The sequence below is a fragment of the Corvus hawaiiensis genome, chromosome 26 (genome assembly GCF_020740725.1).
Source record: "Corvus hawaiiensis isolate bCorHaw1 chromosome 26, bCorHaw1.pri.cur, whole genome shotgun sequence".
Classification (NCBI taxonomy): Eukaryota; Metazoa; Chordata; class Aves; order Passeriformes; family Corvidae; genus Corvus; species Corvus hawaiiensis.
The window spans coordinates 11,889,439-11,961,527 of NC_063238.1; the positions used below are offsets into that span (position 1 = coordinate 11,889,439).

Sequence of the window (72,089 nt, forward strand, 5' to 3'; positions counted from 1 at the left end):
AGAGATGGAGAAACTGCAAGTGGGAGGAACTGTGTGTCAGAGACATGGGACTCTGCAGTGATACATTGATTTGGAAGCAGTGTACTCTGTCCCTTCCTTGTTCCATCCCCAAGAGACCACCTAAGAAAACTGGAAAGAAAACAATTCTACATTTTCTCAGACACCTTTCATCAGAACAAGGTGAACAAAATCTAATAATGCAGATGAGAGAAGAGGGTTTTGTACATCCCTATTCACCTTCCAGATGGGGCAACCCAGCTTTTCATCTCTGAGTCTTTCACAGTCTACACAAAGTAGGCTGCCTAAAGGGTCCTACTACCCTCTCTGTAAGGTCTGTTGCAGTCTGAAACTGTCAGGGTCTTTAGTCCAAATCTATTGTCTATAGATAAAATCTGAAACTCTGCCTGGACAAATATCCCATGTTTGGAAGACCGTTTTCAACAAGGAAAAATCTATTTTCTGTGGCAAGATGAAAGAAGCTTTTAAATGAAGCTGTTCTACTTCATGCTTGGAGAACTAGTGACAGAAAATCATAAGGAAAGCCAAAACAAATCAGAGAGCCAGTCATCACATCTCATCTGTATTTTATCTGTGCTCTGAGTGTGCAAGGAACATTAGGGCACAATTCAAATTGTAGAGTTTCATAGGATTTCTTTTGCCCAGAACATAGCTCTCCACCGTCAGGGATACATTCTTAACAGGTTACATTACTTCAAGCAATGCAGTATCAGGCCAAGATGAGTGATGAATCAGTCCTCCTTAAAGATGCTTAGTTGTTAAAATTTTAAGGAAATACAGGTTAAGGAGGTAGAAGTGCTTTGCTTCAGGAGCTGAAAAATTTTTTGTTCTGATGTACTAAAATGACTTTTTTTTTTTTTAGACTGGTAATGTTTTTCATGCTGGATCACTGCTCCTAACATGAACTAGAAGAGCAGAGAGAGATAAAATCTGAATGTGCTAAATTCTTAAAATGAATCTCACCCCACTGATGTCAAAATTTTCATCCAAGTCAGTATTTCATTACTACATTTTCCAGTCAATATGGATTTTAGCTTATCAGCTGAGAGTCAGAGTGAAAAGGTGAAGGTACAAGGAGACACCTCAAACTTCTGGAATGATTGCTTTATAAGAAAGAACATAGGGACACAGTATATCTAGGTATCATTATAGTGCCATTTCTGCTATTCCTACAAGGGTGGTACTGATAGTAGTAGATTTTCCTAACTGCAGTCAGTGCTGCCCTGTTGAAACAGTCTATGGATAGAGGAGGAAGAAAACCCTTCTGTGTTTTTTCTTTATCTGACACAGATCTTCTGGCTTAAGAAGTGGTATGTCTCCTCCTCTTTGTTCAGACTGCATCCCTTGTTCTGTGTTTGGAGAGATAAGACTGAAGCTGCTACCTAATATAAGCAGATGTGAGGTAGGATAAGTTGTAATAGGAAGATGTTTTATTTCTTTAATTCCTGTGCAAGGATGAGGAGCTGTCAGACCAGGTAAGAAGCAATGGGACAAGTTTTATGTCTTTCATTCCTGTGTTTAAGGTAATAAAGGGAAGAAATATGAAGTGTCTTGTACATCTGCTATGCTAGCAATTGCTGGAAAGTTGCCAGCTTCAGGTCTTTGGGAATGTATGAGCCTTTGCTCCTATTGCCTCGGCACACAGCTGAAAACAACTATGCTGCACAGTGCAAGACTGCATTTGACTCCTGTCCCTCCCAGCCCAGGCACGTTCCCTGCATTACTACTGCCTTGTCACCGCTGTTGTCCTGGCCCTGACCTTTTTCAGAGCTGACTTTGAGAAATTATTCCTTACTGGATGTTTTGAATGTCTTAAATCAGGTCAGCCTCACTTTTCCTCCCTCGGTACTTTGGGTATAAAATCAATATTTAGCAATGAATGTGTAACACTGTGTTTATTTCATTAAAAAGTTAAGAAGGTTATGCAAAGGGGTTGATTCAAGTAGGTCTCTTGTACTGGAGCCACAGAAAATCTCTTTCTCTCTTATCTAAAGCAAAAAAATGAGAGAGAGAAGAGATAAAAGGACCACTCAGTCTATGAAAACATCAGTACAGTTTGTCATACTGTGTTTCTATAATTAGATATTTACCTTCTAATTATCTAAAGAGAGTCATAGTAACAAAATATTGCCAATTCTTTTACTTAGTTTTATTTACTCCTAGAAGGTCTGAATGGTTTTTGGAGCTCAAGACATACTTGAACACCCTCAGGCAAGTATGGCACAGAGAAATGAGAAGTTCAATATTATTACACAGCCCAGGCAATGAGAACATTCCCTGTCTCTCATTCTGACCACAAGATGTAGCTGTCCCTTTCCATACTGACCCTTTCATTCCGGATTACAGGCTGGCATTTCTTACCAAATAAAACAGCCAATGTAAATAGACAGTGCCTCAGGAGAGCCTGTGCTGGAAAAATACACCATGAGCAGGTGATAGAGTGTGTGTCCCCAGGGTCCTTCACCACAAGATGTACCAGCCTTGATGGGAGAGACACCAGATCTGCTGGGGCAAGGACCATTCTGTGGCTGTAAACTGGCCAGGGGGGAGCCAGGGCTGAGCTGGCAGGCCTGTAGGTGCAGGCTGGACCCTGCATCCTGGGAGGGTCCCCTCCCTCCCACCTTCTTTTAATGCTTTTATTTTGTTCTGGGTAAGGTGCAGTTGGTGCCACACTATATGGAGCTGTGCACATGCCACCTTTGTGCCTGCTTCGTGTTCCTGTGTTTCTTCTTGACCACACTGGCAGGAAATCAGGGTGCCAGGGACATTCAGGCAGTCCAGAGACCCACTGGATCTGTAGGCAGCCTGTGCACACACAGACCCCCAGCAGGAGACTCCTTAGGCCTCACTGTCCGTGGGCTTACTTTAAACCAGTTGATTGAAGGAGCCATCACTGGTACCAAGGGTCCTAACACTATTCCTACTGCCATTCCTAAAGCTGATCCTCACATCACTCATTCCTAATGCTGTGGGCAATCACCAACCTATGAAGCTCAACACGAGGCAGTTCCAGATTCTGCAGGTGGGGTAAGGCAACTCTGGGTGTATGGATAGACTGGGGAATGAGCTGCTGGAAAGCGGCAACGCAGAAAAATACCCGGGGGTCCTGGTCGATGGCAAGCTGAACATGAACCAGCAGTGCCCTGGCAGCCAGGAGGGCCAAGAGTGTCCTGGGGGGCATCAGGCACAGCATCACCAGCCGGGCAAAGGAGGGGATTGTCCTGCCTGCTCTGCACTGGGGCAGCCTCACCTCAAGTGCTGGGGGCGGCTTTGGCCTCCTCAATATAAAAAAGACATGACACTATTAGAGAGTGTCCAAAGGAGGGCAACGAGGATGATGAAGGGCCTTGAGGGGAAGCAGTAGGAAGAGTGGCTGAGGTCACTGTGTCTGTTCAGCCTGGGGAAGAGGAGACTGAGGGGAGACCTCACTGCAGTTACAACTTCCTTGTGAGGGGAAGAGGAGGGGAAGACATGGATTTCTTGTCTGTGGTGACCAGTGACAGGACCTGGGGGTACGGCCTGAAGCTGTGTCAGAGGAGGTTTAAGTTCACCCAGAGAGTAGTTGGGCACTGGAACAGGCTCCCCAGGGAACTTGTCACATCACCAAGCCTGACAGAGTTCGGAAAGCCTTTGGACAATGCTCTCAAGCACGTGCAGGGCCGGGAGCCGGACTTGATGATCCTTGTGGGTCCCTTCCCACGCAGCTTACCCTGTGATTCTGCGATTCCGTGGCTCTGTGATCCCAACGCCGCTCCGGACGTGCACCTCGGCGCGGCGGCCACCGGGTGGCGCCCGTGCCCCGCCTGCGGGGCCGATCCCGCCGATCCCGCCGATCCCGCCGATCCCGGCGCCTCCCGGCCGGGCGGGCCCCGGCTCCCCGCCCGCCTGCCCGGTGCCGCGGGAGCGCCCGCAGGAGGAGCGAGGGGGCAGCAGGGGCCCGGGGAAGCGCCTCTGGCACGCCTTGGGAGGCAGCGGAGCCCGGGGGCGAAGGCGGCACTCTCGAACACTAAAATGGGACGGGTGCTGCCCAGTGCCAAGAAAGGAGGTGCCCGCTCTGCACAAGGTGCAGAGGACTCCTAGTATGGGATGCTGATGCTCCTTTACTAAATAAAGCAGTGCTTGGGAGTGAGTGAACAAGCTCGCAAGATGACGGTTGGACTTGGTGATATTAAAGGTCCTTTCCGACCCTAATGATTCTATCATTCTATGATTCTGAGAGGCCTAACTAGATAACCTTCCTCTAGTCCTTTCTGTGGATTTATTTAAATATTTTTGAAGTGGTGAGTATGCTCATCCCCCCTGAAATGTGTCCATACCCATCATAGCCCTTTCGGCTGTATCTGCAGGCTCTTTATGAATCAGTTTTTCTCTTTGTTTCACCTGCATTTTTTTCCTCTTGCTCATGTCTCCCAGCCAGCTGCCAGTTCTCCAGGAGTCACCTCGGAAGAGAGCCAGGCACATGTCTCAATGACAGAGAGGAAACACTTGTGCCAGTCAGAGATGCTGAAGGCCACCCGGGGCTGTCTCCTCACCATCATTCAGAGGCACACTTTAATATCACCAGAGTTTGGGAACTGTGTCTTTCTGGAGCTGTAGATATCCAAAGTGGCTGCTGTCAGGAAAATTCTGTAAGTCATAATTTGTCTATTCTGTCTTAAATGTTGAAGAAAAAAGAGCTTTTTTGGCTTTACAATAATGACAGTGTAAAGGCATACCTGAGAAGTGAAAAAAAAAAGTTTTATTTCATAATTGTTACTTGAGAAATACACTGAAAACCTGGAAGAGGAAATAGGGTTTGTTATGTTGCTTTGGTGCCTCATGTACAATGACATTTTAGTGTTAAACTACACTCAGAAAAAAAATTATCTGCTGTCTTTCAATCCACTGCTAGACTTGCCACTGTCTTGCACACTGGGGCATATATTACAAGGAAGATGGTCATAAAACCTTAAATCACTCACCTATTTTGCTCAGGGAAGTGGTGGAATCACCATTCCTGGAAGTGTTCAAAAAACCATATATATGTGGCACTTGGGGATACAGTTTAGTGGTGAACATGGCAGTGGTGGGTTAGTGGTTGGACTCAATGGTCTTAGAGGTCTTTTACAATCCTAAGGATTCTATTCAGCTTCAGCAGTCAGATCTACACTGTAATGTCAGGATTTCCATTCATTTCGCTCTGATGTTTGGTAGCATCCTGATCAGATGCTGAAGATTAAAACTTCTTGGTGACAGATACATAAGAATGAAGGGATGCATGGTCTTCTCTGCCTAGAAGAACTTAAAACAGAGAAAAGTCCAAACCAAATATAAAACACAGGAGGTTCTGTGAACTAGAGACTTCATTTGAAATACAGAGGTTATGTGTAAGGTACTAAATAGCATGAAGGGCTGTTCTACAAAGACTGTCCTCTGGTTGTGAGGTCACCTGCCCTGGGCTAGTTTGTGTGCATACTGCTTATGACTGTGCACTCTCAATCTTCAGAATAAGGTGACTTCATGTAAACCGTATGTTGTGAATGATCCCTATCCACTGCTGACTCGCAAACTATGTCTTGGCAGTGCTTGGGAGAATGGCACGTGTCCCATACCTAAACCACAAACCATGCAGGGACCTCTCCAACCATGTAACAGCACAAACACTGAAGCATCTTGATACCATTACTTTTTAACTTGTGACATCTCCATGGGGCAGGTTTAGTGTAGGCTACGGTACAAATCATAATATGCTTACATGTATATTGTGTATTTCAGCTCAGGAGCCTAGCTGCAGTCCCTTTGCACAGGGAGCATGGGAGTGGGGACTCTCAAACGTCAGTCATCCTTGGCATCTGTTCCAAAACTTGAAGTGGTGATCAAAGGGATAATAGTTTTGGAAGTGGTGTTAGCTTATGGTAATTCTCTCGTACAAACTTTGGATATCCCCAGTTGATACAGTACGAACAGGTCATGGAGGTAACTGGTGCGTTTTACTTAGGGTAGGGAAGGCAAAACCAGGGTGGTTCCAACCACATCGGGGCTATTTCTATCCTAGAAGGAGGATTTTTTTTTAGTTTATTAAGCCTAGTGAACAAAGATGTTTATGACATAATTTGCATCACAGGTTTAGGAAGAATTACACAAAATGGAAAAGAGAACTGAAATTTTTGTTCCCTGAGATAAAGGTTGGGCTGTATCATAGGATGAGCAAACACCACAAACCAGGTGGATTAGAAACAGATTGGTATCAGGTCCTGTGGTTACAAGTGAGAAATAATCTTCAAAGCATATGTATGACACATAGTTACACCTCAGCCAAGATAAGATGGCTAAGGACTGTCTTTCAAAAGAGTTTTCAGTTCATGCTTCATAACATCACTGTCATGCTGTTAAACATTTAAGCTTGTAATCCAAATATCTGTACAGACAGCGGAATTTCATACATTTATCTCCATGTACCTCCAGCGGACCCTTCATTTTTAATGGATGAAGACAAATTTATTCTTGAGGAGAGGTTCCTTATTATGGTCTGCTTGTACATTTTGCTTGGTTAGGTTCTGTCTCCAGTTACTTCTGTGAACAGAACTTCACCATTTTGGCAGTTTATTTTTAACCTAGGGGTCTTACAGAAAATCGTTCAATTTTCTCTTTGGTTTTTTCCCCCCTCTTTTTCCCATGTGAAAATACTGTTTACTCAATCCTTCCCCAAACACCACAAGTTTTGCTCTTTTTCCTATGAAAAGGGCAAGAATTGGGCACAGCCCAAATGAATGTGATGTGTGTTTTTCCTGTGTTGAAATTTAATTGTGATTCTGGGGTTTGAGCGCCCCAGAGGTCTTCCTGCATACACAGGGTGACCTTTTATAACCTCCACAGTTATACAGAGCTATCCTAATAGGCCTTAAAAGTCTCAAGCATATCCATACATAGCATGAAAATGTCACACGCAGGAATATAAGACTTTTTCAGGACTTCAAATCACCTGCCTAGTAAATAGCAATGAATTGTTCTCTTTTATTTGTCCCCTTTGAAGAGGACAAAATTCAAAGAATACAGTAATTGCTTGTACTGTTCCAATCCCAATTTTCTATGAATACTCATGTCTGCATTTACCTCTTATCTTTTACTGACTATGGGACTTAAGGTGCTAATGATGTAGCTTCTGCCATCACAGCAACTTGGAATTAAAATTAAAAAGTGATCCATTCATTTTTGGATTACCATCCATTTATCTTATTCTTGTTGTTTCTGTGAAAATTCCTATAAGATAAAGTTGCTGTTTTCCATGCCCTTCATACATGCTGTGCTCACTTCATAGACCTTCGTAAACGCTTACACAGTGATGCAATTCTTTGCTATTCTCATGACTTTCTGTCCCAAATGCCGAGCAGTCTGTTTGCCTGGATTGGGGTTATGTTTTTGTAAATATTCTGACTCACAGCTCTGCCTGCTTTGTTGTCATAGAGAACTGTTCTTGTCACATTCTGAATTATTTTTAATCCTGGAAATGTGAATTCTTTTTAACAATTCCACCACAATGAAAAGATAGAGTGGTTTCCTTTGCTTGCTAAATTCCAGTCACATCGAGGAAGTTCTCAGTTTTGCTTGATTTGTAGGGTACATAACGATATTAATCCTTTCAGCTGTCTTAACTTTTGTAGGAATTTTAACTCTAGTAAGATTCTCACATACTGCATTCTAACTAAGGCAGTTTTAGTAATTTTTTACTAATTTGCATTTACACATTTTTCAGAGCCAAGGAAAATACTGAGACCCATTCCTTCTTAGTGCCTGAATTGTAACCAGCCTGCACTGTGATAGCATAAGTCTCTGCATAATGTAGCAACTCATCCCAATGCCCTCTTGTCAGAGTATAATAAAACTTTAGATGTAGGCATTTAGGGTCTGCAAGACAGCTCAGCATCTGTCCTCTGTGCATGGAAGAAAATATCTGTGTGCACGTCTTTCAGCTGGAGTGGAGTGTGATAAATTCTGTCCAGTGGTAGAACTTAATTCTTAGGTATAATTGCTGTTAATCTTGGTGAGAACCTGCACTGCCATATCAAGTGCAAATTCACTATTACATAGAATTAGTTACTTGTGGAGAAGTGACTATTGCTGAGGAGAATGGACAGCTTTGCATGTTATTTCATCCAAATAATATATGCATTATTTGCTTATAAGGTTACTATAAGCTTGTATTGTTGGGTGGCTCTAAATCCCCCTTCTCCCTTCTTTTTAGCTTCCTTGGTTCATATAAAGTTCAGAAATTTAAACCTGCCTATGTTCTTCCCAACATTAGATATTTAACTAAAACATTTGATATTTAACTGAATGATGCAGTCGGTCCTCTTAGGGTCCTTTTAGAGTCAATAAAGAAAGACAGAACAACTTTCAGATACTTATTGAGATCTTAAAATTAATTTATTCAACTCCCTCTTTCACCTGGGAGATCCCTATGGCAACCGTACTGCTTACATTTACTGCTTACACCTTTACTTAGCCAAAAAAAATAAAATTTTTAGTCAGAATCCTTAGATTGTCTGAGACTTCTTTTAATAGTACATGTATAAAGGTACTAAGATGGAAAAGTATGGCTTAGGTATTTTTTATATGCAAACTATGTTTCTTTTGCTCAGAATTGTTAACATTTTCAGTATGAGAGACATATTTTCCTTGTGTAAGCAAACACATGCATTGGAAAGGAATGGTTTCATGATGGAGGCTAATCATCTGCTCCATCAGATTCCCACACAGAATAGAGACAAAACAAAGTTCCACACAACATTTGTATTAATCTAAAATCATAAAAATATTGTTGGGAACCAAATGTTCCTCTTTATATATGGACTGTTTGCCCTGAAAATCAATGCAGGTATTCTGCCAGTCAGATATCACATGAAGCAGGTTTTGGCTGAATATCAGTTGCAGGTGATTTGGCATTTTATTTGTAAAACAGCTTCAGCGAGATCTGCTTAAGGGTTAATCAAGAAGGGTTCATCTTTTACCTTGTGCAAGGGATATTAATATAACCAAAAGTCATCAAGCATAAACTTGCCACGTCTAATAAAAATGTATGTGTTTCTTACTTTCTGTGCTTGTGAATTGTAAATATGTGAGGTAGTTCTTCTTTTTAAGTCTCCCTTCCACACACCTCTATAACAACAAAATGAAATTAATTTACTAAATCTAAAACAAATGAAATTAATTTACTTTATCAGGTTGGCAAAAACTTAATTTAAAATAAAAAAGAGGAAGACCTTTATTATCTTTCAGTGGAATCCGTTAATGCTTAAAAATAGCATTTTAGAATGTTTTGTTCACCTCATTCAGATAAAGAACTGATATGACTTTCATCTGACTTTAAAAAATGTTTCAAAACTGAATGCATGTATTTTTGGTGTGTCTTTATAGGTGAGGAATGCCAGAATATATGACCTACCTGGCATTTCCCTGCAAAGACAGCAGCCTTCATCTCAGGACAAACCCACAGGGAACCTGTTCAATTACCTGATCTTTTTCTTAATCACATAATGCCTCTTACTGAGAGAGAAGAAGATTAATTTACTTTTTAAAAACAATATTTATGAACCCAAGGATTAAAATTAATGATTTGAAATAACAGCTCCTTATTGGAGGAATCCAAACATCCCTAATTGCTGTATTAAGTAAGTATACACTAATACATATATCTCTATCTAGAGATATATGAAAAGAGAAAAAACTGAGTCTTGTACAACATTCAGTATCTAGAAGCTGTCATTTTCTCTCCAGATTTTGACCTGAAATGTCACCTGTGGCCGCTGTTTGCTTCTGTTCTAAAACCACTGATGGTCTGTTGGGACACTGCCATCACATGGGTGTGTCTGTTACTGTAACAAATGCAGTAAGTGCATTCATTGCTTTACAAAGAAAGTATTCCTATATATTATGCAGCCACAAAGAAAAATGTACTTGAGAGCATGTAGTATGGTGCATGGATGGAAGCAATCCCGTGTTTTTCTTCATGTCACACTCCTCACCCCCAATTTTGATCTACTGTATTTGCTTAACATAACCACTTCATATTTGGGCATATACACTGAACATTTTTTTCCATCACTCTGCATGGACCTTTCTATAATGTTTAAAGTTCTCCAGCTTTCCTTGTTTTTCTGATCTCCTGGAGTTGTTAACCAATTACAGCTGGGATCAAGGCCAAAACCAGCTAAGTATCACAACCGAGATTATCTCAAGTGGTACCTTAGTTAAACTGCTGAATAATCTTTTCTTTAGGGTTCAGATAAACATTCGTTGAGTTTTCTCATACCTTATGCCTTCCTAAAGGGCCTTCATTTTTTTCTTTTTTATGTTCTTTTCTCTTTATAAAGCTTCCTAGAGGAAGTGAGGTGGAGTCCCACCTCTGCTACATTAACTGCAAATTAGGATAGCCCTCTTCCTTCACAGACTTTCTCTGGAAAAAAAATGGAAGATAAATTATATTATGGTTTCTGTACAGCTTGCCCCCAAATCACTAAAAGTAACAATTTCAGCAGATCCTCGACTGTGCTTTCATTTTATTTTGCAGTGACTCTGGATTATTTTACCTTTCACAAGAAGAAAAGCAGTTTTCTGCAGTTCACCTACTTACAGGACACTACCAATAGTCAGACTTGGTCTTCTATGCAGTATTTCAAACCAGAAATCCATGACATAGGATGACCTGACAACAGGTCAGGTAAATAGGTTAAACTGTTTCTTGTTAAACAAATATTTCTTTCTCCTCAATGCATATATGAGGAAGAGGTGGCTTTTTCTTCTCTAAAGCAATTCAGTTTTCTCCCTTACTGTGAGTTAACTGCTGATACAATATTTTGAGAAAAAGAAAATCTTATCTCAGGAGTTTCGGTCTTAAAACAGGAAAATTTTGTTCTCAACTAGGAAAACTCATCCAATTTTCCCACTGCAAAAATACAGATGAAAGCAAAACACATTACAGAAGGAAATGTAAAATGACAAAGAACAGCAAAAGGAGCTATAACACTATATGACATTGATTTCTTAACCTACATTTATTTATTCTTCCGCTTCACAGAAGAGAATATTACAGAGCATTCCATAAGTTGTTAAAACTTGGCCATCCCTGCTGATTGATATAGTACTGTACCTCGAATGAATTGTTTGGGGTGAAAGTGTTCTTATCTGACTCTGTTGATGGAGATGTATCTGCTCTCAAGAGATGGGAAGATAATTGTGTTTACAAAAGTGGGTTTAAAGAACATGCATTACAGAGACACTCACGCAGCCACACACTATCACAGTACCAGTGAGTCATTGTAACCAAGCTTTTAATGTCATTTATAAAAAAATAGAGTTATTTACATTTGCAACTTATTTGATGGCATCCTCTTTTGTTACAATGTTTGAAACTGTGAAGAAATGACACACTAACTCATTTGAGAGCAAACTTTTCAATGATAAGCATAACAGTACAGGAAAAATATTTAAAACACTGTGAATTCTTGTTATTTTGCAGCATCATACAAACACATTCTTTACAACACATGCACTCTGGGCTTACAGTAAGCAGAATTCCCTTCCAGATTAAGGCACAGAAACTCCCCCATATTTCTAGGGACAGTCCCACATTCTTACACGTGGCATTTCAAGACATAACCAAAGGAATTACTATAATTCCAGTGAGTGGTAGCAGAATGTGTCCACTTACACATTTTAAGAAAACTCTGGTCAAAGGGACCAAAAGAAAAAAAGTATGACTAATTGCATAGTTGCAGTAAACCATATCCATGAATACAAAAGCCATCAAAATATATTATAAATCTATCTGACTTTCAAAGCTACTTTAAAATACTGTTTTGCTTTACAATACAAATAACACTGTTTGGGGTTAGTTTGTAGAATTGTATTTTGGTCCATGCTGTTAATTCTATATCATTATATTCCTCTTCCATTAGTTTAAAAGCCTCAGAACAGCAGGTCCTCAGGCAGTGGTAAGAATGATGAAGCCAAGTCTTAGACTTCAGCTGCTGCAGTCAGTTCATAAAAACTATCATTTCAACCGCCTCCATTCTTTACTGCTTTAAATAATCTGCCCTCAAAACACTAAGGGGAAAGAATGATGAGGGATGCAGATTTAACACTGTTAGAGATGGGGGTTTGCCCCATCTTCTAGTCCTGAGACGATAAGTCACAGCTCTTAAAAATATCCAACCCATTAAAAAAAAAAAGATCAACAACAATAAAAAAATCTCCAATTTAGCCTGACTATGCAGTAGTTCCACATAATCGGCTGGCAGTAGAAACTTCTTTGGTGTCAGAGTCAGGTCTTCCTGAAACCACAAACGGCCAAGTCTGTAAGCAAAAAAAAAAAGGTATTTCATATTAAAAGAAAGTTTATCCTTGTATGAAACTGAAGCTTTATTACTGATAGATGTCTAACTCTGGTTCAGTTGCAAACACGTCATCATGTTTTAGTCCCTGTGGGAAGCACAGAGAGAGCTGAGTTCCTCTAACAAATATTTTCATTACGTTTTTCATTATAATTAAATGCTCCACAGAAGGTCTGCAATGGTTAGCAACAGTGTTCTCATCCAGACTGCAACATTTCTCTTGCTTTGAAACACTTTGCACCATTTAATAAATAAAAAGCATATAAACTATTCCAAAACAATCACTCTGCTGTATATAAGAAAACGTTTTACCCCTGTGACAAGCATCGGGCGTTTAATTCTGTACCGATGAACTCATGACGCTATGCTTGTGCTGCAGGCCAGCCCGCAGACCGAGTTACTCCTTTTTCGGACACTAAGCTTGCCTAATGCCCGAGGAATGTAATCTTTAGGGTCCCCTATTCCGACTCCCCAGGACTGACACACCCGCCATCACCGAAGCCCAAGCGCGGCCCTGGAGTCGCCCACGGTGCGAGGGCCACCGGGGATTTGCGGAGCAGCCAGGGCCGCCCCGCAGCTTCTTCCAGGGCGGGCACGGCCTGAGCGCTGCCACCCTGCCCGGGGCACCGGCCCTGCGGGGCTGCCCCGAGCGCCGCCCGGGGGTTCCCCCGCGGGTGCCTCTCGCCGCATCCCGCCCGCCCCCCGCGCCGTACCAGGTTGACGGGATGGACGTAGCCATTCTCGTAGCGGTCCTCCTGCAGGAGCTGCCGGAGGTGGGCGATGTAGCTGGACGCCAGGCGCAGCGTGTCCAGCTTGGAGAGCTTGGTGTCGGGCGGCACCCAGGGCAGGCTCGTCTTCAGCCGGGAGAACGCCTTGCTCAGCACCCGCATCCGCGCCCGCTCCCGCGCGTTGGCCGCGTTGCGCTGGGACTGCTTCCCCTCGGGCGGCGGCCCCCGCGGCCCCGACGCCGCCTTCTTGCCCCCGGGGCCGCCGCCCCGCGCCCGTTTCCTCTTGCAGCCACTGCCCGCCGGCCCCGCCGAGCAGCTGCCCTCGCCGTCCTCTTCCTCCTCTTCTTCCTCCTCTTCCTCCTCCTCCGCCGCCGAGGAGTTGTCCCCCGAGGGGTAGAGCTCGCCGCGGGGCTGGCGCTTGGCCGGCGGCGGCGGGTAGTCCAGCTGCAGCGCCCGCAGGTCCATCTCGGGCAGCTCCTCCGCCTCGCTGCCGGAGCCCGTGGACATGGCCCCGGGCGGGCGGCGGGGAGGCGGGCAGCGCGGCAGGCAGGCGGGGGCGGACGGCCGAGCCGAGTCGGCCCAGAGCGGGGCGGCCCCGCCGCGGAGAGTCCGTGCCGGGGCGGGGGCGCGGGGGGGCGCGGAGGGGGGATGCGCCCCTTGACAGCGCTATATATCGGGTGTCCGCGGAGCGAACCATCTGCCGGGCGGAGGGGAGGAGAGGGGCGCGGGGCGGGGGTCGGGCCCGGCGGAGCCCCCAGCCGGGGGCGGTGCCTCTCCGCGCTGGCCCGCGGTCCGCGGCGGGGCTGGTGCGGCGGTACGCAGAGTCAGACCCCTGTGTGGGAGCACACACGCACGCGTGTAGGGGTGCACAGACACGCGGGATGTCTCCGTGTGTGTGTGTGCTCTTGGGAGTCACTCCTTTCCCACTGGACAGACCTCTCTTCTCGCCCCGGAGGACGCAAAATACCACCAGGGCTGATCCCGCCAGTGTTTTTGAGGGGGGGAGCGCACCTCTCCCTGTGTCTAAATGCTGCTCCCAGCCCACCTACACTCGCTCTTTCTCTTGCCTTTCCTTCGAGGGCATGGGATTTTCCCAATGTAGGAGCCCGCTTACGGCCGAGTGGTGCGGCAGGACGGGACCCCAACCCGCTGGGCTCTTCCCCTGCCTGCACAGCTTCGGGAAGCGGCTGTGCGGTCCCGGTGCACCCGCCGGGGCGAGCAGAGGCAGCAGGAGATGCGGCACTCGAGGCTGGGTGTGCGGTGTATGGGGAGCAATGCAAAAAGTCGCTGGGAACGTGCGTACTGTGGTTTGATAGTGTCCTTAATTTGGGGTGAACCTCCAGACAGTAGCGAGTGAGTATTTGTCTGAGGGTTTCTCCCTCCTCAGAGAAATGAATTAAAACCCATTTAACTGGGCTATGTACACCTGTCACAGAGCAAATTAAACGAGACAGCTTTTCAAACTGTTCACTGGCTTTTTAAACAAGTTCCGTAGTACAACTTTTATTATAGAGTCCACGGGTGAGTGGAGGATCCCGCATCCAATGGAAATGCTGACATATAAATTCAAGAGGTATAAATTTAAAAAAAAAAAAAAAAAAAATCGACCATCAGCTTGTATCACTTGCACCTCCTTTTTTCACACATGAAGAACTAGCGTTTGGTTCCTTGCTGGCTTTCACAACTTGGATATGATTAATCAGAGTAGAAATGCAGTTCTCAGAAAAGAACCTAATGACTACAACAGGTGGAAAGATCTTGTCCCGCAATTTCTGCCCAGGGTTTTTCGCTTCCATTTCCCTCCTTCCCGAGCGGAACCTTCCCGGCTGCTGCTACGCAACTTTCCTGGCACCGCCGGCCGCCTTTGGGCCCACAGCTTTGCTTCCCTCCCTGCCAGCCCTGCGGGCTCACCGAGGCCACTTAACGCTATGCAAACCCCGACTTCACCCGCTGGGGCTAGAACCACATCAGAGCCTGGTTTAACGGCAGCCTTTCCAAGTGAAACTTGACATTTCTTGAACCACCTATACAGGCAGCTGATCTTGCAACTGGATCTCTTGAACTTGGTTTGACACTACGATCGATGCTCAGGCTGGGTCCCACATGCTGCACGAGGAAGGGGCAGCACCGCGGTGGACTTGGGTTGCTATTCCTCCCCAATTAGACTGCATTATCCATATATATATATATATATATATGTACATAAAGATACTGCAGGGGAAGAGATATAGGTTTACTTTTTCCCCCTGTCTGGGTTGTTTATACAGGTGTGGGCTGAACCCTTTCTCTGCTAAAGATTAATGGGAGAAAGTGCTGAATTTCTTTAAGCAAAGAAGAAAATGGTACCCAGTCTTAAAAGCCACAATGCCAAATCTCACCTTTCCTGCCTATCCCTGCCTCGGTCGATTAAAGGCGACACATAATGGACACCTTGACTTATTTAATGACGGGAAGAGGACGGGACGGGAAGAGGAGCCAGATTCTCACATCGTCTTTGCCTACTTCGTGGTTAGTAAAGGAAATGGGAAATGCAGTGGAGTAAATCTGAAGTGAAAGTCAGGATTTACTTCGGGTTTACACCCAATGTAACCGAGCAGACCTAACTCCTCTCACATCTATCAAACCGTTAATTTCTGCGACCCTGACGAAGATATCATTTTCAAGACAAAGTCTTTGATGGGGCCAGGGCATTACATCATGCTTCCATTTGTCAAGACTTTGATCCTTTATGCTCTCTGCGAGCTGAGTAAGGAAAGTCGCTGGTATATCAAGGCAGCATTTTACACTTTATCGTTATCAGGTGCAGTCTCTTTCCCCTTTCTCCGTTAAAAGACAAAACTAGGAGCTGTGCCCGAACTCCGAGGCCGGCATCCTTCCCTGTTTCGTGGTCTGTCCCTGCATACTGGGCGAGGTGTAGGGGCAGCCTGGGTTTGCAAAGTCTGGCGTGTGTGTGTAAAGGGATTGGAGCAGCAGCTGGAACAGCTTCTACATGGGAAGAAGCTGCAGAGGCTCCCTCTCCCAGGGAGTCTGCCGCCGTTGTTGGCTCTGAGGACAAAAAACCCCAGCTTTTTTGCACTGCGGGGAGATCCCTGAATTGGGGAGTCTCACTGGGGCTGAGTGGGCTTTTTTTCTCACATTTTTCCGCAAGGCATTTTGGTAAATAAATGCAACCAACCCACCAAGCAAAGAGGAGTCCACGAAACCCAGATCCCTCCTTGACTTTTTGCAGCGAGGGTGTTTCGTGCCGCAGCTGAGGACCGGCGAGGACGGAGAACATCCCCGGACAGGCCGGGAGGCGCCTGTGCCCAGGAGCCGCCGCCCCCGCGGCAAAAGCGCGTCCCTAACCACTCGGCGGGTGCCTGGGATGAGGCAAAAGCGCGTCCCTAACAACTCGGCATAGGGTGCCTGGGATGAGGCAAAAGCACGTCCCTAACAACTCGGCATAGGGTGCCTGGGATGAGGCATTTTCTTCCTTAAGTTTCAGAATAAATTAAAGCAAAAAACAGGAGAGAAAAAGAAATGACCGGAGGCCAAGTTCGTAAAACGCAGGTTATCTCCGAGAATGGGAGGGCGAACTGCTGAAAGCCCCATGTCTTTCACCCTCATTCTCTGGGGTGTTCGCAGCGACAAAGCAGGGTGGAGGAGGGAGATGATATGCTCTCGACAAAGTGCTTTAAATACGGCTTTTCTTTGGCATTTGTCCTTTCCCCTAATTCAGCAGTGTTACCGAGTTCGCCCCGACCTGAAGTGAGCTACACTTTCTGAGAAAGACCTAAACGTAACAAGGGCTTTTTTATTCATTTTTTCCCGCGGTGATGAGAAAGGCGGGATGTCTGGAGGAGAGGAGGACAGCGTTTGGCAAACGCGGTCGTCTTCATCTCTTCACAAGCACTTACAACACACATCCAGGCTGTGCGAAGGGCGTGATAGGCTTCTGCCACGAAGTGATGAATGCTTGAGATGGCTGGTCTGGTAGAAAAAGCAGGTGGATGAATAAGCTTTGCTTAATGCCACTTAGAGCAAAGACGACTTTTCTCTGCTCAGATTTCCCGGTAAGGACACCGAATGAAGGGAGAAGTGTGTGATTGTCCCTCATTCCCCAAACAATCTTGCCTCCGCTTAAAACCTGGAATGCTGTTTGCTACAGCCAATGTCCCGGGTACCCTGTCCTTAGCCACAGGTCTAGCACGGCTCGAGGCACGATTAAAGGATTCCCTCTTATTTGTCGTTTCCTGAGGTGACAGCATCCTGGTGCCCATGTCCTGGACCCCTGGCAGCCACCTCTATGGGGATACTCCGTGTGAGCTAGCCCAGGGGATCCCCAAATCATCACGGGAGGAGGCAGGAACCGAGCAGTTACTGGAAATGAGTGTGTGTGGGTCTTGGGAGTGGGAGGGACTTCCCTAAAAAGTGGCTTTCCACCATATAACAAAATTAAAAACTACTCTGTGGGTCAAGCCGTGTCAAATAAAGCAAACAGGAGATGATAAATGAACCCCTGGAAGGAAAACAAAAAAAAGTATTTACTAGAATTTATTTTGCCTAGCGTGAGCAAACCTTGCCATCAAGGAACATGCTCGACGATTCACTCGGTGAAGGGACCACAAACCGAGGTTAAACCCCTCCTCTCCCCCCCTCTCCTCGCTCGCCGCGGGCCGGGGCTGTCCCTTTCCTCTTCCCGAGAGCCGGCGGGGCGGCCTGTGCTTGGGGGATCGCCGGCCCGGCGGAGGAAACCCTCGGCTCCAGGGGGAAAACCCGGCTGGAGCGGGTTGCTGGGCGACAGGAGTGAAGCAAGTCACTGGTGTCCTGCGTCGACGGCTGGGGGGTTGGTTTTACCTCCCGGGCTGTGGTGAGGGTTCGTGCTCCTCGCTCAGCAACCCTGGGCATAAGCAGGGACATGCTTTTAAAATTAAAAAAAAAAAAAAGACAATGGAACAACACTCCCACCGTCAAAACCCCCAACCTAGCCAACCAACCAAAACCCACCAAACAAACAAACAAACAAAACCAAAAAAAATGTTTGTCCTTCGAGCCGCTAGTTCACCCAGAGGGGAACCCCGCCCCGCAGCACGAGACGAGCACATCTTCCTCGAGGAAAGAAACCACTCCCTGTGAGTTCCTTCTTCTCCCCGGCATTTCTAGTGCAATAACGATAACGAGACGCTATCGAGTGTGATCGCTGCTTTGCCCGGATTTTGGCCAGCAGTGAATTTTGCTCAGGTATCCCCAACTTTCAGCAGGGTTTCCCCTGTGGAATAGCCAGGCAAACTCTCTAAATACCTCCTGGCGCCAGAAGAAAGTTCTCATGTAATAGATACCCGTTGGTGTGAGAACACGGATTCTGCTCACTTTGTCAATCAGCCGGGGGGAGGAAGGGGATTGAGGAGGGGGAGATGAGGGTTTCCTTTAATTGGAAAAAAAAAAAAAAAAAGAGAAAAAAGTATTTTTTCATTAATTCTGATTTTTTTTTTAATGGTGCCAGGAGATACGCAATCGGTCTAAAAGGATCTGAATTAACGGTGCTGTTTCAAGCACAGTTTATTTCTTCTCTTGGAGCAAATTAGCTGGAATAACAAGCAAACATCAGGCAAGAGGAAACACTGTGTTAGTCTCCTCCTTGTGTTTCACTCTGAGAGGGAAGCCCACCAGAGCAAGACGGAAGAGATGGGGAGAGATAACACGACTACAGCGCTTCATTATACTCGAACGCTCCAGCACGGTCGCTGCTTTGGCTGGGCTGCAGCAGAGCAGACAGAGGAGTGTGGCTGCCCTAGGAACCGCTGGTGAAGGCAGTGGGGGCTCTCGGCCGGGGGCACACAGCCGGTGAGGCAGCTTTTTGGGCAGCAGGAGGAAAATCGCTGCCCAGAATTATCCTGAGTCAAAGAAAACTCCGGCACTCCGGCATCACGTCATTAACAAAATTGAGGAAAGGCTGCGAACGGCACACAATGCATGCAGACTGCAGTCACAGCAGTTCACTTGTTGGTGAAACTATTCCTTATTTTCTCTAGGGAACAAATTTTCTATGGAAGGCACTTAGTCAGCCTCCTGAACACCAGGCAGGACTGCTGCCACACCTTACCTCACCAGCACTCAGGCTCCAAGTGCAGGCCATGTTGGGATGGAAGCTTTTTCTCTTTTAAGAGACAGCATCCCTTTGTCTGTGCTTTGTTCCCCCTCCCAGAATACTGTGTATCTGGGTATAATATTCAATTTTCCAGCTATTTAAATTGGTGGACCTACAGGTTCTGACAGTGATTTTTAGATATAACAGACATGGTTCTTCTAGAATGTGATCTCGATCCTGATCTTAACAGATGTGCATTCTGCTTCTGGGGGCACTTGACACACAGACCCAATATGAAATAAAGGCTGCACTATTTGGCTGCTATTGGCAAAAAATGAAAGATTAAGGTGAAAAATGAGTGACTCCAGGTCTGTAAGGAACTGGTGGGGCATGGATACAGCAGATATGTACTTGGCGGAATGATCACCAGGTTCAGTGAGTTCATCCAATTCCCAGAATTGTAGTAGAATGTGCATAAACCTCCCCCCCAAGCAGATGCCTATAATCAGTTTTTCAAACATTGAACACTTCTGTGAGTGAAAAAGATGCTTTTAAAAAAACTTGTGACATCACTTTATGGTAAAAAATCAGGCTCTTGCATTCCAGATGAGCGGAAAGGAACAAACAGACCAACTAACAGACCTTTGAAGGTATAACCATTATATTCAAGGCTGTTATTCATTATATCATGGAAAGACAAATTAAGTGCTCAACTTGCTTATCTAAAAGAGCATTCCAGGAGGCAGTAGGAAGGATACAGGTAGGATTTCTCATACAACTTCAAAAATAAAAGCTTCACAGTGGTATACTGTGAAGGACTCATCCTGAATAGAGACTGGACTTACAAAGCAAATGCTGAAGAGATTTATGTAGTCTCAAAAGATTGTTATTTGTGTTTTAAAATCTATTTTTATTATTAAGTTTATATAATAACAGAGAGGGAAGGACCTGGATGGATAATTTATTAGTTTGGAACAAATATATCTGTTGTACTATACTGTGGAACAAAGACTGCATCCTCTGCATAAGTATAAATGTTGGTCCAAACACAACTTATGATGCCTTTAGTGAAACAACAGATTGTTTTTATCAAAAACATCTGAAATATTTAACAAGTTAAGATTCATCTGGTGCCAAACTAAGATGTAGGTGAAGATAGATAATGGCTGCAATTCCCTGCAATTAGAAGTAGTCACTTGTGGTAATGATGGATGATTTCCAGTGAAGAAGTACAGAACTATTCAAAGGGGTGTTTCATTTCAAGAATATGTAAATAACTTACTTTTTAGTTTAATCCTACATTAAAAGAAAAAAAATATAGTTTCCATCTGTCTGGAGCAAATCCAACAAAAGTGAGCAGAATAAGGTCATATCCAAGATACATAAGGCTAATCCTTTACATGATTTTATGTAAATCACTGTGGTTTAAGGGTGATAGAAAGACTGAAGGGGGCATGTTCTGCCATTCTTTACCTTAAAATTATCACTTATTCAAGATACATACCTAGTGTCTTTGTACTTAGTTATGTGTAGCATTTGAGATGTAGATAAATTAACATAAACCTTGTTTAGGGCGCAGTTAATCTCAACTGATTTCAGCCACCTTCAAGTTTGGTATCACAACTCAGATAGTTAGGAATGAGTGGCAAGAGTTACAGTTTGTAGGTCAGAAATGTCACCTGTTACATTTGTTACATGAAATGTCAAAATGTGGGAGGCATTCTTAAGGCAGCCTAATGAAATACTGCACTGGCATCCATTTCTTTCTCTGTGTTCTTTAGATGAACAAGACGTCAGTGCTTGGGCAGTTTCAGGCAGAAACAGAGGTCATGCCTGAAGTGGAAGGAAATGTGATTAGAAAGACTTAGGAGAACTTTGCCTTTTAGCAGAGACAAAGGATAGCAAGTGTTTAGGCTTTGTGACCTGTCTGTTGTGTCTCTGTGGTGCTATCACGATCAGCAAAACTGGAGTAGAGCATGGTATGTAATAAAAACCATTACTTTTGTTCTTCTTTTGGTTCCTCTCCCCATCCTTGCTATGCTGAATAATTTTATCTGACCAAGGTGATGTTGTCTGCTCTTTCCAAGCAGCCATGATGCTCATTTTCATTCGTGATACCCTTTTAAAGGTAAATTCAGGAAGAATAAATGTTTAGGAATAGGATAACATATTCCACCCCATCTTGCCTTTTATGCACATCAAAAATTAAGATAATTTTTAATTAAAAAGACAATTAATTAGGACAAAAATTATATTGATTCCTAGGGTCAATTGAATCCAGTTCTGTCTCAGTTGCTAAAAACAAATATCTGTAAGAGTGTATTTAAAGAGCAAGAACAGGGTCATATTCCTCAGAAAACTCTCTCCACAGCCAATAATTTGAGTTTCAATAATTTTCTAAGTGAAAAGTTTATTTTTTAAATGTAATGTACCCTGATAGATTTTTCTTCCATGAGCTGACTTTGGAATCCATGTACACTTTTACTATCCCTGTATACTGCAGCAAACCCTAATTAAATACATGGGGTGACAATTCACATTTATTAACTTAAGAGCAGAGTAAGGGTGGATTAAGAAGCTCATAGACTCAGACTACTGCAGAACACACTAAACCATTTGTGCAGACTGTGTTTTCTGTGCTGAGTGTACATAGTAAATTCTGTGTGCCATATTTTCTATGAACATTGGGTTGGGATTGGGGCAGTGGACTTGTTGCATCCAGCCCCAGACAGAAGACAAACTGAGAGCTGGTTGTTGAGTCCTCATCCAAACTCTGATCTGAGACAGAAGTCATAGGATCATTTAGTTTGGAAAATACCTTTAAGTCCATTGAGCTCAGCTATTAGCACTGCCAAGTCTACCACTAAGTGTCACGTCTACACTTCTTTTAAATACCTTCAGGATTGGTGACTCAACCACTTCCCTGGGCAGCCTGTTCCAATGCTTGCTAAACCTTTAAATGAAGAAATGTTTCCTAATATCCAATCTAAACCTCCTCTGGTGCAACTTGAGGGCATTTCCTCTTGTTTCATCACTTGTTACTTGGAAAAAGAGACTAAGCCCCATCTTACTACAACCTCCTTTCTGGTAGAAAATGTCTCACCTGAGCATTCTATTCTCCATGCTGAACAACCCTAGTTACCTCAATTGCTCCTCACAGGACCTGTGCTCCAGACCCTTCACCAGCTTCTGGACACACCCCGGTGCCTCCGTGTCCGTCGCATAGTGAGGGACCCCAAACTGCACACAGGATCTGAGGTGTGGCTTCACCAGAGCTGAGCACAGCGGGACGATCACTGCCCTGGCCCTGCTGGCCACACCATTGCTGATACAGGCCAGGATGCCTTTAGCCTTCTTGGCCACCTGGGCACATGCTGGCTCGTGTTCAGCTCGCTGTCAACCAGCACTCCCAGGTCCTTTTCTGCTGGGCAGGTTTCCAGGAACTCTGCCTCAAGCCTCTAGCTCTGCAGGGGGTTCTTGTGACCCAGGGGCTGGAACTGGCACTTGGCCTTGCCAACCTCATGCAACAGGCCTTGGTCCATCGATCCATCCAGACCCCTCTGTAGAGCCTTCCTGCCCTCCAGCAGACCAACACTGCCGTCCAACTTGGGTGCAAGCATGTGAAAACTCATCTGCAAACTGTCTGAGGGTGCCCTTGGAACGTTGATAAAGATATTAAACAGGCCTGGCCCTGATACTGAGCCCTGGGGAACCATGGTGACCAGCTGGATGCAATTCCATTCCCCACCTCTCTCTGGCCTGTCCATCCAGCCAGTTTTTCACCCAGTGAACAAGTGCACTCATCCAAGACATGGGCTGCCCCCTTCTCCAGGAGAATGCAGTGGGAAATGGTGCCAAAGACTTCACTGAAGTCCAGATAAAAGATGTCCACAGTCTTCTTCTCATTCACTAAGTGGGTCACTTTGTCATAGAGAGAGATCAGGTTGGTAAAGCAGGACCTGCCTTTCATACACCCATGCTGGCTGAGTCTGATCACCTGGTTGTCTGTGTTCGAATCCCTTAGCATTAACATCAAGCTTGCAGCATACATTTTTTGCCACCTGAAAAGCAGGAGAGAACAGCACTTGGCATTATAATTACCTCCACCTCTGGATTTCCCCACTTTTTCAAGGAAGGCACAATGCATTGCAAGCAAATTCCAGAAAGGCACTGCAGTCAAAGGGAATGACCTGGAACAGAATTTCAAGATGACCAACAGTTTGGATAATTTTCCTGTAATATCTTTATTATGGGAACTTACTCCATGAACTGTGTTAAAAAAAATTATTTTCCCTAAACACCATTCATGCCTTGACTCTGAAAACATGTAAAGATCCCATGCTGGTTTGCATAATCCCTTTCACCATTTTAACTAGTATCAGCCAAGAATTTTCTGTATACACTGAAGATTCTATCCTCCATCACTGAATGTTTACTCACCTTCTTTTTTACTGTTGCAAACAGGACTGCAGTCTTCAGGGAATCTATTTCTTTAAATTTAATGAAAATTTCTTATTTTAATAGTTTTGTTGCTGTTGACTAACCACTTGTTTCTAGATAACAGATTTCAAGGATTTCATGTATCAGTTTTCTCCCCTTGAAGACACCTATAATTGAAATTTCTTCACAGAGACTTTAGTGTTATTAATTATCAGTAAACACTGGAATGTTTTGGGTGCTTTTTTTGTTATAAGAAAGGGTTATTTAAATCAAGAGGAAATATAAACACTCTTGCTCTCTTGTCTGGGTAGCTTGTGGGTTTACAGATAAGGTCAGGAAAAAAAGTCCACTTTTGAAACAAGTACTTTTCTATACAAGGGGACATCTGAGTTTCTTGTTACTGATCTTTTATGATATAGAACTATAGAGTCATAGAATATCCTCATTGGAAGGGACCCAGAGGATCATCGACCAACTACTGGCCCTGCACCAGACAACCCAAAGTCTTGACTCCAAAGCATGTAAGCATTCTAGCTTTGCAGAAAAACAGTTGCAAAGCTATTAGTTCCTTACACACAAACACTCATTCACCCCGCTGATATAATTTTCTTGTACAAAGCTGTCACCACTAGTATTCTATAAATAGTGTATGACTTGCACAGGGCAACAAGGGATGTCAGAACCAAAAAATCTTCCAGCTACCCACTTGCAAAGGTGCTCTTCTAGTATACAAGTAAGCTGGCAATGAGCACACTTCTCCAGACTTATCTAGAAACAATGCAAGTACTTAACTGTCCTTCATTCTGTGTGTAAGTTTTTTCTGAGCACCTTCAGTCACTCTGAGTTTGGCAAGCCACAGCACTTAATCAGAGGCCCAGGCTGCTTGGCTTCCTCTTCATTCAGTGTTGCCACCAGCATGTCAGTCCCTGCAGGCAGGAGGAACTTTCCTGTCACTGTCTGAGCTTTGCAATCCAGGGGATCACACGTGAAGATTGAAATGGTTTAGTGTGCATGGAGAATCACTGACATGACTGGTTTTGTTTTGCAGCTATTTCTGTTCTGCCTATAAAGTGAAAACACTTTATTTTTGGAAGCAAAGAACTGGTATTTTCTAATTGCTTTATATTTCAAGACCCAGAAAAGTCCCTGACGTGTTCAAGATGAAGCCCACTGATTTGTCATTGCTCCCTTTAATGGGATATTCTGGACCTGGAAGCATAGATAATTCTCTCATCTAGTGTAAAACTGCTGGTACCCAAATCTGGAGGATGACCACATGGAACAAAGGGAAAAAACCAAACAAACAATGAAAAAATGAACAAGCCAGAAAGTAGATGCTCTTCTTGCAACTTGCTCTACTGCAGTCAGATCTTCACTGAAGATGTTTGCAAGAACATTTTAGTTGATCCAAGGGAAAATTTTAAAGCTTCAAAAATATCAATTAATTCTTGAGAAAAAGCCTTCTGGGTGGCAGTAGTAAGTTTGCAGACCTCTACAGACCTCTCAAAATCTTTCTTAAAAGAGTGAAGGAGATTTCCATGGAAAGTCAGGGGAGGAGTGAAAAAGGAAGAAAAAGTGTTGAGGAACCTTCCCTGCCATCACTGGTCGCATCCTATGTCTGAACTTATGTTTTATAGTCATCTTCCATGAAGTCCTAAAAAGCCTCATTCAGAGTAAAAAATCAGATTTTAGAAGTCACCACTTCAAAGTGCTACTCAGTAAGTGGTGCAAAGTGCTTTTAATTTCACCCCTTTTAATTGATAGAGGATTTTTTAATAGGGATAATTTATAAGAAGCAAAAAAAAAAAAATTATTACTATCATTAAATGGTAAAAGCATCAATATTAAATTTTGCAGTCTTCTTGAAAGAAGGACCACATTTGTGAGATGACTTGCATAAGAACATTTCTGTTACTTCCCAGGATAAAAATTAATGGCATACTGTCCTCAGAATTTCAGCTACAGAGAGGACCTGAACAGTGTTGTCCTCTATCTCCACCCACTTTGCCTCTTTTCTCTTGATGGTCAACATCTTTACTGAAGGCCCAAAACTAACATGATTTGTGGGCTACTAACAGTGATCTATCCATTAAGATCTACAATTTCTATTTTGGATGAAATTAATAAATTTAATTAGATATAATTTTATGAAATAGATTATATTAAAACTGAATTATGAAATACAGAGCCATGATTAAGCAGCTGTAGAATACATTTGTATTTGTGTGGTCTAAACAAATGAGGAAATCAAGAGTCAATATTTCTCCTCACCTCTGTCAGTTTCATAAGATGAATTTTCCTTCTGTTATTTCAAAATTAAAAAATGGTTTGTTGGATTTGAAAAATTAACATTTGGCTTGGCTTGGGTGAATAGCTGTGTTTAAAACAAGTGTCTTGCCAAAAATCAATTTCCTGTGTCATGTCCAGCCAGTACAGACATCAAAAACAGCTCTTGAGGAAATCCAAGCAGTAGCTATTGCATTTATACAGGACTCCAATGGATCCTCAGAATGAGTAATGTCTCTGAACTGGATGCATCTTTTCTCCTGGAGATGGGTTTACTTTTTTTGTAATATACTTTTGCACTGAGCTTGGCTGAGAAGAAAGATTTCTAAACCACTGTTCCTAATATAAATCTTTGACATATGCACATCTGTTTGTCAGTGTGGTTTCATAAGCTGGTTTGGATCCCAACAGTAGTCTTATTCTTCAAAATATTTTGTCATCAACAAAGATTTGTGATGACACATGAAACCCTTTTCAACACACGAAATCATCTCTAAGTCAAAATAAAATAGTATAGAGTGCTGAATTAAAATGTCAAGCCAAAGCTTAGAAAGCCTGTCCTGTTTTAATTTTCACAGTTAAATAAACCCTCGTCTCTTTTCTGGCTTCACAAAACTATCCTGGATTGCATTGTCTGACTGTTGAAAGAATAAAAAATTCTGACATTCAGCTTGTTTTCTCAAGTGGTGTCTCACATCCAAATTCAAACAGGACATGTTTTGTGGTTGTAGAAATATCATCCATAAAGTCTTTGTGGCTGGTTGTCAGAAAGGATACATGTGTTGTCGGACATGCATTACATTTCCAAAGCAGTTCTGGTAACAAGTTGTGATTTTTGATTATCCATCCATTCACATAAATTCTAACGTCTGTTTAAACTGTCCTAAGCCAACTCAGCTTAGTTCAGTTCAATGAAATTGCTGCATAATGGTGAGCATCCTGACACTTCTGTAAGGACCACATTATCTGCTCAGCCAACCAATCCAGAGCCACAGTCTCAAATGTAGCTGAAAGCACCTTAAGTATCCTTTACACTCTGGCCTGACTGCTTGCACGGCCTTCCTCATTGCCTGCCTTTAGACAGTGTGCAGGTTGTCTGCATGGCAGCCGTGTAAACACACGGCACATCTGGGAGCACACCCGTCTTCCCTTTGCTCTTGGGTCTCCTCCCTCAGAGTGGGGCAGACATGGTTTTTTTGGCCTGGTATCTCTGCTTTTTAATGCTTATATTTTCTTCTCTGCTACCTCTCTGCTACCAGAAGACACATTTCTTTTCCCAATTTGGACAAATACTTGAACACCTTTTCTGGAACCTCAATGACCCTCATTGAAGGTCAGTCCCTTAGTGTTGTCTGTACCTTTCAAGAGTCCCTGGTGCTGTCTGTCTTACATCCATATATGTTCATACTTTTACAATGGTTGTATTTCTGCATTTTATATTGTACTTTCCCTGGTTCTCATCTGGAGATAATTTATATCTCTCCAAGTTAGCCAGATGGATTCCATGATAACAGGTGGATTTTTGGAAAGACCATTCATTTTCATTCCTGCACTAAAAAAATGGCTAGTGAATTTTAAATTGTTGGTTATAGAGATATTGCTGGCTTTCTAGAGAGTAACTTAACAAAAAGGTGACAAGAAATGGATGTAATTTTTGTCAGCCTTGTGTTTTCAGTCTGTTGCATGCCTTCTGCTTTCATCGTTCTTTCTCTCATCCTGTCTGGGACACACACAGACTGTTCTCATTCATTGATTTTCATCAACCATAATGGTGACTTTACTATTACTAACAGTTACTCAATGTGATGTCAAACTCCTCTGCATGTACTGCTATTTCCACAAAAGACAAGCACAATGAACTACTGAATACTAGTGTGTAAATGCACTATCTACAGACAATATTATTGTGTTGGTCTTCCACAGGTAACTGAATTTTTCAGCATTTTATCCTCAGGACATACTTAAGATTTTGTGTATTTTCACAAGTAACTTAAGAAAAGCTCATGAGCGAGCATCACTAAGCACCTGTGGAACTCTCATGGGAGTTGTGTTTGGTAGACGAATGGCACCGTATTCAAAATTGCAGTAAACTATTTATCAAGGAGATGAAGGAAATTCACTTAGGATGTGTGGCTGAGCTGATTGACAGCTAATGCAGTAGCCTAGTGTGTTAAAAGTTCATTAAATGCTACGGTAAAAAGCATCCTTCCTGATAGGACACTTTATTGTCCCTCTCATTGTCTCTGTTTCTCAAGGGTTTCTATATAAATTCACTCAGTTTCTAACAGAGATTGTGTTGCCCACATTGTATGCTGGTCTTTTGTTTCATTGTATTTTTGACAAGAAGCCTTTTTATTGTTTATGGTGTCTTATGTTGCTGTCAGGACTACACATACATCTACTGCAACATGACCAATCTCAAACTCATATACATTGTGTTAGCAATAATCACCATGCAACCACTGTGTAACTTTTCCTCAGGGACAAAAGACAGCAACAGAGGATGATAGGGAGTTTTAAATGCATGGATCACATGAATCATAACATTAATATAAGAAAAATGGAGTCCTTAAGATCTTTGACTTGGAAATGTCCTTTATTTTTCAGATTTCAGGAGTCATCTTAAATTAGAATTATGGAGTTAAGATTATGTATACTTGAATGTCTATTAATAAGTCACAGAAGACAGAGCTTTATTGTTTGTGCAAACTATTTTATATGATTAGTGCAGGTATAAACAAAAGGTTTTTGCCTTCTTTCAGAGATGCTTTTGCCAAGTTAGTTTCACACCAGTATAAAAATTCTCTATTTTATTCTTAGCTTTCTATTTTATTCTTAATTTTTATCTTATTCTTTTTTTATTCTCTATTTTATTATTAATTTAATTGCATACAGATTTTGGAATCTGTGATCAACCTCACATGGCATTGAACCACTGTTCTCTTGGCTTGATATTTCAATAAAGTTCAAAATGGTTTGCAATGATTCCTCCAACCTCTGTGACAATTTCTAGATTTTTTGGTGTGAGCAGCAACTATTTCTTAAACAGATACAACTGTTTTCTCAGCAAAGGGATCACCCTCATATCTCTGCTTATGTTTCAGATGTCAGTTTTGTTTGTTCAGTGGTAGTGTTTGCTCATCAGTGTCTTAGGAAGTACTGCTGAGAGGCACTGCAGACTGTTTTGTTGCACAGTTCATTACAGTCTGCTATTGCTTTAATCTTGCCTTTTATAGTATGATGTCAGTGCTTTAAACACACTTTCTCATCTTCCTTTTCTTAAAATCACGCTGGTAACGTCAGAACAGAACAGCTTTCATTACAGTGGCTGCTGCTGACTGCCCTGCACTGAGAGTGTTGGACTGAGGTTGGTACAGGCCAGCAGTGCTGCTGTAGGCAAACATCAGACTTTTCTCCCTTTTTATTTCTTACAGTGGTGAAATACGGCAGCTGTAGCAGGTGTTTCAGCTCCTGCAGTGAAATTTTTTACCTAGAACTCGTAGGTCCTCTACTTCCTTGCTTATGCTCATGAAAAATAATCAAAAGTTTTTTGTAAATTTATCAAATTCAGCACTCAGGGAAAAAAAAGAACATTCAATTGTTGGCAAATTATTCTGTAATGATGCATCGAAGCACTCATGGGACTTACTAATACACCAGTTTGGACTATACTTCCAATTTATAATGCCTAGCCTTATGCAAGAAGGACAGAAACTCAAAAGAGTGGAAAGACCATCTTAAAAGGCTTGATCTCTTCTCTGTGTAATGTTCTAATGAAGCTAGAAAACAAGGCTTCCATTGTGTAGAAATGGGAAAGGACATAAAAGCAGATATTACCTTAGCACAACAGGGAAAAGCTTGGAAGATGGCCAAGAGCTTTACTGTTTGTGTTACCATTAATGAAAAATTATTAATTGTATCTCATGAGATCTAAGCTTGGGAAAAGATTAAAAAGGAGAGTCCATAAATGCTATAGAGCATGTGACATAGTAGTTGTACATACAGTAGGAATAGTCTGGAGTATCAATAATTTATGGGACAATGAAAAACAAAAGTTTAAGGTAGATCCAGGATCTCTCAGTCAGAGGAATCTGTGAAGTTACACCCCTGCATCAATTGATTAAAAATTGATACTAGCAGCTTGGAGAATGCTAAATTGGGAAAGGAATACAGTAGGTTATCCTGTTGTAGTGAAATAATTTTTTTTTTTTTAATAGAGAATTTTACAGGCAGCTTTATCTCAGACTTGCTCCAGGTGTAGCTCCTATGTTCATAAGTAGAAAAAAATAATGATAAAAGATTGACCAACCATATGGAGATCTTTAAAGGTTAGTACAGTTTCTTAATTCTTACATGGGAAATTCTTGTACATTAATGATTAAATTACTATAGGCATAATATCAATAGGTATGATGTAAGTTTTATCACTGATGCTGTGTGGTACAAAGCCTGACTATGTGTGACCTGTCTCTTTAGTACCATCAGCTTCCAGGTTTCACTAGTGAAAGATGATTTCACTCCAGTAACACTTGATTGTTTAGTTGATGCTTAGCTCTTCGATACACCTGAGCTGTGCACTGTAAGCAGCTGGAAGTGCTGAACATTACTAAAGAGTATTAATAAGCTCAATTAAACTTCAAACTACACATGATTCTCACAGAGCCTCCATATGTGCTGGATTTCCGCACAAACCCACTTCATTAAAATCTTCTGTACACTGATATCTCCTCCTACAAGCAAATTACTATACTTGCAGTTTTCAATGTTGTCACATGCATAAGTCACATGCAAAGAGGGTATCCAATGATTACATGGGTAAAAACTTTCCTGTATTTTGAGCAGCCTCTTTAGAAGAAGCTAGAATAATAGAAATGAGTAAAAAGTCCTACATTTCATTTTTTTCTGCAATGCACCTGCTTTCTATAGTTATAATTATGGACCTACTTTTTCACCCTGCTACATTTATCCTATGAAAATTCCAGTAATTTGAATTCCAGTAATTTTTTCTGCCAGAATAAAATTTGGCAGAATATGATTTTCTACAGAAGGAGCTATTCCTTCTAGAGCCACTTGTGTCTGCCAGAATTGTGTACAACCTAGACGTTTTGTCCTGATTATGAAAATCAGTAATAAAACTTCACTCGGTATCATACCTAACACTGTACATGAAAGTAGCAGCAAGAGTTTGTGGGAGAAACCAGAGGAGTCAAGTGATAATTTTCCATTCAAAATCTAGTATCATGACAATTTAATTTGTCAAAAAAAAAAAAAAAAAAAAAAGAGTAGAGGAAAGCTAATGTGCTTGGGCATCTGTAATTCTTCCTAATCTGCTCTTGACTTTTCCACCATCTAGTGTTTACTCTGAAGATATGTTATTGATGCAGCAGGAAGCAGAGGCACTGCCTAAGTTCAGTGTATTGAATGTTCTTCAAAGCTGATCTGAAAAATAAATGCCAGATAATAAGCTTAACATTTTTTATTGAGAATGATATGGAGCCTGACTACACTGACAGTGATTAAAAATCCTGAGAGATTGATCTGAGACATGTTGAGAAAGTTCAGATTTTGAGAACATACACCTGTCTGCCAGATGTGTGTTATGGCAACAAGGGTGAGGAGGGAAGACTGCTGTGATAACTAAGCTTTGGATTTTATTTTCAGACTTGAAAATGTAAATTACAGTGAGTGCATGGTTTTGATTCTTCATAAACCCAACTTCTTTTCATCAAACTTTTCTTAGCTTTGCTTCTTGATTAATGCACTTGCAAATACATACATCTGAAAACAAACGTATTTTCATCTGTTATGTACAGCATCCCTAACACATATATTTGAGCATTAAAAGAGCTGCAATCTGTTTGAACATATGTCATGCAGAAACCTTTATTATTGAAGCCCCTGTGCAGTAAAAGTTAGAGCAGAGATTCCATAAAGTCATTCATGAAGTGAGATCTCAGTAGTGGGAATGGCCACATAACAAAATTCACCCACAGTACAGTACAAGACAACCACATGAAAAATGTTCTATGAAGACTTCATGGACTCCAGCTGGCCAGGACACCTCACTCTGAGCTGTTGCATTAGAAAGTGATTTTCTAAATAGAAACTTCAAAATAATTTGTGCTGCAGATTTTGAAGCCCTACCTGTATAGCACATTTTGTGTGGGGATTCATCTGCTCATGACTGAGAGAGAGCATAGGAATGCCTATGAGTCACAAAGGTGGTTTCTCACAAAGATCTGGTGTGGTTTGCTAACAAACTGAGCTTCTCCTCACAGGCCAATCTAGTGATCTCCCTGAAGAACATCAAATTATCAAGGGCTTCAAAACCATGTTTGTGTCCAGGAGGACACAAATATTATAGCAACAACTCCAATCAGCTGGTTTTTTATATTTTTCCTTTGATACTGCTTGAAGACTTGCATACAGCCAGACCATACAAGTACTCTCCTGGACTCAACCCAGTAACTGGAGCAAGATGCTCTAGCTCAGTATTTCTTCTGTGACAGTGTATGAAAATGTATTTCTAGAGAAGAGTGTAATATCAGAATGACAATGTACAAAACTTCCCATTTTACTAATGCACAGCAAAGTAAAGACTTCCCAAAATCTTTGAATGAGGAGAAAAACGGCTAATTTCTTCTGACAAAAACAATCAACCAACCAACAACAACAAAAGCAACAACAAAACACCCACAAAAAGGCACTAACATATTTCATTCCCTGTCAGGATTTAGGGAGGGTGAGCCTCTGCTGCCTGGAAGCTCTGGGGCAAGATGCTGTTCCCTCTAATGGAGTGAGCAATACACCAAATATGAAATGAAGCCTAAGTTGCCTAATTAGCTTAAAGACATGGATAGCAAGGGAACATGAATCTAATAATTAGTAATGCTTAGTAAATGGTTCTTGACTACTTTGACAATTTTTTCTTTCTGTTTGTCAAAGAAAAGGTATCCAGCAAGGGCAAGACAAAACTGGAAAAGCAAGACGTGTTTCAAACTGGATTAGCAGAGGTGTTTTAAGTGTGTGGACAGTTCATGATCATGTCAGGAATATTCATTTTAGCATGAAAAAGGACAAAAAAGTGTGCCTAAACCTGAATCAAGAAACCCAGTCTTCAGTGGAGGAGGATTTCCAGAAACTATTTGAAGACTTTGGTATACTTAATGTCATTATAAAGAGCCCAATCTCACAAATGCTGAGGAGGAGATTTTATTTTTTTAACCACTGACACTGCAGGGGTACCAGGACTATCTGAAAGTGTGTTCAAATGCAGCTGGTGAAGAAACAGAGCTCTGGGACATGGGGAGAGGAGAGAGAAATAGTGAATAGGTGGGTGGTTGGGAGCAGTTGCTCTAAAGTAGGAGGGCTCAAGGACAATTTTTAGGAAGACTGATAATATCAGGTGTGGGCAGAAGCTCAGGAAGCAGAAAAGGAAGAGCAAAAACCATTGGAAGAAGGAACAAAATGAAGACTTCTGAAGAACGGAAGTAATTTGAGGGAGGAACAGTGAATTAGAAGATAGTTTATGGTGCTTTCAGCTTTTTCTGGGGCATAATAAACCTTGCCTTGCATTTAGATTAATAATTTCCTCCTAAAACATGCAGCTAAAGTAGTTAAACTGACTGACACATTAATGGCTGTACTTGTCTTCATTGACTCTAGAAAGATCTGGTGGTGACTTCGTGAATACAGTGGGTGACTGCAGAGGTAACTACACTAGAGACATTTCATTTTCAGAAGAGATAGAGATAACTCCATATTTTGTGCACTAAGCTCTGTCTGAATGTGATCTAAGCTAGAAAGAGCTACAAAACTTGCCAGACAAAGGATCACCCTTCCCTTCAGTAGGAGGACAGCCATTTCAGAAAAAGACTGACTGGCTCTGACAAGAGGGAAAGACCAAGACAGGGAAGCCAAGCCAGGCAGTCTCCTGAGCCACTGGTTACCTCCTACAGGATGAAAGGGAGGGAGGAAAGAGGGAGGGAGACATTCTGTAGCCACACCTCACAGCTTTCCAGGAGAATGCTGGCAATTCAGCTTCTGAGTCACAGTCCTGCAGAAGGGGCGGCATTTGGAGCAGAATGGCTTGAGTCACTCCTTGAAATTGTCCCAAGTACCAACTCCCCAGGTTTGATGGAGGCAAATGCATTCAACCTGGGGCACAGGACGTAATTCCATGTTTCTTTATCTGTGAGAGGTTGTTATGCACTTCCAGCTTTAATATTCTGTCCAGTCCTGATACAGTCTGAATCCTTTAGCTTCCCGCTGGAAAAAAACAAAAAAGAGTTTAAATTCATACCAGCAGCATGCACACATTATCCTGTTGTGCAGTCTCAGAGCTGAGGCTACAGAACTATGCTGAAGGCTTGTGTGTTCGAGCTCCCCAAGACTCCCTTAGGCCCAGGGGGGATAACAACTTTCATCTCTTTGCACTGTAGATGCAGCACAGACGTTGTAAATTCAATGATGTGGTTTGGAAATTCGAGTTTTGACTCATTTGGGACAACAGAGCCATCATAATGAACAGCAATTTTACATTTCTATGAAACAGAAACATATTTGCACCAGCTTAACAAACTGGAGAATCTATCCAGAAACAGAATCAACATTCCCAAAATAAAATCAAATAATACAAAAGAAGCCACTAAGATGGTTCTGCAGTCATTATTGTGGCAAAGACAGCAAAAGAAAGCATACTGTGTTAGACTGTACAATGTACTTGGATGTAATTGTACCATTTCATCCCTTCTGCTAATGCAATTAGGGTATTAAAATATTGCAGCTTTCTCCATTTCCTCTGACATAAGTGAAGGGGTATGATCAGGCGCAGGACAGAATAAATACATTTACTCAAAAACTCCATAAAAATTCCAGTCAGTTTGTTTCTCATGTAGTGCTTATACTGCTACTGGTATATATAAAAGTTGTGCTGGGTTCATAAGGAAACTAGTCATATTGAAATGATTAAAGATGACCAGAAGGAGAATTATCTAAGAAATCCATAGTATTTTACGGATGAGCTGGCATATATAGTATTTACCATACCATAACTCATACAAGTCTTACTTACTATCCTAATGAGTGACAATAGCATATCTGGAAAACATCTGCCCTGGAAAAGGACACATCAGCTACTCTGTCTGCTTGAAAAATGTAGATATAGTATTACTCTATGTCAGCCATGCATATCATATGTGGTATGAAATGTCTTCTGTGGTAAAAGAATAACGAGTGCATGCTTCACCTCGAAGTGCCCCAGAATAGATTCTGGTGTCCTTTCTCAGGATGAGTACCCCTTACTCCCTGAGTAGTCTAATGGAAAAAGGGGTACATGTTTTCTGCTCTGCAGGAGTTCAGTCTACTTTATGAATTAAATCCCAGCAGGGCTAAAATAATTTTCCAGCAAGTTACTAAAAAGCATTTGCAATTTACTATAATTATTCTTCATGTTCTTATGAAGACCTTGGCAGTAGGAAAAAGAGACAAAAGCTTACAGAAGGTATTTCTTTTGCAAATTTAAAAGAAAGCACTTAGGTTACCATGGCCGTTTATATAGCTGCTCTCTTTTCCTTTTCAACTGTCATGCATGTTTTGGCTGGCATGATTACAGTATATTCCTAATCCCCAGAAGAGCATTTTTCCCATCAGAACCAGCAGCAGCTGCGGCTTGAACATGTTTATCAACACACCCACCTGTGTTTTTGTCATGGACCGCCAATGATGCCATAACTCCTCCCGTGCTTTCCACTATGTAGGTGTTTGTAGTGTCTTTCCAAAGAAGTGAATTTTGAGAGCCGGGATGTTTTAGAGTATTTTAGTAAAGTGAACTTTGCTTTAGTGAAAAAACTCCAGAAGGGTCAGACCTATGGCAATTACAAGAGGCAGTAAATACATCCTGCAAGTTTTAGAGGAATGTAGTGTCCAGCCCTCCACTCTTTAAAGAACATCTATTTTCTGCAATCAGCGGAAGTTTTTTTGCTGTTACTTTGGTCACTGCTCTCTTTTTTACATAAACTGCTAAAATACTGAACCCAACAGCATGTTAGGGTTTGTTTTCTGGCTCAGGATACAGATAGAGTAATGGGAAAAAGTTAGCATCGTGGGCATCTTGAATGCTTGCGATAATTCACTTTCTTCAGTAGTTATGCTTTGTTATTAGAGAGTGTGAACATTTTCATTCTTATTAACAGAGTGATCCTTAGCCAAGGAATTATCTAATAGAACAGCTGGGACACTTTGAAGCAAGCTGTGAACTTAAATTAAGTTCACAATTCAGAAAATTTTGCCTTGTCTTAGATTTTTCTTTTCCTTTCTTTCTTTCTTTTTTTTAATAAATGTAGCAGTGATCTAAAATATTTTTCACTGACCCCTATGCTTATCAGGTATTCTTATATTAACTTAACTAAGGAATGTAAGGTGGAGATAAAGATCTGTGTGGCAGATGTGATGCTAGTGTTCATTTAACCCAAAGTTCCAATTTATTGTATTCCCTAAATGTAGGGTTTCATGACTATCCCACATGCCTTTAAATGACATTTTTCATCTCCTTACAAAGGTCTGTTCTCAGATAGAAAATGCTGTGGTCTAAACTAGAAATGTGAGAAGATTTATATTTATTATCTTGTTAGTTCCAGAGGAGGAATCTACCAGCACTTACAGAAGACTAAGCAGAGTTTAATGGCAGTTTATGGGCTCTGTCTCTTAGCAGAATCATGTACTGTTTACAACTGTTTCCAAGACATGCAGGTGCATTGTGAGAAAATGAGCCACTACTGAAGTCATATTGTAGACACTTAGTTACAAGTGTTTCAGTCACATAGCAAGAAATTAACAATGCCGCATTTGTTTTCTTTTTAATATTTCTCATATTTCTTATTCTCATTCTAAAGGAATGCATTCTAATCCAAGGACACATTCTCATACATTCATTAATCCTGCTGCTCTAAAATGTTTCACATGAAAACTCAAAATCAGATGGCTTTATGCGTTCCAACTGGGCTTTTGTAAAACAGGGTCATCCTTGAACTTGTCATCTGCTGAGGTATTAAATTCCAGATTTCACTCAATTACATGATCTTAAGAATGTGGCAAATTGCCATTTCTTTCTCAACTTTGAACAAATGTTATTGCATCTAACTGTTTAATTTCAGGAATCCTTCAATTATAAATGGCCTTTAGCAGGAAGTTGTACATCTTCTAAAAATTTACCTATGAAAGGAATGTAAGTGTTCCTTATTGTATACATTCTGCAAAGACTAAAGATCCTTTTTTTTCTTAACCCAGAGTTTAGCAAACATGATTTAACAAATTAATATTTATTTCAGATCTGTATGCAGTTGGTTTTTCTCACATTGGAAGTCAGTATTATGAAACCTGGTACAGTGCCTTTGCAGAAAGGTTAACTGGTCATTAATGTGATCCATTTATTGAAGCTACAAATCATTACAGCAAAAAGTATTCTAATATGGAGCAAAGTCTGAAATAAACAAACTCTTCAAATGAAAAAAAAAGTTAGTAAAATAGAATTAAGCATGTTATATTAAAAAGAGTTGTTTCAGATAAAACCATAACTCTGTCCTGAAATAGCTGTATGCAATAAATTCCTTCTTGGATAACATATTTTTGTTTTTCTAAAAACAACTTTATGAGATGTTCTTCATGTCTTTGCTTCTGTAGCTGTACTCAAAAACTAAATTCACTGGATTTTTCTGACTGAGTTTGCAGGAGGTATCTTATTGCAACATAACAGTTTCACAGAATGTGCATTAATTATGCTACAATTATAAAAATTATAAAAATTAACTGAATTGCACAATTCTGCTCTCTGATTGTATGCAGAATACTGCTAGCCATAGAGGGTGTATTGCTTATTAGAGCAGTTATATTTCACCCAAGACGTTTCAGACCAGCAAATCTGCATTTTAAATTTTTTATGCAAAAGAGATAAATTATTTTTCAACATTTCTCTCATAGCTGTCCTTTGTCTCAGTTGGACTTTCTGCTGAAACAAAATGCTCTGGACAAGTGTGTAATATTGGACAAGACCACCTAGGACTATGACTGGGATCCTTCTCGGCACAGGCAGGGAGATGGTGGTGTTCCAAGGGTGGGGAGTGAGCTACAAAGGCAGAGCCAGCTCCCTCCTGACTGGCTGTGGAGGGAGAGTGGCAGGGCTTGGGAAGTGTTGCAGAAGGAACTGGGAAGAGATAAGGAAGCAGGGCTGGGACTTGAATAGCCTGGGGAATGGGAGAGGGCAGCTGGTGAGAAGGACAAACCTCTCCCAGAAAAGGGAGACCAAGAGAAGTGAACAGCTGCTGCAGCCGCAGGGATCCCAGGAAACAGTAGCTGGGAAAAGGCTGACTTGAAACGGGACCTACAGGAGCTAAGCCAGGAACAGCTGAGCAACTGCAGGAAGGACTCCTGGGGATCTTCCCACTGCAGGTAGAAGGCAGCTCAGGCACCCAGACACCTTGAAACCTTTGCCAAGCACTAGCAGAAAACATCTTTTCACTAAACAAGACGTGAAATTAACACACCAGGCTTTTCAGTTATGGGCTTGTGAGGGGAAAAATGGGCTTCTGAATTGTCTCAAATTGGAATCCGCTCCTGGGTATAAAATGAGGAGGCCAGGAACAGCTTGGATATTCTGTGGGGAAGTGCAAAAGTCTCTGCTTGGCCCTCCTGCTGTCACAGGTGGAGAGAGATAACAGGAGAGATCTGGGCTGTCACTTGGTATGGACCTGTTGGAGACCAGACCCCTGCATCAGATCATCTGCATTTCAATAACTCAGATGTTTTCGAGACCAAAACATTCTAAGACATTACTTGTCATAGAGAATTACACAAAAATGTTATTCCTTTGAAGCCAACTAGCACAGAGTAGCCTGTGTCCATGCTGTTAAACCCTCTCATCCTTCAAAACTGGCCAGTCTTATGCAGCTGCCTACCAGCAAGTGCCCATGACCTACAAATTTTCCCAAGTGATGACAGTGAGTTGTCTGAGGGAATAATCTTTGGTCCAGACCAGAACCATTCCTGTAACCCTCTACTACATCATCTGTTGAGTTTGACTTCTTGGGAAGATTTCTAAAGCTATTAATTCACTAGAATGTTTAATTTACTAAAGCAGACATAGCCTAAGGGCTCTTTCCAACCAAGCTGAACAAATCTGAATGGTTCAGCCACATTGTGTCTTAAGAAATAGTTTGGGATTGAGGATACTTGTTCAATAACTGAATTTACACCCATTTCAGCCATAACAGATTTGTACCAGTGAGTATATTTTCAAAAGTATATACAGGTTATTTTCTTTTTTTCCAATGTCAGTAATGACAAAAGGGAATGTTGAGGTTTTGTCTTGATATGTTCAACTGAATAAAAATAATTTCAGATATTTCAAGCTATATAGACTCATGGATCTCTTTTATGTAATGACCCGTTTTGTCCATTGCTTTAATTGGTTTTGTCACGGTCCTGCCAGAGGGCTAGAGAAGAGTCAGTTTGCAGTGGATTAATTTTGGTTGTATCATCTGCCTCTCTATCTCCATCACCATACAATCACAGAACGATTTGGGTTGGAAGGGACCTTAAAGATCATTTAGTTCCAAGCCCCTTGCCATGGGCAGGGACACCTGCTAGACCAGGTTGCTCAAAGTCCTGTCCAGCCTGGCCTTGAACACTTCCAGGAGTGGGGCATGTACAATTTCTCTGGACAATGTGTTCCAGTGCCTCACCATCCCCACAGTAAAGAATTTACTTGCTTGACTGACTGGGCCTACTGTATCAGAGCAAACTACTCCTTCTTGGACGAATTAAGCAAGAGTCAGCTAAGCTGAATCAGAACTAAAATCTAAATAATGCAGAGGTAGCATTATCAGGAGAGGAAGGTAGGTCAGCACTACTCCAGAGTGACTGTAGTCACCACAGGAACACAGCCTGGGGCAGGGTACTGCAGAAAGCCCAGGTATGAACTGCAGCCATGGCACAACTCCATCCAATGTTGGCAAGCTCCTGCTCCAAAGTGACTGCTGCTCTCCCTAACACGATTCTCCACTCAGTTTTCACTGCAGGCTTGGGCTGGTGCCAGGCACTCTCAATTCAGCACTGTATTCAGAATAGTTTGGAATATCGCAGTCCATTTGGTAAACAGGGATGTTGTGTCTCTGTTAGACTCTGCCTGCTATTGACAGCTTTGGCTTCTCTCTAGCATCTTGGTGGAACTCAGATTTTAATTTAGAAATCTTGAAGTCTCTTCCCTTGACAGTGAAACACTTGTCTCCTGATGATGTAGGCTCATGAAGCTGAAGGTCTTTAGGAGGGAACTGCTGGTGGAGAGTTTGCTGTGAGGCATCTTCCATTTTAGTAATTCTTCTCTGCTAGCCTTTGAATGCATTGTGAATCCTTCTGTTACCATCACAGATGAAAGATGATGAGGTGAGCATGGACTAAGGCAATTTAAAAAAAAAACTTAATGCTGAGCTTGTACCAAATTTCAGAACTAGAGTTTTGAGCTGGCATCCAATATGAAAGACTAAATTCAAAAATTCTTCTAATAAATAAATAAATGAAAAAGAAAAGCCCTCAAACTTGTAGGAATCAATAAGTTTGTCTAGAAGAAGCAAATTTTAGGGGATTAAACATGAGCAATAACATTGCTGAAAGTTTCCCAGTAGATAGTACATATATATTTTTCCAACAGTACTTTACCTGGGTGTATCCAGGATTGTGTTTTTCTGATTGCCCAAACTGGCAGAGCACAGGGAAAGCTGTGGGTTGTGGGGGGTTTAATGCTGGGCATGCTTTGAATGGAAATGAAAGTAGTGAAGAAAATAGGAAATTTTGTGCATCTAGGTTTCACCATGGAACTAAGCAAGAAGATAAGCAGAACTCTCTAATACAATACTTTGTATCTGTATTAATGTCTGCATTTCTGCAGAGTTATTTAGGAACTTCTTGATGAAACAGATACATGGCAGAATTCAGATATAAGCACAAATCTCTGTTAAATAAGCCTTCTAGAATAACACATTAATCCAGGAACAAAGATTATGTAAGTGAATGTTTTTGAAAGTACCCCATCCTAGTATCAACCATGTATTTTCCATAGGCTGAAAATTCGTGAAGTTGCAGAACCTCTTTAAAGGAAAGGTTTTAAATACTTGTTTCAAACACTGGAACAGGTATAGACCACTTTCCTTTAACAAATCCATAATTCATAGTAAACTATTCCCTAATCACTCACATATTCAGCACAGCTTGTTTACTTAGTTCCTCATTCATAAGAAAGCAGTATCACAGCATGGTAGCAGGAAATAAAAGGGATTTACAAAGAACTGGTCACAGAAGAGGTTAAGTACAAAATCTAATTAAAACCACTTTGAAATGTTATTTAGTCTCTGTTACAGTGTAGTGGATTTCTTTTGGGGAATACTGAATGCTTCAATAATTCCTGACAGAAATGTATATTCCCAGTTTGTCTTTACTATGATGTATAAGCTTAATTCATTCATATGAAAAATTTTTTAAAAACCATTTTATTAATGGTTATCTAAATTCTACAAGAATTTTCATAGATAGGTTTTTCTTCCTAGATTAGCTGTTTGTAAGGTACTAGGAAGATCATGGTTTTAAACTATAAAGGCTATTCACTTCCTAAGTGAAAGTGTGCAAACTGCCTGAAAAGGATTGTTTTGATAACCTTGATGTAGGGTTTTCTTTTTTTTTTTTTCTATTTAAAGACCCAGCTGATGTGTTCATGTTATAATGAAAAATAATTCTGCATCAAAGCTGATAAATATAGGAATTGTAGAAACTATTTGGTAGATATTTTGGTATAAGGTTTTTAATCTTTAGTTAAAAAAAGCCTAGGTCACATTCAAAGCACTCATCTAGTACATTGCTATGAGCCAAGCTCATGGAGATCAGATGTGTAATTATAAGTATGATTCTGATTCACTTTGTGTACAAGTGACTTTTGAGGAGGCACAACTCTGTGATATGCCTCTGTCACTTGAAAAAGATACTGCCAAGGACACAAAGTTCTTAAATACTCCACAGCAAACCCAAAACTTTCCAAAACAACGGTAGGATGGGAAGTTTCCAGAGCTAACTTTTAAACCAATGGGAGGCTACACCTGAGCATGAGAAATGAACCAAGAAAAACACAGATTAATTCATTTCCACTCTGATCCAAGCTGGTTTTTTTTGAAGCTGTAGTCAGTAGCAGTCTCTCTGTAGGCTTCCATGGGCCCATGCTAATTATCTAACATGAGTTAGTTTCTCTAGTAAGCTTCCCTGTGGTTTTTGGCTGCTTTCTGCAAGCCATGCAGCCGTAATAAAACTCTTTCCAGTGATGCCAAAACTAATGATACCCTCTTTTTCTATTTTTTGTGATGTATATATGTGAAACGAGAATGAAGAAGAAATCTCAGAAGGGAATGTTCAAACAACACACAGAGCCATATAAGGCTGGAGTTCGCAGGCTTTTATCAATCAGAATGGCTCTGGGTTTTCAGTTCCCCAAGAGCCTGAGCATTGGGCCCAAGAACTTCCTGCAGAGCTTGAGAAGTGTAGTAAATGAAGAAAGTTTAAGACTTCTTTTAGATACACATAATTTTGCTGTTGCTTTCTTCTGTTCTTTTGACAAAAGATGTAAATGTTGTTTTCCTTTATTTCTCTCCTTAGTTCTTCAATTTTTTCAAGGAAAAAGAAGAAAGAGAACTGACTTTCTACCAGGTAGGAGGAAAGACACATGTTATTTTGTTCCTGGCTTTTAAAAGGAGATGAAGGGATGGGAAGAGAGAGTGAGAAATCACGGGCTATTCAATTTTCCTCTTAGTTCTGCTTTTGCATGATACTTGTGTGTTGCATGCTTGTCTTCTTTTTCCTTTGTCTTATTGCACCATTTTCTTTTCCTCTGTGCTTTTTGCTTACTTTAGTGATGTAAGCAGCAAATCTTAAGAGTGGTTTTATTTGTGCTTTACTGATTAAGGTTAGTGTAACTAAGCTCATTGTGTAACTTGGCCTCATATAATACAGAAGTAGAATTTGATGAGTGGGAAAAAACAATTTTTTTTTTGCAGGAAATGCACTTAGGTATTAAGAAAATACACATTTCATATGCTGTATTAAAACTAGCTGTCAAATTCTTTTTCAACACTGGAGTTCTTATTTCCACCCTAAAGCAGAAAATAAGAAAAAGTGATGTTGAAATAAAGGCAAGCCTTTTTAACAAATTCCGTTTCAGTGGTTCTTGTATCCTGTTCTGGATTTTTATATACTCATTCTACTCTTTGAATATGTCTTGCTGATACACTGCAATCCAAGCTTGGCAGCTGCAGACACATTCAATTTATACAGATTTAAGCAAAAATAATAGATTCTGAACCTAATTTTCCTGTCTCAGGTCCCTCATTTTTCCATAACATTAAATAGGTGAACGAGAAGCCTTTTGTATTGTCTAGGATCTAGGAACTAGCATGCAGTTCGTTTTCTTGGAAATCTGCTAAATTTGAGTGCAACTAAACAGAAGTCCCTGCCACAGAAGTGCTCATCCATTGCTGTGTGAATTACCCTCAAACCATTCCCTGCCCAGATCTGAACTTCTTTGAGGTTGTCTTTGATAATACTGAGCTTAAAGGTAGCAACTGCATTTATACAAACTCCTGCCGTATCTAATGACTAATGAGAGAAAATTCAGCAGGAGAGTTGTTTTCTTCAATTTTTTTTGTTGTTATCTTTCAAGATTTAATTACCTAATTCTTATCCCTTGGTATGACAAAGAATTTGCCAAAAGCTGTACACTGGTGCCAGCATTAACACAATTTGTATATTAGCAACCGTATAATAATATCAAGCAGAATTCATCAGCCATCAATAAATGTCCATCAAAGTCACAATATCTGCTTCTTGCATTGAACAAAGATAAAAAAAGAAGATTGAAGAAAAGATAAAAAACCAAATGTTCTTCAGTAACTCTTGGAATGAAAATGTAATAACTCTACAATACTGTAATAAGCACAGTAGAAATGCAGTGACTGACACCTGGAATGACAATCAAAAGTCATGCAAAAGTGAGTTATCTGTTGTCTGTACAAGTTTTGCATAATACTATTTTGCTTATGATGGAAAAAAACCCCAAGTTCTCAGTTTCCCAGGGAGTTAAAAATTAGACTATGCCATTCTTAAATAAATGAATATGGTGTTTGATTCCCTGGTAATTCATTCCAGGCCATGCCGTTACTGAAACTGTCCATTTTATTTTTACTGCTGAGCAGGCAAAACTTGGGTCTGAGGGAAATCACATGCAGGGCCCATGTGTTACACTTTGGTGAGCAGCTCAGCCATGGGGCTGTGGGATTCTTTGGTGCTCCTGCAGCAGCTCTGCAGTGGAGCACCTGCACATAGTAGGGTGTGCCCACCCTGGATCTACAGGCTCTGAAACCCCGGTGTCACTAGCCCTGGGACAGCCTTCGTGGGTCACCAGGGCTGCACATCTGCCCGAGGTGAGAACTGACAGGCTCCTCACAGCCACAGAGCTGCAGATCCCGGCTTTAGGATATTGCTGTGTTTGGGGAAATTTGCCAAGAGCTCCCATCAGCAGCTGCCTTTGTCTTGGCCTAATACAGACTGAGTCCTTTTGGTTCACATTTGTGCTCTGGGTGAGTCTGACCCCTTGCTGGACAAGAGAAACCAACTTCTGTCCTGGGGAACCTCGACTGATGGAAATAAATAGACAAAGCAACAGAATGAAACAGCATTTTAGCCATAACCAGAAGAAATGTGGCAAAACAACAAGCTTACCAAGTGCCCTGAAAGGCAGAAGAAAGTTCACAACACTGGAATACAAGGGAAAGTCTCCAAATGACTGGAAGATTTAACAGCAAAGTGAGAAACTACAGAGAATGCAGAGTGCAGCAGTCGATTTAAAACAGGCAAAAGAAGGTTGATGGTAAATCAAGCTGAACTTCTGCATCTTGGCTCAAAATAATAGAGGATCCATGAATCTGCCAATGTTCAAAAGGAAGATGTCAGCAAATTAATAAGAGGTTAAAGGAAGAGTGTGCGAAGAGGGCGTGGAGGAGAGTCACTACACACAACAGGAGTTAATAATCAGGAGAGCCCTGGGGATGATTGATGAGAGAAACTGAGTCTTGGTACCAGCAAGGGAGTCAGTACATAATTAGCTGGCTTTCCTGATGGGGTTTGATTTGCATTGCTGTATATTTAATAGCTGTCAGTGGATCTGCAGTCACAGAGTCAGAGTCAGTCTGGGATGAGGATGAAAGAGAAAGTAGAAGATCATAGGGGAGCAAGCTGGCCAAGACCCAAGAAAGAAGTTGCAGAACAAGGAATCACAGACAAAGAGGAGAAGAATCAGTAAGAGAGGAACTCAGAGGAAGGATTCCTTCAGCAAGAGCTAGAGGTATCAAGTAACAGAAAGAAACTGTAAGGGAACAGGGTGGATGATATTGATGACTTACATATTCTTTAGGCCACTAGCTATTAGAAAGAATTATCTCAAGGAAAAAAACCTCCTGGAAATAATTTTCCTGTTTCAAAGAAAATTCACAGAGGTAAAAAAGTACCTACAAAGATCTGGTTTTGTATGCAAAAATGTTATATTTGATGCATGAATTAAATGCTCACAAGCCTGGGAATATGATGGGATAAGGACAGACTAGGGGCCCAATTCAGCAAAGGAATAAGAAAATTCTTGAGGACTTTGTAGGAAAAGTAACTGAAAGCATGTAAGAGGACCATTGTCCCAAGGAGGTGAACATGATCAATCATCTCTGAAATAAGGAGGAGCAGATATCTGAGTATCTCATTTAACTGGTTCCCTCTTAAATTTTTCTTTATCATGCAACAGCCTTAAAAATAACAGTGTTTTCTCAATTAAATACTGAAACAGACATTAAAGGGTAAGAGGGAAACTATCCAACAGTGCATAAATTCTTGTTGTGCTGTGTCCATTTCAAATCTCCATAAGCAGCAAAATAGTTATTGCAGAGTCACTGCATCAGTCAGTTGTTAAAGGGTCATAATTAAGACTATATATACACTAAAATTCTGTTCTTTATACCAGTTCTAGGGTATCAAGCTTGCATGTAACTTACTGATTTTTTTAAACTTCTGTCCCCAGCACAAACCCCTCAGCATTTAAACAAGGATTTCCCTTTCATTCATGTACTCTGCTGCTGAAAAAAAAACAGTTGGGTTTTTTTAGTAGAGAGAACCAGAAAATATGAACATGAAAATACCTAGTTTGCTTTTGCACAAACCAATATCTCATAGAGAGCAAAGCATGTCTCTTCCCTGGACAACATGTTGCTTATCAAATTTCAGGCCAAATAATCTTTTAAGGGTGAATTGTACATTTTGAAAGTGGGAACTCTAATTTAATTACAATCAAACAATGAAAGAGGCAAAAGGTGTAAGAAGGAAAATGTATCTCCCTGTCCAGAGCACGATGCTGTACAATCTGTGCTGTGACTGCAGAATACAGGAGTGACACAGAGACATAACCACACCTTCTGATAGAAATATATTGCACTTGGAAGATTTCAAGAGCATAAACATTTTCCACAAGTTCCCTCAAGCTTTCATATTTGCCTTTAACAATCTTCATTTTCCAAAATGGTCTTTAGAGTAAATAAGTCTAAAACTCTGTCAAGGAAAACAAAAAGATGTGTTAAGCCAGGAAGAGATTGTCTTCTTAAGTCACTACACATGATGAAAAAGTTTCTGTCAAATACTTACAATTAAAAAGATTGATTAAAAAATTGACATAGTGCAAAATCATTGAAGATGCCTAAACATTGAACATAATCTATCAGGCAGGTGTTACGCTGTGACTTAAAATGGGAGCTGCCAAAATTGTGTTTGGAATTGTATTCCATCATAGAAACACAAAATTTGAAAGGGACCACTGAAGGTCATCAAGCAGAGTAGCCTAGACATGTCACTCAGGATTGTGTCCAGGTGGTTTTGAATATCTCCAGAGAAAAAGACTGCACAACCTGTCTGTGAAACCTGTGCTCTGTCACCCTCATAGGTATTTGCCATAAAATACAAAATATTTTCTGAAAGAGGCTGAGGATGTTTAAAAGTATATGGGAAGAATTCCTTTTTCTAAAATATAAACTTGTTCACACAACAATCAATGCTACAGCCTATGAATTTAAAGAAGAAACAAACAAGAAATCAAACTAAACTTATGTCTTTTAATCTAAGAATACCCAAAACCCAGTCTTTCAGATAGCAGTCCAGACATGAACAGGAGTAGAGGTGAACAAGAAGTTAGAATTTCATTTTAGATGTAACTTTACATATATTTTAAACAATACTGGTTATATTCTCTTTTCCAAATACACTCCTCTAAGTTCTTGAGTCTTGACTTCCCTCCTTTAAACTAGATAGTCTTTATTCATGATAATTCAGACACAAGATAATAAATTAATTATAATACATATATCATTGTCCAGATTAACCTGTGAGTCCCTAATTTGAACCAACTTTGAGTTGATCACAAACCTTCTCCTTGGAATTCTGCTGAAGCGTACTTTACAAAAAATGGAAAATCATGTCAAGCAGCAGTGAACATCCATGGAGTAGGCAGAAGAGGACTTCCAGATAAAAAAGAAAAAAGTCTTAGAACTGAAGGAAGAAGTCAAATCTCTTGCACTAGCTATAACTCTCTATGAATATATTTCTAATTGCAGTTGAAAACTCTGCAATGCAGACATGTGCTGTACTCTCCTTTTGCTCTATATTGCAGAGAAACAGGCAATTCTTGGGCAGAAGCACAATCTGTTTTAACCATTTACTTTAGGCTGAAGTTCACCATACATTAAAAGTGCCAGGCATAGAATTATAAAATCATCCTGAGTTGGAAGGGACTCACAAGGATTGTCCAGTCTAGCTCCTGACTCCACAAGGGCAACCTAAAAGTTAAAGCTTAGGTAAAAGAGTGCTGTTCAAACACTAACAAACTTGGGGCCATGACCACTTTCCTGGGGAGCCTCTTCAAGTAAACACCCTCTCAGTGAAAAACATCCAATCTGAACTTTCCCTGGAGCAGCTTTAAGAAATTCCCTTTAGTCCCATCACCTGACACCTCTCTGCTCCCCATCATGAGGAACTTGTAGGAACAATGAGGCCACTCCTCAGTCTCCTCTAAGCTGAACAAACCCAATATCCTCAGATGCTCCTCATAACTCGAGCCCTCTAGTTCTTTCACCCTTTTGCTCTGCTTTGGAAACATTATAGTATTTTTATATCCTTCTTGTGTTGTCAAGTCCAAAGCTGCAGGCAGTACTCATATTGAGGCTGCACCAATGCTGACTGCAGGGCAACAATCACTTCTTTTAACTGGTGTCTCAATGTTGAATACAATGGGAGTCTTGAACACAACTTAGATGAAGGCATCTGATCTGTAGACATCTCCACTGGGAAAGAATAATCCTGTCCTTACAGTCCATCTCAATACATAGCTGTAGTAAGGTTGGACTCCTAGAGGGCATTCACAGCCTGGCATTCAAAGCAAAACCCCTTGGGCTAGACCACACATCCTTTTGAAAGTGAAAATGGTCACTGCTCATGCCTCTTATCTGATGGCTGCTTTGGAAAGTTCATTCAGGCAAATCTGTGGGACTCCCTTGCATACAGACAATATCACTCAGATGGGCAAAATAAAATCTCTTGCAGAGGGTGAGATTGCAAAAGGGTTGCCTTTTATGAGAGCCAAAAAATTAGTCCTGAAGTAGCTGAATCACTAGGGATCAGAATAATTTTCTTCTTTTACCTACTGGCCGCAGAGGAAGGCAGATAAAGCATGAAAACCTGAACTGGCTCATTGGTGACACCCACAACAGTCAGGTTCACCGTAGGTGACCAACTCCCAGTACTGATAGCTAAGAGTAATAGATATGCATATGTACAATAAACTTACCAGTCTCAACAACTATTTTAAAGTCTTAAGTGGCATTTAAGTGGCAGAGTAATAAAATGATGAATTAAGTAAAGACTTTGTTAGCTGGCCTAATTCCCAGAATGTACTGTGGTAATATTTTGATGTGAGATATTAGTAAGTGATAATTTTTGGAAGGATTTCTGACTATTTTTCCACAGCCTCTGAGCAAAGAGAATGCCAAGCTATCAGGAAGAGGGAATAATAAATTAAAATTCCACCCTGAAGTAAAAGTGCTTGGTTTATGCTTTCACTGAAGATTTTACTTCTGACATACCAATGTCTCTGGATTTGTTCAGAGTAATCAAGAAGTCCTGTGTGTTTCCGAGAGATAAGTAATTACTAAAAGACTAATAAAATAGTCTCAAAACAGCTGATGGGTTTTAGGAGTGCTAGATGAGATTCATCAGTCTTGAAGCTGAAGGGATCGTTGTGATATTTGCGGCCCTATGGACCACATGAGATGGTCTGAAAAGAATTTGCATGTAAAGTATTACATTAAAGTCTTCCATTGTGATGAACTTTGTTGAAATAAAATTAGCAATTCAAAGGATTTCTTTCTGCCTAATAAGTGTAAACAGAAAGCAATATATGAATCAGAATTGCTCCCACATTTATATATATGGGAAATCATTATCTTACACACATATTCTGCCTCAAGGCTTGTTCTGAGTGCTGTTACAGCAGGTGTTGAAGAGAAGTTAAACTGAAAGACTGTACTGAGAAGAGTCTGGAGAATGGTAGTATCCTTTACAGTTGTGTGATCCTCAAGCTCCTGTGAAATGAACCATAGCCATTCCCTTGACTAAATTGGAAAAATTTGCTTGCTCCAGATTCTGCTGAAGGTTTATGTCTGTACAAAATGCAAAAAATGCACACCAATAAAATCATCCATCCCAATAACTCTGCACATACTCTCTTATTGCCATGCAATAACTAAGTGCTTTTTGGCAGATGATGAATGACCTTTTGTCATGTTTTAAATTAAGCCTATTTTACAACAGAGAAAAGTAAGAACCCAGATACAATTTACTGAGATTTAGGGGCTGTGCCTGAAGTGTATTGTGGGATGAGTGTCCTCCTCCACATATTCCTGGGCTAATGCCCAAACATAATAGATCTCTTCTCTCTTTTCTCTACTCTTCTTCTCTTCTTCTCTTCTTCTTCTCCTCTTCTTCTCTTCTTCTTCTCTTCTTCTTCTCTTCTTCTCTTCTTCTCCTCTTCTTCTCTTCTTCTCCTCTTCTCTTCTCTTTTCTCTTCTCTTCTCTTCTCTTCTCTTCTCTTCTCTTCTCTTCTCTTCTCTTCTCTTCTCTTCTCTTCTCTTCTCTTCTCTAAGAAGGGGGTCTATCTTCCTTGAATTTCCTCTACAGGAAGTTGCTTGTAGCCCCAAAACACCATACCATTGTTCTGGGAAAATGCAAAAAAAAAAAACCCTCAAAGGAGTTTAAAAGCTGCTAAGATTAGTTTTTCTCTGATATATATGCCTTTATGCTGACCTTGGTCCAGTTGGTTACAAGGTAAGGTCCTTAGGACAGAAATCAAGTCTTCTCAGCCTTACACAGGACTGACAGTATAATTTTAGAGGAATGAATAAAATGACTCAGTTAATATTTAATCTAACTTTGATTTCTGTTTCCCAGCCATCATACTTACTTGTTCTCTTTTTATGATACCACATACATTGCTTTCTATTTCTGACAGAAGAGAGTTTATTCATACCTTGCTCCTCAATCCGCAGCATGAAATGCACATAGATTTAAATATTAGAGCATATAAACACAAATAGTCTATGCTTTTTATAGCTTGACACTACATCTAATACTGCATGGGGGATTAATGGTTCCTAGACAGGAGACTGGGAAATACTGCCTTTGGTTTATGGTTAGGAATTTCTGAGGAACTGTACTTCCTTCCCTACCACATAAGCACTAATGAGAGCTAATAAATGCATAAACACAGATATTTGCAAATGCACTGTGATTTACTGTAGATAGCACTACAAGTTTGAAGCTGACATCTCTTCTCTATTGTTACACTCCAATTTGCCCACAGATAACTGGGAGAATGATGGGCAGGTAGACATTCAGATATGTGCCCCTGGAGTGGAGAATCAGGGAGTACTTTTAGTCTCAGGGGAATCTGGTTTCATACAAGCCATGGGCTGATCCGTGCACTGCAATGAGACTCAAGGTGAGGTGGTCTGCAAACTGTGTGGGCATTATAGGGCATTTCAGCAAAGTCCCAGTCTGAACAATCAAGGAACCAATATCCCAGAAGGTAGAATGTTACACACCTGCAGGTCAGTCATACAGTCTGAACACTTTGAAGAACTGTAAGCAAAGTGATGTGGTTTGTTTTTCTTTTCTTTCCTTCTGTAGATGCTTTCCTTCTCCTTTTTGCAGAGGAGACTTGCATGCACACCTCTGGTTCTTGGTTTTGGGGAATGACAGGTTCAGAAGGGCACTGGTCATTTATGAATGACAAAATATGTGTTAAGGTATTAAGGTAAATTGAGAAATTTTGTTCTTAGCTATTCTTCCCTGGTGCACTGCATTGTAATCTCATGCCATGGAAAGGCTGGTATTAGCAGAACAAGACTATGTGAGTGCTAAATTTAATAAAAAGCCCAGGTACAGAAATTTTGTGTTAACAGTTGATGAACAAACAGGGCTAGTGAAGCCTCTCTGCTGTAACCTGCTTCATTTGAGCAGATCCTGGACACAGTCAGACAAAAGCTCAGTGAACACAGCAGGCCTTCTCAAAAGAGCGCTCCAGAGGTCACACACCTATGTTCCTTACAACTTCTTGTGTATAAGGTAGCTTAGATTTGTTTTGTGGTCATTCTAAGTAGTAGGATATTTTTTCCACTGATCTTTTAAATTCCATGCCCTGTCTGTTAGGTGCAAAGAATGAAATGATGTCATTTCAGAGTGGGGGAAGGAAAACAAGTGCTGAACAAAGTTTCAGATGTCTTCAGTCATTTTGCAAAAATGCACTGATTTGCTGTCAAGGCAGGCTGATCTTTAGCACTGCTTCAATGTCCTCCAGAAGATTCTGCAGTCTGTGGCTGACCATCAAGGTAAACTGTTGCTTCATGTGCTTCATATTCCTAGTGTATTGATCAAAAAACCTTACTGTGAAAAACTGGAAAAAAATACCTAACATTTCTGATCTATCCAGCTGTTCATGCAAGTATCCTACATATATCCTAGAGAGCTAGGACAGCTGTTGAATAGGTAGTTGGCATGGGATTGACAAACTAAAGCCAAGAAATTATAAGCTTTGTCTTGGCATTTCACTTTAGAGCTGGACATCCTTTATGTGGCTGAGAAGTTATCATTTTATTAGACATTTGACTTTTAGCAATGTGCATTTATTTAAGTAATGTTCTAGCAATACCCAGGTCGTGGGTGTTAAGGGTTTGCATTTGTTGGAATAAAGAGGGTTCAGCACTTTGCAGGCTCATAAAAAACCCCAAAACACAAAGAACAAAACCATTTGAATATGTTTGTTGAGTCACCCTGTGCATAGTCTACTATGGGCTATCATAAAAGGTTTTCACTGCGCTGCACATATGACCAACTAACTATAAAATGTAATATTAAACATCCAGTCCATATAAATACTCTTAAGATTAAACTGTTGCATTCCTAACAGATCTCTTTATCCTGATTCCTTCCAACTTTAACTGGGAATTCTTTGCACTGCCAAATGCAGTGATAAAAATATATTTACTTTGCAATATTTAACAGTTGAAATTAGAACTAGATAAAATTTCAGGGCGAGCCGAACCAAGCTCACTTTATTTTTCCTAAAAGTAATAATAATATTAACCAATAAATCCAAAATTAAATTACCACTTTGAATGATGACCAACACTGTAAAGGAGTGTGAATAGGTTAATAGTTTTCCTTCTGAGATATAAGGTATAAGCAGGGTCAGGGTATTTTCATAAGATTAGTTCATACTTGGTTGAAATGAAGTCTAAACATCTTCTAAATATTTCATGGTGTTTTTTCATAGTAAGATTACCTTCTCTGTCACAGTGCTGTTTGATAATTTTTTATATCAATCTGGTTAAAAGAAATAGACAGACATCAGGATTTCCACATTGAATTAATTTTTATGTCCATATTTAAAAATGCTCAGCACTTTGGGATATGCTTTACTAGATGTATTGGGATGGGAATTATCTCAGTAGAACAAGGTTTTAGAGCAGAGAATCAGTACAAAAACCCTTTCAAATACAGATTTTTACATTTTGACCCGACTAGCATATTACTTTCTCCTAATACATCTCTATATTTTTTCCTGTCACAGAATAACCCTGTGGAAGCAAAAGACATGTTGTTAAATTCCTGACTTATACAATGAGCAAATGTTTTTCAGACTTGCCTCCAAGGATATTTACTGTGAAATCACTGGGGCGCAACACAGAATGACGAACATCACGTCCTTTAAAAAGAGTGTTTATGGGAGCCAAATATTCACTTTGGAGTTTAGAACTATTAATTCTCTTACTAGTGCTAAAGGAATGGGAGTAAAAGTAGTGTAAGGAGAAGTTTATTGTGACTCCATTCATAAAGGCCAAACTTGAAGGTGCAGAGTTCAGAAAATACAAGACTTCCCTCCTTTGCCAGTTCCTCTCACTTTCTCCCAGTAAAGGCGGATGACTTCAGTCAGAAGTCCCTCAAACAAGATCTGTTGCATCTAGATTAACAAGAGTCAGCATAACCAAACCCATGGCAAAAAAGTGAACTCATCTTTAGGTATAACAATTACAGTTAAGAGCTTTGAAAGTATTCTCCTTCCCCACGCACTAATGGTTTCTCTGTTTGGGCTGGGGCCCTAGCTAAATCCATCCCCTGGAAAACCTGCTCTTCATTTAGTTAACTCCCAGAGTTAACTCTCACGGACTGGTCCACCTTTCCTGTCCCCTTCAGCAGACCTAGACACTAATTTTAGAGAACTTTTACAAGCAAAAGGTTAAAAATTGACTTCCAAATGGACAAACTGGGAGGATCACATTTGTAGCTGTTATCTTTAAGTGACTGAAAAATGTCTTCCCTAGGACTTAGTTACCAGAAATTTGAGTACCCTGGCAGAGGCTGCAGCTGTTGCACTCTCAATAATTTCCCATCTTATCTCCCTGGTTATAACTGTGTTCCTGCAGCAAAATAGAGTCTGAGTAATAATAGGAAGTGCAGTGGGAGCATCCAGTTCCTTGTGTCGAGCGTGAGGAGAACCAGAACTCCTGTAAACCGCCCAACAGTCTGGGGCAAGGTTAAGGAGGGAAGGAGGCGCTTAGGGAAAATTATGCCCTTCTCCCTGACCCCTCTATTTACAGCAACTTGGAAAAAAACATTTTTCAGCTTGCTCCTGATTAGGCGAACTCTTGTTAAGTAGAAAAATAATGACAGTTGTGTCCATGGCAGATATTGAAGGTTTCCCATGTACATGTCTGAGACAAGGACTGTTAAATACCCATCTATGAAGTCCCCATGACTTTGTTTTTCCTTTATTAATAAGGTTGTATCACAGTGTTTTTAACTGCTCAGTTAAAATAAGTATGAGTAAGGTGAGGCTTTTGCATTTGAGAAATTATATTTTAAAATGACGTTTTTCTCCTTCCTTTCTGATTTTATGATCTTAATTTATATTAGTTCAAGTTTGTTTTCTAACTATCAGTTGCATTTTGGATTTTAAATAATAGAGTTTTGCTGAAAATGTTTATATTTGAAATGTTCATGTAGGCATTAAACAAAAGATAGAGGCCTAATTATCTTCATTATGGGGAAAACACACTTTTAGACATAAGTGAACTTAATCTGTGTACACAGCCAAAGCTCTTTCCCCCCCATATAGAAATTCCACAGTTATAAAAAGCTCAGATGTTTTGTCTAGGCCTACTTTTCCTTCAGGATTTTAAGAGAAAATAGTATCCTTTAGTTGTGTGAGATATGTCTCCACAGCAGAACACTGAGGAGCTTGATGGGGAAGTGGGTGGTGTTAGGGATACACATCCACAGTGTTCATTAGCCCAGTGACAAATACAGCACTTCCCCTGGGGAAAGATGGATTGATAAAAACAGTTACATCACTCTGACACCCCTACAAAGCACTCACTTGGGTTCCTACATTTGGAAAATTTGTCCTGGATGTACACACAGAGGCACACACATACACACACACACACATATATATACACTTAGACACATATTTATGCATATTTATTTAAAGTTAAAATAAGTTTCATCATTGCTGAAATTGAAATCAACGTTCTTTTGCTCTGACCAAAAAAAAAAACAAACCAAACAACTTTTACTCCAGAGACAGCAATACTTGCATAACCATTCACATGAATTTTATATCTTAGAACACTTTCATGAATTTCAAGTAAAATAGTCTATCTACAGAAGCACAAAATACATAAACAGACAAATGAAAACAAAGTAAAAGCAGTTTTTTATAAAAAAAAATTATCCTGAATTTTACTTCAAATTTCTAAACCTGGAAATTTTGAAATTATCTTACAAATGCTCAACATACTTTCATGCATGCAGCTAAAGATTAAAAAAACTTCAAATCCACCTCTGATGTAAATCAGCGCCTGGACTTACTTACCCAGCTGCTAGCCACTTTGTCATCCTTCAGTGAAACATTTTCAATATTCTTCTTGCAATAGGTAATCTAATTAAGATGTATAACATAGCAGCCAGGACCATATCATTACTCTATGTAAATATATATCCTCATTTCCAGGGGTGCTGAGATCTCATCATGCTTCTAATAGGATCATTTTTTATATTAAATTATATTAGTCTTACATTATCTCCTATCTCATTGCTCAAGTGCCACATTCCCTGACACAGCAGCGTGCATGCAGTTTGCTGCTGGCTCCCTGGAGTATCATTGTGAGCTAAATGTGAGCACTAGTCTTCTGACAGGATACAGTTATCAGTGTGAATTTTTAATTGGTAGTATAAGATGAACTGATTTAATTTAACTAACATTTTGGTCATCTGTCTGAAGATTCTTCAATGTAAAAATAAAATCCCTGTTTCCAGAAATCCTTAGCTTTGTACTTTGCCTCTAGTTAACATCTGAATCAGTCAGATTTCATCAACCAGCTCTGTGCAGCAGCCAGTGAATTAGCAAGGGCAAATCTGGTTCAGATGACTCATTTTTGGGATTTTCATCCAAAGTTGTCATGAGAAAGACAAAATCATCAGCTGTAATGTAGTCAAAGCTGAAAATTTAAACAATAAAAGTTGGGAATGAGCCTGGATGTAAGTAAAGACAAATATTCTTGGGAAAAGCAAATTTTTCCTGAAATGGCCAGATGAATGTAGAGAGCCTACAAAATAGCTTAGTGCTCGCAGTGGGGAGCAAGCTGCTGTTTTGCATGGGTAGGGAGGGGAAGAACACTGTGAATACAAGCAATTCTGTTCCGGATGGAAGATAACTAGAAACTCACTGGGATGAACTACCTCGTAAAAACAAAAACCTTTAAAAAGTCATTTTTTATGTGAGATTTCCAGTCCAGGGACCAAGATGAGAATTTATTGTGAACCCATCCATCTGGTGCAGAAATGGAGAAAGTGTGTGACAGTTCTGCTGCCGAGCAGATTATATTTTGGCTGACTGACATCATGGTAATGAGAAATTTCTGAAGATCCAATGTGTACTTATATCAACTGGGGAAAAAACCTCCCAAACCCTTGGCAACAGAATGGATCTGTTAGGCCTTTGGATTCATCCTTCAAATTCAATGTCAAGAAAAAAAATGAGCTTGATCTTTCACAGCTGTCGGGCAGCTGAGTTTTTGGTTGAATAGTCTAGATAAGTTAGTAAAGCTTGGTATGGTCACTATTCTCCTGTGGCGAAGACCAGAAAGTTGTTTTGTATTATAGAGATGGTTCATAGTTCTGATTTTGCCTGTTTAAGCTCCCTGACATATTTAAATTGAAGTGCCTTATCAGCAGGTGCATTTCCTAATATTTCTATCTAAAAATGGTACAGTCTGTTTTCAAACCACTCATAATGAATGCAGTCTATTATAAGAATCATGATGGATTATCCTCGCTGAATACAAAGTGAATTTCCCCGAGTTTATTCCCATTGATTAGATCTGGTGTTAGCAAAAGACCTAAATTTCACACTGGAGACATTTCATTGTGGGCATTCTTTAATATTTAATTCCTATCTGCCCAGTCCCACGCAGGTTTAATTTCTGATTTTAAGGATTTTAGTTTCCATTTCCTCATTTGCAACAGCAACGATGGGCTCCACTGATTTATTTTATCACCGAGACACCTCGTGCCAGCAGACACTGAAGTGTCACTGCCCAGGTGTGAATTCTGCCATGGTTATTCCACTGCCACTCACAACTGCTTTGAAAAAACATTGGCCAAGAACTGAATCATAGAAACAGAATTGTAGAACTGTGACACCTACCAGCTTTGAGGCAGCCCTTATAAATCTCCCTACCTCAATGGCACTAAGGAACTGTGCAATGACGACATGAGCCCCATATTGAATAAGTTCTAGTTCATTGCACCATCAAAATAAGCTCTCTCTCTGTACTAAAGTACAGACAGTGAAATTATTCTATGAATTAGAAGAAACATAATTTGGCTCAGAACCAAAGTTAATGAGAAATCTTTTTTTCATGTTTAATGCTTTCACTGTATTTCAAGGAGACTTTTCTTAACATAGTTTAACATGGTGCAAATGGTTAGCCTTAAGTCAGCAAGAGCAGACAATGGGAAATACTGCGTATTTCAATATCAGGAAAATATTTCATTGATTCAGAGCTAGGCCCTTGCAAAAGCAGAAAGCAAGTGTCCATTTTAGCCCTGGCTTGATCGTTCACCTGGGGAAACTGGAAAACAAACCCATGGCCAGGTCCTGATCTCTGCTCCAGAGATGTACCTGGATAACTCCTGTACTGTGAAGTGACATGTTGTGACTCTGCTGAGGCATTAATAGAGATTTACACAATTCTCCACCACAGTGATTAAAATTGAAATCTCTCCCATATCTAAGCAAATATGGATCCTCTCAGCAGCCAAAAGCTACATGACAGTGTTTCCGGTGAAAAATAAGGATACACAAATATGACATTTTCTTATTTCATGAATGAAAATCCATTCTTATAGTCTCCTCTGCTGGAATATTTATTTTCCACCTTTCTTTATTGCCAGCAATTCTAAAATAATTGTACATAAAATTAACCAAAAGAATAAAAAGGTGTCAAAGAGTAGCAACCATTGTTTTTAGTCAGAGACTCACCATACATAAACATGTGGAGTAGACTGATAGTTTGATTGAGTAAAGCTGTCTACATTGACACATAAGTAATTTAATACACACATTTGTGGCTATCAAAAGCACTTTTTAATGACACACTAAAAAATAATTTGGTTGAAAGAAAAAGAGGAATCCAAACTCTCAGAAGAAGCAATTATATGAAAATTTGTATTGCAAGTGCTTAATAAGCCATTTTTAAGTCTCGGGGAATCCCACTGCACTACTCTGACTCATAAACACTCAGCAAACACGGGATATGATATAGAGCTTTATCTCACCAAGTGACTTCCAGTATGTGTCTGGAATTTTTTTCCTTCTCAATCATTATATGGGTTTTTAATAGTGAGCAATCTAAGTTTTAAAGGCAATGAACACTAAAGCTGTGTTTTACTGCAATTAACAATTAGGAATTCCAAACAATTTGGCTCATCAATCAAAACATTCTCATTTTCAAAAAAAAAAAAAAAAGGCCCGTGTCTAGCTGAATGGTCTTTTCACCTGGGGCTCATTAGTGTTGCAATTATTTCTCTCTCCTGTTTCTAACTAATGCACTGCTGGGAGTCCAGACCAGGTGCTCCTTTCAGCTCTGTCTGCTCCCAGCAACTCTATCTGAGAACTCCATGTCTGCCCACACCAGGCTAATGTAACCTTTGGCTCTGCCCCATTAAATTAGAGCACCCTCCAACTCCACACTAGCAATTGGAACCATTAACAAGTAGCAAGTCAGCAATACTTGGGTGACTCAGAAACATTTTGAGAGGGCATATGCTTTGTTTTGGTTTGTTGAAACTGGTCACATCAGCAGGTTTATGGATTTCTAAAGGGCATGTTAAAAAAGTTAATAATTATTTAATTTCTTTTTTTTTTTTTCCAGTGGTAGACTGGATTTATTTAAACAAACAAACAAACAAAACACCATTTACATGATTTGGAAATGAAAGTTGACCAATTCCCATCCTTTAGCCCATGAACCTGAATCTGGATTAGTGCTATTTGACTGAAACTACAAATAACCCTATGGGTTTTAAAACAATTAACTAAACATGCCCGGTAATAGAGGACTATTGTTGTAACCATCAGGGACTCTGATGCCCTGAATCTGAGCATTTTGCTCGATTTATTAATTTATACATATAATTTCAAATAGCACGGCATCATTAAAAACCAAAATCCTAGTTTTTTAGTCCATTACCTTTTGACTTTTGATTTCTGAATGACAATCAAATAAGAAATGAATTTTATGGAGGCTTCCTGGTTCTGCCTTCACTCACAGTAGAAATACTCAGAGGGACCACTAAAGGCAGGGAATGGTTATTTCAGAAGGGACTCCCAGATCATTTCCCAGACTATGAGCTCCAGTAGCCATTCTTTCTTGCAGTTTCCACTAGTGTATTGTATCATAAAGTGACACTGTTGCTAAAACGGTGCCGTACATCAACATCACAGCTACAGGTTTAGTTTCAGATGCTCCTTCGTGTTTCACTTCTCACCAGTGCATGAAGGTGCTCCAAACTGCTTAGAATTTAGAGAAAAAAAGCTCATGGTTAATTTATCATTGGGAGCTGCACAAATAGGCAGAGAAATAGTTGGGCAGTCTACTAGTGTATGAGCCATAGCATTTACTTGAAGATCTAAAATGGGCAGGAAATTAGATTAAGAGAGAAAACACTGTCAAACACTAACATAGGCTGATCCCATATCTTACCTTCTCATTGGCTCTGCTGGTTTCCATGCACATGTTTAAAATATCTACATATAGATTCCATGAAATAATAGGATGCTTTGAACAGAATTCAATGGGGGATATGTTATTAGGAAAAGATTCTCTTCTAGCTATTCTTTTCTGAAGTACAATGTAGACAATAATTTATATTTATACTCCTGTATTCACCTGGAATTGCATGAAAAAAATCACAACAGAGCTTTCTTATTTAGCAATTAAGAATCAGGATCATGATTAAAATACAGTCATCTTTCAGTTTGCACCCTATTAGGAATAAGCTAACTTTTTTTTACTGTTGTCTTTTTTTTCCTAGTATTATTTTTAAATTCATCAAATAAAAGTCCAGTGAACTGTGATGAAATATTTAATGAGAACAGTGTTAAATTTTTACCCAGAAGGACATAAAAATAATGTTTAATTTGAGATTATCAATCAATTTTCAGAAAGAAAGAGACTTTCTTTCATCATCATAGACAATCATCAAACTTAGATCTGCTATTCTCAGTAGAAAATTCAGATTTTTGGCTTGGTAACCATGCTTGGCAGGCCTCTACACTGCCATATCTTCTGTATTGGATCTACCTGGTATACAAGTTATCATAACTGTTGAAATATGAAATCCAAAAGATTATCATGGATCCCTAAAAAAAAAAAGAAAGACGCTTAACGCATCTCTAGTTTTACATTGGATTTTGGGTGCCTATAGAAGAATGCATAAATAATGTATGCAGCTATATTTCTATGATCCAATCCCAACAAAGAATCTGGTGGAGGCAGCATAAGAGATACTGACAGTAATCTATAAATGAAAAGTGATCACAGAGTATTAGGTTTAATAGTAAAAATGGCCATGAATTACTTATCTGAGTGTAGATTTAAATCCAGCTGTGTACATAAATGGGGCAGAAAATTTCCCTTCAGGATATGCATCACATCAAAATCACCTGAGGGCCAAAATCCTTTCAGTTTAGGGCAGTTCAAACTCAGATCTGGATTCCAGCTTTACAGAGAGAGCTCCTCATTTAACTTAAGTTTTATTTTCCTTAGCTTTTGTGGATTCCAGTTGAATCACATACTTCCTGTTCTTTCACAAAAGCAAACATATTAATGAGTTTCTTTACCTACTAATCTGACTAGGACTAAGTGCGCAAGAAACACTTCTGAAAAGATTGCTCTATAATTAATTGTTAATTTCATCATGGTGTTGCTTATTTTGTCTTCATGTTGCCTGTCAGGCCTCAGTCATAACATACACCACTTGTTATGCAAAGATCCTGCAAGTGATTTATGGAATCCAGCATGTGTTTTATTTAGGGGCAAAATCGCAGCAGGGACAGATTCCATGCCTGTGTGTGACCCTCTCTCAGACTGCCTATTTGCTGGCTCACAATAAATGACACACGTGCAACTCCAAACATTTCTGTGCTTTTACAGAATATTTGTAGCATTTATGTGCAGGCAAATGAGACCCCTGGGTACACTTCAGAATTGATGTTTGTAAGTTTTCAAAATTTTGTCTCAGGTGACTGTCATAAAAAACACAATGAAATTTATTTTGAAGATTTTCTTAATGAAATGGGAATGAATGAGCAAACTAAAAAGCTGCCGAGAAAAGCTGGTACGTTAGAAATTACAACTGCAAATCGTTCGCATTTTTTACTGGACATTTTCCTGTGTAGCAAGGCTGAAAATGGACATTAATACTCAGAAAGATACTAAAAGCTAGTAGACTTGAACTCCTGCCACACCAAGGCTGTTAAAGTTTAATAAGTAAGGAAAGTACTGAGAAGGACCTAAATTGCACAGCTGTGTATGGCCGGAGCCTTTATTCTGTGCTGAGCAGAGCTAGCACTAGTCCCTTTCAATCAGTGGGACTGACTGAGTAAAGATGGATCTGGTACCTGCAGACAACAAAAAGTCAAACACAGGGAAATTAGAGGCCCCTGGGATCGGTGGGAAGAAGCTGAGTAGCTGTTATGCTTTTCAGTTGGTCAGGGCATGGTTGGTGCTAATGATGCCGAGGTTGCTGGTCCCTGGACAAGCCATTCACTTAAGAGGGTAACTCACTGATCCTCATGGATCCCTTCCAGCTCAGAATATTCTGTGACTCTGTGTAATCCTGTGATCTTTCCAGGGGAGTTCTGAATGACACAAAGCAGGTGAACTTGGTTGCCTCTTGATACGGGGTGTCAACACACAAGAGCCCTCCACTGAAAGTACTGCTGAAACTGGCTATAACTGGTACTGAATATGGAATGTAAGTGGTGAAGTAGGAAAGGTCCCTTTGCTGTGTACACAGTGCTGCACAGGAACAGGAGGCTGGGCTGGATCCCTCGACTCTGCCCAACTTGGAGGCCATCCCAGCTGTTCCTGCTCTGGCATGATGAAGACAGCATCCAGAACAGAAGTGAGTCTGCCCTCCCCCCTGTAAAGGCCAGAGGTTGCCCACTGACAGGCAAGATTTGCAGTGGTAGCCAAGTTGCAAGCATGCTCATGCAACCCATAATGATGACTGTGGATGACCCAATGTGGGCCCAAAAGATTCCTCAAAATCAGAAGGTGCATGACTAAACTAGGTTGGTGAAGGAGTCAAGCCAGGCATGAGAAACGTCAATCTTTACTCAGTTACACTACTAGAAAGTAGAAATAACTCTCAATTTACAGCAGTGCAAGTGAAAGAGGAAGCTGTCCCAAGATAACAGAAGAAGATAATGTGAAAAGTGAAGTAACCCTGGAATATGTCAAGCAACCCTGTGCTTATACCATAGTTACTGAAGCAATAGGTCACAGTTATCATAAAACATCAACCAGGGGCAGAGGAAACAACACTGCTGTGTTCTTGCCAGCAGTTCTGGGGAAGATGTGCAAAACCTGTGCCAGTTTTATTCACTCCCCGCACAAGTGTGGCTTGGAGCAGTGAAAGAATGCTGCAAAAAAGGGAATACTAACCAGAAATTAAGCTGGGTTTGGCAGATGCGAGAAGTGCAGCACTGGCAAGATTAATACGGTGCTTTCGGGAAGGAGACTTTCAGAGTATTTGCCCAGGAAATCATGACACTCAAAGGAGTGAACAAATAATGTGAAAGATAGTAAAAGAGCAATAATCTTACCTCCTTAGTGCTCTCAATATGTTGTATATTCTCTCTGGTCTTTGATAGTAGAAAATGGGGGGCAGCCCACTTTGAGAGTGCTATTGGCACTACTTGTAAAAGAGAAATGCCTCACATGCTATAGATACAACCAAAAAATATGTGCTATAGCATATGAATTGTTTCATAAATAATCCTGTTCATCTGGGCTAAATTCATCCTGTCCCTATAAGCTGAATCAAACCCTATAAGGCACTAAAGCATCAGGGTGGGGGAATGGTTTTCTTCTAGAGTAAATTTCTGCAGCAATTTCTGTGAAGTGGGACAAAGACCTTAGGAGAATGAAGATTTCTGTCCTTAAAAACACATGTGCAAGCAGGTGAAATCTGATTTAAATGAAATTTTGGATATAAACTTTGTGAGGGTAGACTAAATTGGGTTTCAGAAATCTTACTTGCATTCATAGAATTGTAGAACCATTTAGATTGGAAAATACCTTTAGATCATTGAGTCTATCTACATGTAAGGAATATTTTGAGATATTGATAAAATTGCTGTTTTCCCATAAAGTGCTTATCTTGGACATCTCTGTTTTCCTCCTCAGTTGCAAAAGAATGTCTAGAAATAAACTGTAGGATGGGACGTGTTGATTTATTGGTGCTCTAGGGTCATAATTTTTAAAGGACGGATACGAGGTTCCTAAAACCATTGCTCATGGGGGTAAATAGGACCCCACTCGAAGTAAATTGCTGCTTAGCATGGGTAAGCATGTCCAGTTTGGTTTGGGCCAGCAAGAGCGTGGTAATGGTGGCAAAAAGTAAGGTTGGGAAGACTGCTCACCCTCTCCAAGGGGCAGGAAGAGAGCCTCTGAGACTCACACAGTTTCTGTGTTGATCCCACAAGATTAGTTTCCTACTGCTGCAAGTGAAGATGCTTCTGGGGACTTATTCCTTCCAATCCTCATCTCCCTGGCTGGCATGGAAATGCCAAAAGCATCCTGTTTGGATGGCAATATTTCCAGGAATGCTGTTGAGTACACTATCTCATTAGACCCAGGGAGTCACAGATACTATGTTTTCAAGCTGTCTCCACACTGCAATGCTGAGAAGCAGTCTGAAGATTTTGTATAAATTAAAATGTATCTCTATCAATAATCATGCATATTCATATTTAGCACAGAGTTGCTGCTATTGATGTATTAGGCAGAGGAAGAAATGGGAAAGCAGGCTTCCCTAAGATGGTAAAAATCAACATTTTCAATGTGATTTTTATTTGTCTTTACATACCAAATCCATCAAGTTTTCAAAACTGCTGTTATGTTTTAGAGAGTCTCAGAACATAAATCTCTTAAAAATATGGTATTTTAAAGGATCTTAAGAGAGCTGGGACCAAAGGTCTTAGCTGAGTTAGTTTCTATGATTTTTTTTTTTCCTTCTAAATGGCTTAAATATCTTTTAGCTTCACAAACAAATGTTTAGAGCTGTTTAAATTTGACTAAGCATAAAGAATTGATCTTGAGAAGTTATGGCTGCATCAGTTTAAGGATTTATACTGAAGTGGGAAATCAATAGACCTGGACAATCAAACCAAAATTCCTCCATGATACAGGAAGAAGTTTACCTGCTTTTAATCAGAACCAGTTAAAAATTTAATTTTCACTATAATTATGGTTATTGTAATATTTTACAGAGTCTAAAACACTAAAATAACATAAATATGAGATAAAACCAAATTGCTAAAGAGATTTTTTAAAATTATTTGTAAATTCTTTGATCTTTTAGATTTGTAAGTTAACATAAATAACACTGTTCTTCCCTTTGCGTTTTTGAAGCATATAGTTTATCTTTGAGTGAAGTAAGGTAAATGTTTCTCTGTTTTTAGCTGAGCAGTGATTTTTCCTTTAAAAAGATTTAATTTGTCCTTACCAATTATTAGCAACCTCTTTAAATGGAATTCTGCTAATTAATCAAAAACTTCTTGTGAGCTCAGACAAGCCAGCCCCAACTGACCTTGAAAGTATATGAAAGCACACAAGTAAAAACAAGAATTTCTTGGCCAAAGAAAACATCTTTATTCATTTAATAGGCACGGAGGAAAAGACTGCTTAATGCGAAGAACTCCATACAGCTGAGCCCTTTTACAGTTTTAGATGGAGCAAATGAGTCCACAAAAAGGACACATTTTAAAAAGTATTCAGGCTCTCACTGAAGTTAGTGGAAAAATTTGGGTTTTTTTCTGAAAACAGAAGCTCTACCAGAGCAGGTTTTGTCTCAGACTGTGAGGATGTGAGGCTGCAAATGAGAGTACTCCAAGGTCCTCGCTGTCTAAAGAGAAGAGTGAGGGTGTCCCAGCCAGGCTGTTGGCAATTCCCTTTCCAACATGCCAGACCGGACACTGCCTACCTGCAGAAAAATGGGCAAGATCAGGATAGAAACTGTCTCTACCCGGCCCAGATCTCACACACACAGGACTATCTACAGCCAAGACTGAACTTTTAATTTTCAAACCGCTGCAAATCGTTCCAGTACAAAAACAATTTTGAAGAAAGGCATTCACTTTAAAATAACATTTTTTTCTTAAGGAAAGATATGAATCACTTTCTTTAAAACTTGAAAAAAGTTGCATTTTCCAAATATACAATAAATATTTAATTTGTCTATTAATTTGGGGTTTTTTTTATTATTCTCTGTCTTTTTAAAAGAAGTTGCTAGAGACTCCAGACATTGAAAGAACTGTTCTGTAGGTCCTCATATTTTTCCCACTCTTACTGTATCAACATCTAAAAACAATAAACAAGACTGCAATGGATGAGAAGAATAGATTTCTGAACATTATGCTTTCCTTTTTTTTTAAGCCTCCTTTTTATACAGTAATTGGCTGACTAGCCTTGAAAGTACTGCCTGCTTAAAAATTATTTACTGTTATGCAAACAGTCATGTGGCTTCCTCAGAGTTAATTTAGAATATTTATCCCCAAAGAATCCAGGACCCTAAATTTAAGGATAAAATGAGCCTGTTTGTTTCCCTAAGGAATCTGCTCTGCAGATACAGCAGCAACTGTGCACTAAAATGGAGGCAATGTCACAAGTTCATTTGCATGCCAGACTTTGTCTGGAACTGCAACACAGCAGCAAGCTGTTGTCCAGCAATAATCCAGTGTATTGTTATAGTCAGGGTAAGGCAGTACTATGCTCACCTCACCTCAACGTAGGTAAGAAAATACTTCTAATTTAGTTATGACACAAGCACTCATTAAATAATTTATTTGAATAACTCTGAGTGTTTTAAACCAAGCTCTTGAGTGGCAGTGTTTCTTCTCAAAAAACCCTTCTAAGATGCTACACTGCCAGTGGCATTATTAATCTCTCATTGCCAACTCATCAGCAAATAAAATTCTTTTGCTGCAATTTTTAGTTCTCGTTTCTTTTCCACTTCTGATGTGAATTAAAGCCCGCAGTCACAATTCTGATAGCTTGAAGACATTTGATCCTACAGTATTTATCCATTATTTGCTTTGTTTATCCAAAGGAAAATTAAGTGCTGTGCCTCAGAACAGTGAGATCCGTAATACACTGATGCCTTTGGTGATCTCTGATAGATGTTAGTCTTTGGTAAAAAAATGGAAAACTGCATCACTAACTAGGGAGAAATGTGACTGCCTTTGCAGGTGCACATCTAATAGTTTGTCACGAAAAAGACAAGAATGTTTCTGATGAAATGATGACTCAATGTTATTTTACTTAACAAAGTATCTTTTACAATATGGAAAACTCATCTTCTGAAACACAGGAAGTTTCACCTGAACATGAGGAAGAAATTTACTATAAGGGTGACTGAGTACTGGAACAGGTAGCCCAGAGAGGGCGGGGAGCCTCTATCTCTGGAGATATTCAAAAGCTGTCTGGACACAGTCCTGAGTAACCTGCTCTAGTGGACACTGCTTGAGCAGGGGGGTTGGCCTAGATGACTTCCAGTGGTCCCTTCCAATCTTTCCGATTCTGTGGTCCTGTGATTTTGTCTTTCATTCTCCTCATTTTCATCCTCCTTAAGTAACCTTGTAGGGCACATCTAGGGCTATGCAATTTGCTTGCTTTAAAAAATACAGTTTTTTGAAAAGAACAACAGAGAATTTCTTGTCTCTCAGAAAACGCAGATTTCTTTAGTATGCTGACACAAAGTTTCTCTATAGCACCATGCATGCTTGTCTTACAGATTGCTAGGAAGTAAGAACGCCCAGTTTTATTAGGGGTAAGTCTTAAAAATATACTCAATAAATTTCTGATGTACCTTTAATCCTCTTTCACATACAAGAGTATACCTAATATATATATATTAATATTGTAAGTAAGTAATATTTCTTTCTTGCAATACTTTGTAGTCAGTAGGGAAGGGGTTTACATCATTACTGTTCAATCTGAATATAAAACTGAAGAGATACTAGATAGAAACCTGAAGCCCCACAGGACTACATCTAATACATCACTGTCACAGGAATAAACTAGAAGTGTCATTTTGCTAACTTCTGGTGGACAGTGGGTTCCAATTGAATGTTTAAGCTCCTCAACACTCTGCAGATTAAAGCCCTGGAGAATCTAACTCCAAGTCACCCTAAGGGATTTTGGCAGAGTCTGTGGCAACCTCTTCTAAGTTGATTCATGGAATAATACAAAACATCAACCCTACAAAGCTGTTCTTGTATACTTGGTTAGGTGGCAACATGATATATTAATGCCCTGAATCATTACAGCAGAGGAGCAGAATAAGCATAAAGGATTCATTAAAATGTAAAGCCTTGACCTACTCATATTCAACATCGGAGAGCTGTCCTCTGGTATTAAGTTATGTGATCAAAATCCTATTAAAAAGATTGAGGTGATTTACACAGCATTGAGCAAAAGATCCCTAGAACTGTTATTAAGGAATATTTGTTTCCAAAAAAGCAGGGAAGGGTAGAGGACCAAAACTCTCACCCTTACTTACACTAGATACGACAAGTACTACAATCCCTGTCAATTTGACACGGACTTGAGCAAAGAATTTCTGTTAATAGAGGAAGAGATCTTCTTGAAGGTTTTCTCCTGACATTTTAAAAATCTGTAGCTACTTATAGGAAAGCCTATGAATAAATCTTCAAGCTAAGAAATGCCATGAGAAAATGAGATCAGAGCTTGACAAGCAGCCTACACCAAAATCATACCAATAGGAAGCTCACCTTTTTAGAATGAAATAAGACTTGAGTCAAGAACAGAAAAAAAAAATCTCATTTTTTAAAGGGAAAATATAATCAGAGAATTAAAGTTCAGATCTGTAGCTGAAATAGATTGATATATCTTTCCTGGAATCAGTAGAACTATGTCAGCTGGAAGCCAAAAACCTGGTATGGAAAAAAATGGATGTAGCAAAAAAAAGAGCGTGGTAAAAAGCCTGTTTGTTTGTATACACATTTAAAATTCCCAATATTGGCCCATTAGTAGGAATCAACAGCTGTATCAAAGAAGATATAGTTTTGCTCCCAAATACACAGCTCAGGCTAAGCTTGGTTAGCCAAGCAGACACTTGGAGGCATTTCTTCAGTAAAAAGTACTGGAATTGCTTTCACATACGGCAAATACAATTATGTATCTCACCAGTAGGGTGGATTATAAATGCAATCCATGAACAATGACTCATATTTCAATAGATAGCAGCTGCGTTTCTGTAAGGAATGTTACAGGAACTTGTGACTAAAGCAAAAAAAAAAAAAAAAAAGGCAGGTAAAGGAGAAAATGTAAGTTCCTGATCCTGAGAAAAGAAAGAGCTAGACTTAAATTAGCTGCTCAGCTTGCTGTACCCAGCCCTATTCAAATATGCAAGAATGATTGATTTAAGAGAGTATGCAAAACTTGTCTCTCTCAGAAAGGGTACAGTTACTATTGAAACATGTGTGCCTTGTTTTAAACAATCTCCATGAAAGAAGGGCACAAAATGCTCATTTGGGCTAAAATTATTTCACAGATTATGGAATTTACTGTATCTTATTTATAAAAGTGGCTACCATCACAGATGTGAACTGTACAAACGGACAGAACTGATTGATTACTCCATAGATAAACTCATTTCACACATAATTAAGAAAAATTAACGTTTGAAATATGGGAATAAGTACATAATCAATTCCGTTTCAAGCATAATAATAAAGTTGTTTTAGATGCATGAGAAATGCAATTAAAAAGGTGTCACAAGTAAAAAGAAAAAGTTTGTTATGAACACTTTATTTTCTCCTTAACTTTTTGTTTTCCTTCTAATATTAACAGATCACCTTACATTAGCTGTATACCATTGCTGCTCCAAAGAATATCAGCAACTGAAGTTCATGACAGTCTGTGAGCACAGTAAGAGAATACTATGCTAGTCCTTGTCTTGAAAAAAGCATGAAAAGCATAATATAGTGGTTTGGGACATAAATGCCAGCAGCAAGAGACTTGCATACACTAATGTCTGTTTTGGAGCATGATTTAAGATATAAACCATGTTAAAAAGAGAGTTTAAATGTTTTATGCAATTAAAAATTAAATTTTAAATTTAAAATCCTGACTCCATTGAAGTCAAGCATGTTTAGTCATCATCCTTCAACTTCTGTGAATTAAGATTTTCTATAGCAGCCTCTCTATAAAATTTTACTGATGTATAATGAGCATTTACATGGCAGTAGTGCCGAGACGTGCCAGCAGAAGTCAGGACCTCTCTGTGCTCTACCTGCTATGAGAGACCATCCAGCCCTGGAAATCCATAATTTCTATCTATTATCATCTGCCTAGGCAAGGGACACCGAGGTCATTGTAGTAACAGAGGCAGCATTGGGATTTGCTGGAGATCATGCAATACAACCAAGTATCCTTTATCCCTTTTTGCTGACATTGCTATTGTGTTGTTTTGTCCCGTATTTGAGTTTCTCCACAAAAACATACTCTTTAAGCTATTCCCAGAAGTAGATACTGTCTGAAAAAGAGCTAATAAATAGTGGTGAGCTTCAGAATTTTTCTTCTGCATTTTATTTTCTCTGTGATGTTCTAGGGAACTAATTTTATCTGTAGTTGTTGGGTTTAAAGAGAAGACAAAACAAAACAAAACAAAATTTGCCAAATTTAATATTTCCCAAAGACTCCCTCAGGCTGTACTGCTACTTAAATTCACATGGTTTGTCTGCTAGATAACATTTGTATTTTTGTTGTTAGAAAATTCTATGAGCAGTGAAGGTAATTTCCTCTCCTTACAAGTGATATTTATAAAAGGATTGTTTGCCTGGGCTCCCAGGTACTAGAACCATCTTAAACCCCCACCCACAAACTCCAGGGTGAGTAGGTCTGATCACACATCTGAAGAGTGGGACTTTCACCACCAAATGGCGGAGAGCAGTGGGGGCCTCTGGCTGTGCTTCTTCCCAAGTTCCATCCAGCCTGTTTTATCACTGCATCAGACCCTAAACCAGAAAAAAAATTAACTGTGTAAGATTTATTGCATTAAAACAAAAAAAACCACTTTCACCAAACCAATGTCAGAAGCGCTTTTTGCCCCAGCTTGGTTCTGTTCCCATCTTTTCCCCTCACCCTTCTCTGAGAGGTACATTATCTTCAATTATATTATGGGATAAGTGTCACCCAACAACCAGTCTTAGGCACTTAGCAATCCCCTCTTCTGAACTGCAATCAATCATGTCACCACTTCAGCTCAGGCTGAGAAGTGGATCTCGGGGAGGTGAGCTGCTCCCTCACACCTTGCTCAGGCTGCAGCCCATGAGCAGCTTTCCATTGAGCCCTCAGCAGGCTCCCATGTTCGCCCACGATCATGTTCGCCCAAGATTGTGTTCTCCTCTCCCACCAGCCATTACCTGCATGTGCATCACCTTTCAGACCCAGAGATACTGTTTGGGTGAGCCTCAGAATAGCTTTGGATATTTAACCTCACCTTGTCCCACAGAGAGAAATAATTGTCCAAGATAAGAGAAAAAAATCTCGCAAGCATGATACATTTCTTTTAGCCTGCCAAACACAAGGAGAGGAACCCAGCAACTGCTGGACAGTGAAGTGATCAGTGTGGAATTGTACTGGTGGTGTACAGTACTGGGATCGCTTTGAAGCATAGCCTTGCCCTGTGGTTGCTGAGTAGTCTCCTAAGCTCTACCTGTCTCTCATGTCAAAGACACCATTAATGTTCCTAGCAAGATCACTGTTTCTAACACACTGGTTAAAAACTCAACTAAAAAAGACAGTCATTATTAAAAATTTAATGTGTAAAGTCACCCCGTATAAATGTTCCTGAAGGATAAATATCATGTGAGAGTAAGTATAAATACCATAAAACCTTGTCTCATGCACAAGGAGGAGACTCACAGCAAAGCAGGAGGCTGCTCAGTATTCCCATGCATAGGACAAGGCCAGGGACAAAATATTGACAAGATCACAACTGACATTCAGTTGTGCAACCCCATGGGCTGTTTCTGTACTTTTTTTATGTGTGGTACGGATCTTTGTCTCAAAGTGTTTTGGGAGATCACCTGAAAGTTGTAAATTTTAAGCAGTTTATCTGACGCCAAATCCAGACCAGAATTCAATCTCGCCCATTGTCTTTGTGGCTGTGAAAGTTAAAACCTTCTTCTTCAGGACAAGGGAAGGAAGAACACCTAAATTATCTGTGTATAATTAGTTCTGTAAGCACAGTTCTGACCAGTTGCCCATTACAAGCAAAGTGGTGTTCTTTGAAGAAAGTGATGGTGGAAATGTTCATGCGGGAAATTGTGCTACACCATCCTCCCAAAACTTCTTGTTGCAGTGTTTGCCTACTGTTTGCTGACTGTTGTGAATCCTAAACCATATTTTATGTTTGTCTTAAGGCCAAAAAAGCCTTGACTAAAGCAATCCTGTGTGCGGTCTGAAGCTGGTTATCACAAGTCAATCAGTCACACTTTCATACACCTCCTCTGTAAGTCTCTGGGGTATGGAGAGACTTATTTTTATACAAAACAACTGTATTTCCCTGTACCTCCATTAAACGCAAACTGTGTCTCATATTTTCATCACAGGCATAGGCAAACCACGATTCCCTGCAGCC

The 72,089-nt window shown here is 40.2% G+C and overlaps 1 protein-coding gene, 1 long non-coding RNA gene and 1 pseudogene across 2 annotated transcripts; 1 reads left to right on the top strand and 2 right to left on the bottom strand.

The window, feature by feature from the left end:
- Nucleotides 1–4,412: 4,412 nt before the first annotated feature.
- Nucleotides 4,413–11,329, top strand: LOC125338400. Its single transcript, XR_007208275.1, has 3 exons — nt 4,413–4,646; nt 9,412–9,665; nt 9,772–11,329. It is a non-coding gene; the product is annotated as an uncharacterized LOC125338400 (long non-coding RNA).
- On the bottom strand, nt 11,308–13,695 carry MSC (musculin). Its single transcript, XM_048329086.1, has 2 exons — nt 13,100–13,695; nt 11,308–12,348 (listed from the first exon to the last, which is right to left on the bottom strand). Exons 1-2 carry the CDS (start codon nt 13,619–13,621, stop codon nt 12,262–12,264), a joined length of 609 nt encoding a protein of 202 aa, XP_048185043.1. The 5' UTR covers nt 13,622–13,695; the 3' UTR covers nt 11,308–12,261.
- Nucleotides 13,696–22,016: 8,321 nt separating this feature from the next.
- On the bottom strand, nt 22,017–23,151 carry LOC125317146 (annotated as a pseudogene).
- Nucleotides 23,152–72,089: the final 48,938 nt, after the last annotated feature.

Bases quoted from the DNA above. Each gene is read 5' to 3' on its own strand.
- MSC (XM_048329086.1), bottom strand. From the start codon at position 13,621: ATGTCCACGGGCTCCGGCAGCGAGGCGGAGGAGCTGCCCGAGATGGAC. The intron at 12,349-13,099 runs GTACGGCGCGGG...TTTTGCTTACAG, and splicing joins ACGTCCATCCCGTCAACCTG to ACTTGGCCGTTTGTGGTTTC.